At 42.6% G+C, this 72,089-nt stretch overlaps 1 protein-coding gene across 1 annotated transcript; it reads left to right on the top strand.

Moving 5' to 3' along the window:
• The first annotated feature begins 18,594 nt into the window (after positions 1-18,594).
• On the top strand, positions 18,595-52,390 carry PKDCC (protein kinase domain containing, cytoplasmic). The gene is made up of 7 exons (XM_082758286.1): positions 18,595-19,631; positions 32,049-32,171; positions 35,026-35,297; positions 38,567-38,646; positions 39,581-39,688; positions 48,622-48,795; positions 51,139-52,390. The coding sequence occupies exons 1-7, from the start codon at positions 18,945-18,947 to the stop codon at positions 51,222-51,224; spliced, it is 1,530 nt and encodes a 509-aa protein (XP_082614412.1). The 5' UTR covers positions 18,595-18,944; the 3' UTR covers positions 51,225-52,390.
• The last annotated feature ends 19,699 nt before the right edge of the window (positions 52,391-72,089 follow it).

Genomic DNA, 72,089 nt, shown 5'->3' with positions numbered 1-72,089 from the left:
CAAGCTTTATTCAAAATGCTTTCCTGAACTGTCAGCCTTGAAATGTGGAAAAAAAAAAAAAAAAAGTGATAATTCAGCCTAATTGCATGTGCTGTTGTTATCCTAGGTTTGATGATTTGAGAAACATGCGATACAAATTTCTTGGGTTTCTAAAACCTAAATAGTAAGACACTCTCCAAACTTATTCTCCCTCATTCTATGAGAAAAACTAATCTATATGGTTGCTCTTATTATTTTCTTCAGGCATGTAAACCTGTAGAAACTGGACTAGTGTGTTGACTCCCTCAATTAACTTTAATCTAATATCCTGCCTATTTAAATTAGAGTAAACATTGGTGTATAGGGTTAAGGGAAAGAGTTGAACTGAAAAAGATTTATTTAAGGATTAGTGTAGTAGCTAAATTAGAATTAAATCCAGGAAGTAAACATCCCAGCAATGCAAGTTGTGGGAAACAAGAGACCACAGCAAAGATCAGCGGTTTGAAACAATAATGTGCCACCATGGTAAAAGAAAGGCAGAAGGGGAGTAACAAGTAAATCAAGCGTTACTGTACAAATAAGACTCTAAGCCTATTACTTGCCACACAGGTTGTGGGGAAACTCCTAATTAAGTGCAATGGAAATAAACGTGTATCCTCCCTATCTTTCTCATTGCTTTGCTTAGCTGAAATACATTGGGAACCAAAACACCCAGAGCAAGTAAAACTCAAGAAGAGGATAAACATGTAGAAACATCTCTGAAGGTATAGAAATAATTTGTTGTCATCAGAACTGCTACAACACCTAGCAAGAGTTTGCTAGAGCCTTTAGATGATAATATGAGCAAAACAAGCAGCTTCTCCCTACAGCATTAGGAACCATATTTGCCCGGTGCATTAGTGCAAGGAAGTTTTCTCAAACTTCGAAGAGACTTTCATCTTTGTTCTGTCCAGAAATTACACAGTGCTTTAAATGGGACCTGGCTGGGCCCCCTGATTTCAGTTTCCCCTGCAAGGTGGCAGCTATGCTAGCAGGTGGCCCTGCAAGTTGGTTCAGCTATGCCATGCTGATACAGAGACTTCTTTGAAGGGCTCAGCTCAGTGCAAGTCTTCTCTGTCCTGCCACTTGCTGAAGGCTTTAGGGCAGCTGCAGGCTTGCTCCATGGGTCTGTGAGCTGGCCAGAGGTTATTCTACATGTATCTTTATCCTGTATGAAAAGGAATGGTTAAGATTTAAGTATTAAGATCTAAGTGAAGCATCTCACACCCAGGGGCCCTCTGCATACCCAACGCTAAAAGGAGATGACTACATTGTCAGATTCTGGAAAGCTGCCTCCAGAGTTCAAATAAAAATACTAAGCCTGACTCTAGGTATTCATTTGCTTAGTGTTAATTGAAACAGAAACATGCCATCTACTGAATTACCACTTTCAGACCTGAATTTTTGTTGGCAATTGGCCTTCCAGATATTAATTTGACCAAATTCTACTGAATTGATGACAAAAATCTGACAAAAATCCAGTCTGGCGTAGTATGACTGAAGGTCACTGGCTGACTAATTTATAAATTAGCAAAGGGCCTGCTCATTCAATAAATGCAGCTTTAACTTTTTTCTTATAACCCAACAGAGTCAGCAGATGTCAGATGTTTTATTTGCTATCAATATTAATTGGCAGAAAAGTTAGCCTCTTGCCACAGTGTTGCCTAAGACAAGTTGTGCATGGCTGCTGGGGGCTGAGCAGCCATGAGGGCCTGATGCGAGGCCTGGCAGCCATCCGGCCAGGGCTGGGAGCACATGTGAGTTGATCTGCTCCAGCAGAACACACAGATTGCTTCCCAGCCACGTATATAACTCAGGTTTTAATCGTTTTGGCAGTTCCTTTACACTTTAGACCCCCAAAAGACCGAAATGATCCAGCCAGCTTATTCCAAAGGAAAATGTCTGCATTTTAGTAATGCAGCCCTCTCACATGAGCTATTGTCTTGCAAAGGCAGGCAGCTTAGCATTTCATCTTTCTGACTAAAGCAGCTTTTAACAAGCTCTTTCTTGGCAAAAGGTTTTGGAATTAACGATGGCTGAAACACACCATGTGTCTCAGCAGCATACTTTGCATGAACTGGCACCCTGCTTGGCAGGAGATGCAAAGAAATGCTGGGCCAGGGTTGATGTGGACCTTTGCAGTGCCTCTGTGAAGGGGCTGGTGGGGGGAGGACTGCAGCTTTGCTGCTCATGCTGCCTTTCCTCCACAGGCAGGGCATGGTTTATGGGGGGAGATGGAGCTCAGCACCCACCCTCAGGCCTGAGGAGCCCTCCTGCACATGGCCAACACGAGCCACCCAGCCCTGCATGCTCACTGTTCCCCCATCTATGACCCCAGTTAGGATCAGGCATATATCCATTCCTAGTCACATTGGGCCATCTGTTTTAAGGGTTTGTTGCTCTTTCACAGTGCATGGTGTCTCACTCTGGGAGTAGTGCCCCTGGCCCACCATCGATACTTTTCTCACACCTAGCAGTTTTGCATTTTTCTGGCAACACTGGAGAGCTTAGGCCTGTTATCAGTCCTTTCATCAGATGGTGGGGAAGAGAAGTCTTTTTATAAGCATGAACCAGACCTGGTATGCATACTAATGGCAAAATCTGTCCATAAATCAATTCTGTGAGGTACCATGGCATCTAAATAATTTAATTCTGCTAAATTTGAGTTGTGAAGAGGCTGCTTGGTTTCAAACGGAGTGCAAAGAGAAAGCACAGAGTATGATTGCAAGGCTAAGTCCTATATACCAGTTTCTGAAAATCATATCTGGAGCAGTCTCAACTGAGACACTTACTGGGCACTTCGGGCCTGTCTGCACCATTTTCTGGCATCCTGGCAGGCCCTTCCAAAATATATCTGTTTGCATTTGCATACTATTTAGGCCGATGTAGTTTGCTGCCTCTGCCAATGTCTGCTATATCACCAGCTTACCAGTAGCTCAGCTAGGGGAAGTTTTTGTTTTATAGGAACAGAAACCTTCCATTAACCCGGCAGCACCACCTTTGGCACTATTTGCTGGTACTGGTTCTATGGTCTGGTTCCTTGTGTGGCTACACCATCACTTGTGCTGGCTGGAGGCAGATGGTTTAGCAATAGTGAGATGGGGTGGCCAGGGCAGGAGAAAGAAATGTTGCATCTGTGGTTGGGCTCACTTACAGTGAGACTGTGATGAAGAACCCATGCAACTCAGGGGGACTTTTTCCATTGACATCAACAGATTTTTGGAGCGTGTCTTTACACAGGAAATGGGGAAAAAGCTAATTTACTTGCAGTGTCTTACAGCCCATTGCATTAATCCTGTATATGTATCTATCTATCTATAAATTGCATCCGAGTAGTGGTTTCCTCCCCTCGTTTAAATAAATTTAACTGCCCAGCTTCTGAATTCCCCATCAGAAGAATCCACATCAGCTGGTCCTATTTGTTGAAAAGTCAGCAGGAATGTTTCAGCCAGCGTGGGATATTAATGTAGGAAGCCAATGCTGGGTCGGTTCTACTTGTTCTTGTTACTGGCTATAGAGTTTCACAGCCTGGGATATTAGTAAATATTTATGTTTAATTACTTTCACTTAAGAAAAACAACCACAGCCAAGAAAACTACAGAGCAATTTAATGGGTTTTAACTTGCCACACTAAACTGCCTTCTTAAACATAATGAATTATATGAAGTCATCCGGTTTCAGACTCTCTTAAAGAGGTAATTTAATTCAAATAAGGTTGCATATTACTAGCTTCAGTGTCTGAAAACAGTTATAGTGCCAGTAACTGTTCCATTGCCCTGGGTTATTCTGCAGCCCGAAAGACAATAACAAGCTAAGCTTAGAAAAGTGTGCTGTGGTTTGGTATAACTGATAGATGAAATTGCTAGGTTTGTTGCCTCAGGCAAGAAATGCTGGATGAGTGTGTTGGAGTCTCCTTGTACGTAAGACAGTCTGGGTTAAAACAAAAACGGGAAAGTAAATAAGGCATTAGCTGCTCAGCAGCATTGTTTTTGAATCTTTTCCACACAAAAACAGCTTACAAAATAACTGTGGGCTTCTTTCCTCTGGGTCCTAGCTAAAATGCTGCCTTTCTTACACATATGTGGTGATTAAGTTCAGGAACATGTCCTTCGGTTCATTGTTGCATTACAAAATAGAGACACTTCTGTTTTCCAGCACCACTGTGGAGCTCATATTCAGGGAGAAAATAAGAGGGAAAATAAGTTAGCTGTACCACTCTTTTTCCCCTGACAGGTAACTAATAGAAGGAAGTAAAGAAAAATACCTCTACTCTTCTATCCAGAGATCTGCAAGTGCTGAGCTATATGTAGGATTAGGAACATTCATCAGGATATTTATTTTTTTTCACCAAGAGACAAACAGTTATAATTTGTTTGAGTTTGGCAGTTAAGAGCCAGAAGATTTTGCCATAAAGGCTGTAAAACTTTGTGAGGCTTTTAGTGTCCTTTAAATTGTCCTTTAAAGTAATTGCATACTCTAGACCTCCTTATGGGGCTTAAGGGCTTTATTTGCCTAGGACAATTGCACACCTTGTGAAAAAACAAAAAAGCTGTAATCCATATCCCAAGCCAACTTTCCAGATGTTGTTTTCTGAACTTGCTAAGGCTGCTAGATGTTGATTGTTAAGGATGTAGTCTGCTTGCATGTCTATCAACATGTTAGACAGAAGATGCACAGGGAAAGGCCATGTATTCTTTATGTTTCTGGGGAGTTTGATACACAACTCATATTTTGCAACTTTACTCATCTATTATTAGCACATATATTGAGTGCAAACTGAGGAAAGATCGCTGCTGTAGAAATTGCTGCAAGTGGAATAAACAGTCTACAGATTAACTATGTATATAAAGTATGCAATCGCACTTTAACCGTTCACTACGACTAGTTGTAATAATAATACTTTGACAATTTTGGAATAGGCCTGTGAGCAAAGGGAGCATTTGGTGGAACTAGCTTTGACTTCTGAGTTCATGGGATCCCAGTGAAATTATGGTTTAAGGTTATTTGACACTGTTTTCCAGTCGCTTTGTAGTTCAGATGCTTTTTCCTAATGATTAAAGTTTTACCTGAGAACACGTTCATGCCACTTTAGCCTTGAAGGAATTCCATGCATTTCAAGTAGACTGATTAAAGAGAAATCAGTAAAAAGGTTATAATACCAGCTTTTGGATTGTTTAAAATGCTTGAAGATAGCTTTGCAGAATGAAAAGGAGTTTCTTTTAATTAACAGGCTTGTAGGATAGGGACTGTCTCCTTCCAGGAGTCACACAGCATCTGGCTGAATGGAAGCATAAGCTTGCTGCCTCTGCAAGCTACATGAGTATGTTAATTAGGTCTGATTGCAAGCTCTCTAATTCCATTGACATCCAACTAGCTCTTACCACTAATTAATTACATGGTTTAAAGTTTTACTCTCATAATGCACAAGTCACCCCTGGGAGAACATTTCTGAAAATGCTTGATGAAGGCGTGATCTCTTCTTCTTTAAAAGAAGATTTGTATAAAGTTGCTTAGGTGTTCTTACAGAAGGCTTCTGATAGAATTAAAGGGGAATGTAGAGCAATGGAAAGACATCCTTCATTAGAAAGGATTACATCTAAACCTTTCAAGAAGACTGATGTTTTTCTTTCGGTTCAAGCTTGTGCCAGCTGAATGTAGCTTAGAGATTGTTTCTGGACAGGATCTAGTAAAAAAGCCTGAGATCACTAAGGCAATTGAGCACACTGAGCAGAAAATTTTCATTGTTCTCTGTTACATTTTTACTGTGTCTAAAAAACAGTATTCGCTTCTACAGGTACTTAGACTTCTTCTAGGAGAACTAATTTCATTTAAGCTCATGGTCAGTAATAAGTCTGGAAATGAAACCACTAATTTTAATTTAGTAAATGCACATGTACATTAAATTTTATTGCTTTGTCTGAATTTAAAAGGGCAAAAGTAGGACAACTTCAGGCCAGTGCAAACTTGCAGGTGCCTGTACTTTACTGCTCACCAAGAACAGCTCAGTGTCACTAAAATAAATTTCAGTACTGCATGTCACCAAAACAGAACAGAAGGGTTTCAGGAAGATTTGGATAAAGCTTTTGGACTATAGCATTTTTATTTATTTATATATTAATTTCTTTATTTTGTGTGGGATCCTCTCATGTTAAGACCCAGCATCTGCAAAGTGCACAACAGACTTCTGACAGTGCATGACCATTGCAATCAGTAATGACACAGATTTCAGGAGTCCAGAAAATTGCTGCCAAAGCTTGATAAATGTAAAGATCTATTGAGCAATATATAAATGTATTAAAGCATAATAAGAGTGAACCAAAGCCAAGAATATCTCCATTTTTTCAAAGGCTTCCAAACATTTTATGTGTCGTAAGATCATATGCAGAGTTAAGGCATCACATTTCAAGTTAAAGTCAGACATTTAGCTGTAACTTTGGATGTATGGGTTGGAATCAAACACATTTTCACATTACTTGAGTTTAGGCTTTCTTTGTGTTTTTATGTTCCTGTTAAAAGGAAAGGAAATCCCCGATACCAAGACAAGTAATCTGTGTTCTGAGCCAATAAATCATCAGGGAATTTGAAGCAGGTAGATTGTAAGAGGCCCATTTAGGATTCTGAAAAGCAATGGGTGACTTTAAGAGGATCTTAACGAGAGTTGCAGGTGCTCAGCTCTTAGGACGAGGTCATTTCCCAAGTGTTGGCACCACGACAAAGATGGAAGTTGGAATGGTTCTTCTAATTCACAAACCAGTAATATATACTCTTTAACTGGAAATGGCTGAAAAGATACCTGTGGAATGCATGCAGTACCCAAACACATCCTAAACACTGCAGACAAGCCTCAGCATTATTAAAATAATAGATGCAAATAAGAACCTGCTAGCCAGTAAACAACAGCTCCTTTCCAACCCTTATCTTTGGGTTACACGTTTAATAGAGATGTCCTGTGGCTTTGGTAGCATCCCAACTGCAGAAAAAAACACACACAGTCACCAGTGCCAATGCATGCCATTTGTACCTCATTTGAACAAGAATTCCCCAGGTGGAAACTAAGGAGAATGGAAAGACTGAGATGTTTCTCAGCCTTCTAGGAAAGTATAACTTTGGCAACATCTCCAGCTGTGGCCAGGCCTAAGACACCCTCTAAAATCACCTAAGATTCCTTGTTTGTCTCCTCGTCTATCTTTGTGGTCACAGTAATATAATTCAATACAAATTCCCTTGAATAAATGTACAAACAAGACCAAGTATTTTACATTTCAAATGGATCATCATTAAGGTTTCAAGCTGTCAATAGGACCAGCACAGGAAAATGTTACTATTAGACCTGAAAGTCTTCAAGGGAATGTGTGAGAAGACTGGCTAATATCAGGGGACTGGTAATCTGTTCCTAGCCGGCTTTTAATTCTGCTTAGGAAACATGAATGGTTTTGAGTGTTGAATGAAGAAGCAAGCTATGGAACCCGCACCATGCATTTAAACTACAGCTGGCTGGAATATTATATGCCCGAAGGCAACATTTTTAAGTTCAAAGGTAAACTTTTTTTTTTAGAAAGAAAATTAGTTGTACAGCATATTTGATTTAGGATACCTCTGCGTAGTCCAACTTTTAATTGAAATGTATTAAAATAATAACTTTACTTTCCCTGACAGCATGCAGTTTCCTAGAGAGCTGAATGCTTACTAGTAAACATCAGTCCTCTGGGCCAGGTCTAGAAGACAGAGGTCAGAACTCCTATAAGTTAATATTTTTCAAGGCACTCTGAAGACTTCCTATTACCTACCCAATGTAAATTGTTTACAGCCTGTTCCGAAGAGGAACTCCGTTGCAGTACTTTGGCCATGCCTGTAAACTGATAAAAAACCTCTCCCTGGAAACCTCCCCTGCTGAACCTCACCATAATATTTTACTGTCTTCGATCCTGTGTGTATGCACAGGGATCCTTTCTGGTGAAAATGCAGGCAATAAATAATGCTCAGCAAGGAGAGGTTGATGCACTGAACCACATCAGGAGTGACTGTGGCATTTTGTAGTTCTTGCTGGTGAATTAAAAGAGTAAAGGGAACCTTCCAATGCTGCTCCAAATGGCAGCACACACTGACCTGCAAAGCTGTCACATAGAATTTGAATTTGCATGTGATTTCAGACATTTTAGAATGACCTGGTCAGATTGGTCAGATTTTATTTCTTATAATTCTGGGCTTTTTTTTTTTTTTTTTTTTTTTTAAGTAAGCTTTTTAAAAGTGAGGAAAACCTATCCTGCACAATGAGGTATTGAGAACCATGTGTTCCATGGTACAGAAAGATATGTTATGATTCTTATCTTCATGAGACTGTGAAAAAATAGTTCTTTGTCCTCAAACTCATTAAAAAGTTATTTAATAAAGAACTTGAAACCATTATCAATATTTACAAAAGAAATGCTTGAGAGCTGAGTTATGTGTTTTGAAATTCACAGAAGGCTCAGTGCATTGGAGCAACAATATACGTGATAGGAAGTATAGCTGACATTTTCCAAATATAAAAACCAGATGATGGAAGGTTTAATTTCTGTGAATTGGAGCAGTAGCTGAGAGCCTACTAATCTCTCAGGAATATTTTCAGCCCATTGGGGTGCTCAAAGAATACAAAATGCTCAGCGTTTCTGGAAAAACAGTTGAGATCAACATGACTGTGCTAGATTCAAATGTGGCTCCAGACCTTGACCTAGATTTGAGAACTAAAGCATTTTTAAGTTCTTTTCCCCTAATAACAGCATTAAAAAAAATAATCTCAGAACATATAGAAACAAATTATCAAGGAATATTTTATGAAGGAAAGATGAAGTGTTTTGTTAAACAAGTAGACAGCTTTTCTACTTGCAAAACAACACTGTTGACTTTACTGGCTGGTAGTTATTATGATTTAGAGAAAGACTGCTATAAAAGCACCCTGCAAAGTTTGCATTTGACTGAGGATACACCCACAAAGCATCTGCAAAATGCTCTGACAAAAACACCTCCATAGAGGGATGTAGTCATTAAACCCCCTCTCTAAGCACTAGTTCCCCAAATTCAGCTGTTTAATGGTCTTTAGAGCCTGAAAAATCCTCAGGTATCCTTTTGAACCTTAACCCAGAGGTGCCTAAGCCCTGTGGCATGTCAGCCTCTGCCAGACAAGGCTGCTGCAGGGTGCTCCTGTTCCTCGGGATGCGTGCAGAACCATGCAGGTGGGAGCACCCAGCATTACACTCTTGCTCCGTCATCCAGCTGCCTCCACGCATTGTGGGGAGGGCCGGTCTCTGTAACCATCCTCGGGGCTCAGCTGGCCTCACACGGAGCTCTGTGTTGCCCCTGTGTCCGTGAGTCAGTGCACTTAGTTTCCCAAAGCCGACATCAGCAAACTGTCTTTCAAATCCACCTTTTGTGTTCTTAGACTTGGATGTGCCATAGCTGCTGGAAATGCATGTGCTGCGTGTCTCTCTGTCTTCTCTTCTGCTCAACATTTTTTTGAACCAGGGACCAATTCCAAATTCTCTTATGCAGTGGTTGATAAAAAAAACACTGCAGTACAGAATAATTTATGTAATAATTATTAATATAGGGCCTAATCTGAGTAGGCATGATGGAGGGAATCCCATATGTGAGTAGTTGTTCTCATGCAGAGTACTGCAGCAAGAGGAGAGGGACGAGGGACAGACTCTGGTCAGGCAGCAGAAGGATCTAGGTATGCGGGTCTCCTGCATCACAGGTTACAATCCTAGCCACCAAATTACATGACAAGGTCACAGTCCAGAGCCTTGGTCTCTGATTTTTCACAGGATCCAACTGCCTAGGAGTGTCTCAGGGTCTGAATCCCAAGTGCCGAGACATCTCTTTTTAACTGTAAACAGGGCACCTAACTCTATATTGCTCTCTGTTCTCATTGATGACCTTAAGCAGTTCTTTTCTCAGCCTAATGGTTGTCCTGAGCCCATTTTGTAGGCAATTCTTGTTCCTAGGATACTCTTCTGGTACATGACATGAAGATGCAAACCCTGCAAGTGACAGTACACTGTGCAGTTGGATGTTGCAGTGCCAAAGTTCCTCTTGTACAGCCCTAAGAACCTCATTCTAGTCTTGTTCAGATCAGTATCACTCAAAAATATGGGACCAGCACTGAAGCATAATCCAGAAATATTAAGTACTGTGTTAAGTCAGTAAGAACAACTACAGCCTAGGGCAGGAGCCCTGTACAAGCACAGTGATGCTGTAGTGCATATGTACTCAGTATTACTACCTGAGTATTTATGTCTGAAAAGTCTCATCCAGCATCCAGTTGCATACAGAAATGTCCAATTAGCAAAAATAGTTATGAGAGATGTGCATCCACATGATCTGTAAAAATCCTGACCTGTTTTTGTGTGCAAATCCTGAAGTGTTCTTAAGCACTCTGCCTTTAGCTGGCAGTTGTTTTTTACACATTTTGTAGAGTTGATGCTATATTTTTTTCTATCATGAGTATCCTTCATTGCTCTTACTGTCAAGGGTTATCCATTTCCTACACTAGAGCAACCATTGGTTTAAAAATATTCAGACTGAAAACTGAAAGAAAAAATCCCATATTTAATTGTTAATGTGTAATTACATTCCAGGGACTTTAAATCCATACTTCAGGAGGCCGGAAAATCATCTATCTGGAGTGAAGAGATGGCAACAGGTCACCAAATGGGTGCAGCCAGCAGCATCACTGCAGAAGGTGGAAGCCTGACCTCCGAGCACATCAGTTTTCACAGCAGTTTCTGACTTGGTGAGGCATTCTATCAATATCCTAAGGCTGATCTTGAAGCAGCAGTTGGTTGAGTTGTAATCCGTACATCTGGAAACAGCTTGAGAATCACAGAGAATATGTGCAGAGGAGGCTGCTCCTATATTTGTGTCCCATGTGTTTGCTTTTATTTGATTTTGTATTTGGGTGGGAAAGGAAAAGAGGAAATTCTATGACATTTTCACATGCCTTTTTTTTTTTTTTTTTTTTTTTTTTTTTTTAGTGACTCTGAGAAACAATTCAAACATCTTGTTTATTCAAATGAGAGGCTGTGAAATGACCTGACATCTTTCCTGGATGCAGTTTCGGGTATTCTCATAGAAAGTACCATGTAATGACACTCAAATCTCTGACAAAATCTACTGCGATTGTCCTTCCAACATCCTTGGGGGTTGGTTGATACCAAAGGCAAAGGAAGAAATTACAGATTCAGGTCTTCTTTTTTTTTTGCTGTGTTTTTGCAAACTGGTAGATTGCAAGAAATCATTTTTTCTACACAAAATACTCGGCTCCTACTCCTTTCTATTGCTCTGTGTTGCTGAAACAAGCGAGAGTCAGACAACCTCCTTCTGTACCTCTTCAGTCTGGCCCTTGCATTTTTGTCCTGATTTTAATCCAAAACACTTTAGGCCCTCTAAAAAACTACTGCTGCTGCAAAGGATTTTATGGCCTGGCAAAATATCAGCATTGGTATCTTCTAAAACCACATATAAAAACTCACAGATCCTAAAGCTCTTAAAGACTATGGAAACAGAGTAATTAAAATCAAAACACTGGTGGTGATTAATTATGCCTGGATTAACAAAATGCCAGCTTTTGATAATTGTCCTGGGGGTCAGGAGGAAATGAATCAGCACTACCCTGCTGGAAGTGGCTCAGGCCACCGTGGTCCTCAAAGCCCAGAGGATGAGGCTGGGGTTGAAAATGGTTCCCATTTTCTCAGCTGGCAGGAGGAGGGAGCAGCAGCGGTGGCTGGCGGTGCCCCTGATGGCTGGCTGTAGTGAACTGCGGGATGGGCATGGCAGGGGCACCCCGTACCTCCAGGCAGGCTGCAGTGGAGGAGCTGGGCGAGGAAGGGTTTCAAAGGCTGTGTGAAGGGGAGGTATCAGCTGGGCCAGCCAGGAGCCCGGGGAGGTCAGCAACAAAAGCAGAGCCGAGGTAGCAGTTCCTCCCACTGCACCAGGGCAGCGAGGCAGGCAGAGGGCAGCCACTTCCAGGGAAACACCAGGGCTCTGCCTCAGGGTAGGCTGCAGCATACCCAGAACAACGAGTTGCCCCAGACTCTGGAGTATTTGGATTCCTCCAAACAAGTTCTCAAAGCTTCTCTTTGGATCTTACTTATGGAGAAAATTGATGGTGCAAATGGTAAAATAAACCAATTTTAAACCAGCAATCCCAAAATATTCAGTGACCTTCACGCTTGCATTACTGCTCGTGTAGCACCGTACTTATCACACTGTGGCCTGAACATCTTGTTTCCCATAATAACTCAACGCAGTGAACTGTGGTCAGAGAGAAATATGACCCAGGACTGGCAACAAATATAACACACAACCCTGGCACATAGCTCCTTTCCTACCTCATCCTTGGCAGCATCACTGGTCACACATGCTGGGTTGTAAGCCCCAGGGCTATTGATGCTGTTCCTTCACTTCTGAGCAGGTCCTCAGCTGGTGCCAGTTCAAAAAGCTCCATAAACAAAGCCTACTCACACATTGAGCCCATTCCTCTGCATTGAACTTGGGGGTTATTGTTAATTAGGCTGAATGGATATTATGTGTATGTTTGTATGTTTTTTTTTTTTTATTATTATTATTTGCTTATTTTCGATTAGTAAAAAAAAAAAAAAAAAAAAAAAAAGTAAAAGTAAAAGAAGTAAAAGAAGTAAAAGTAAGAAACCCAAGAGTGCACTCAAGCTATGTAGAGCTTGGATTGAACAAGATAAGAGGGTGGGATTCACTGGCAGGGACAAGAACTGAGAGCAAGGGGCCCTGGGTTGCCTCCTGGGTGCTGCAGGGTCATAGGCAAGGCTCTTCTCACTGGTATATGGACTTTCTGCTTCTCCCCTGGGGTGCTATGCCTTTTAGTTCCCTTTGGGAGCAGAGCCCCTGGTGAGCTGCATTTACACCCCACCAACTACAGTGGGGTCCAGATGATGGGGTGTGGGGCGGTTCCAATGTAATGTAAATAATCAGCTGAAAGAGGGGATTTAAAAACAATTTATTTTGTGGCTGGTACTTCAAAATACTTTACAAGTCATATCAAGAGGATTTTTAAAAATCTTTCTTTATGAGTTGCTTTCTTTTCCAGAATTGTATCCTTGGAAATGACCCACTGGTTAAAAACAAAACAATAATAAAGCCCTGTGAAGAACAGCAGTCTGAGTTTCCATGAATGTCATTGCCTTCAAAAACCATCAGAGCCGGCCCTGCATCTGGGCAGCACTGCAGAGAAGACAGAGCAGTTGGAAGGGAGGACTGGCAGCAATGAGGATACACAAAGATACCATCAAATGTTGTCCAGACTGCTGGTAAGTACATCTGTCTGTGCACCAGACTTGAAACAAACAGTTTGCAGTGAGACTTCAGGCCTTTGCTAGTCTGGGATGCTGCAGTTCACAGCAATGAGGGGTAGCACGGCGCAGCCACACCGCAAGAGCGAAACCAGTGGGAAGAAAAAGCCACATAGTAAACAACCCACCCGAAAGCTCAGGAGCTCTAAATTCAGACAGCTGCCTGTGCATTTACCCTGTGTAGCTGTAGAGGATGGGACTGCTGTTTGCACACAGATAGCTGCACCCCAGCTGTGCTGCTGGGTTTCGTTCTCCTCACTGCCAGGCAGCAGCCAGGAGCTGATGTCTGTAGACCTAGCAGACTTGAAGCTTGCTGCCGTGCCACTCTCATCAGACCAAACAAGTAATTCTTAAAATGCCAGTGAGAGGTGACCTAGAGCCTTTGGCATGTCCTCAGAGAAGAATCAGCCATGGGAACTCACATGACCTTTGTTAAACAATTGCTGGAGAAGCTCACAGGGACATCATTCACAGACTGGTAGAGGGGCTTGCCATACAGGAGCTCAGGTGTTCCTCTGACGTTACAAACTATGGGAGCTGGGCAGCCACTGAGAGGCTGAAAAAGCAGACTTTAAGACTTGTGAACACCTGCCCGTCCCCAGCTTACCTACCCTTACCCCTGTACATCCGTACAGGGGATGGTGCCAGCATACCGCGAGGAGTGGTAGTGCTGCTGTATGTTCTGAAGGTACTTTCCAAGCTGCCTTCATACTTCTGCACATGGTCCTGTGATTTTATTAAATTCTTCTGATGTTGCTCCTGACCTAAGCTAACTGCTTTTCTATTGACATCAACTTTTGCCACTCCACTGTTCACCCCCAGGTTATTAATGCAGCATTAAAAAATATTGTTCTGAGTCCTGATCTCTGGGGCACCTCATTATTAATCTCTTTCCCTACTAGAATTGGCCATTTATTCCATACCCATTTATAACCATTTTTTTTTATACCATGCCAGGACTTTACCTCTCACTTTGTGGTTACCAAGTTTCCTTAACAGTTTCTTGTATGGGTGTTTATCAAAAGGCTTTTGAATGTCCAAATAAATTATATCCTCTGGTTGTCCTTTACCTGCTATTTTATTAACTCTTAGAAGTGTAAAAGGTCTGACTGGGAAGATTTATTCTTAAGGCAGCTATGTTACTTCTTTCTTTTGCTTGAGACTTGATATTTCCCCACAGATTGTAAAATATTTAGAACAGCAAGCAGCTCTCTGAGTCCTGTGGCTTGAAACAGCACCGAATATGTTGTCAAAGTTTAATTAAAAATAAAAGTGCATGTCATATACGAGTGACTTTCTAAACTACTTTCTTGTAATGAAGTTAAGCTAATAATGTAAAATTTCCATGAGCTTGCTCTGTCTGTGTAAATATTTACAGGGCTTTTATTGCTGCAGTACCAGATTTCCACACGCATTAATGGAGTTATCCTCGTAACACCTCTCTGATACTGGGCAGCTTTAATCCTGACTGCCTGGTGAAGAATCAGGGCACACTGACATCTGGCACATAAAAACCAAGCTGCTGTACTTTGAGAATACAGGATAAGAGATAAAACACCTTTACCCACTTACAGATGCTGTATTCACACACACACAAAATAAAAAAATAATAAAAATAAAAAAAGCAACAATCATCACCATTGATAAATGCAATTAAAAAAGGCACGGTGCCCCAGCATCTCTTCCCAAGCTCTCTAAAGCCAGAGCTCATTTTTCCCTTTGGAAAAACTGTAGAGAACCGCAGGTAGAATCCAAGCTTTTCCTTTTCTCAGACACTCTGTGCTTGCAGGTTTTTGCTGGCTCTGCTAGTGACCATTTATTTTGGACTCACACCACACATTCAATGTTTCATTATGCATTTTTGTTCCAGCCAGAACTAATACAATTGGCTTCATCTCAGCTTGCTTCAAGTATACAAGGGAGTGGGTTTCCTGAGAGGAAAGGAGGGAACAACATTTAAAAAGAGAGAGAGAGGGAGATCTTTTTTAAAGTAAAGAGCGTTATGAAGATTTTGCCATGTAAGAACACTTACTAAAGACTAAAGAATATATATGTGAAAGGGCGTGCCTCTGGCCCTGTATCCCTGAGGAACAGGAGGCTTTCCACCCTGAGGTGAAGGCTGACGAGACCCTGGCAGAGCAGGGAATGACGGAGAGTTTGGACATGGAGGGGCCCTCACTGAATAGGCATGAGGACATGGACTTGTGTTTTTGAGGGACTTCAGGCCTCATGGTGGAGGCTGGGCTTTCCAAAAAAAGCTTCACTTCCAGATAAACAGCCAGAACAGGTGGCCAGGAATTCAAAAGGTTATGAAGTCCTTTCAAAAAAACAAAATTAACTCCGAAGTGTTGAAGGGGAGCAGTGTGACTGTGTAGCACTTCAGGAAGAACAAACTTCCCCAGCAGAAGCTCCGACATATCCCAGCTCCCACAAATATGTATCCAGCCGTGTTTTTTAACTGAGATCCCGAAGCTACCCATGCTTGAAAATGTGGCACTCCTATTTTTTGGGCCTGGAGTCAACATCTGTCAGAGTTTAAGAAGTGTTTGGACTGTGCACTTAGTCTGAATTTTTGGCTTGACCTGTGTGGTGCCAGGAGTTGGACTGAATGATCCATGTGGGTCCCTTCCAACTCGGGATATTGTATGATTCTATGATCTCTCGAGATGAACAGAGGGTTCCGCTTGCAAATACCAGCTTGGGGGCCTAAAAACAAGGATGGCTGGGCTTTGCCTGGCCAAGTTCATGGCCTGCATCAGCCAGCCAGGCTGGGAGCCCAGGGGGACAAGAGCACAGGCACTAAAGGTGACCCCCTGCAGGGTTTTGATGCAGGCTCTTGACCATCCTGAAACACCAGCTTGGCCTCCGGGAGGGGTCTGGATGCTGCAGCAGCAGAGTGTTTTCCTCTGGGAGCAGTCAATATATTGCCACGACCTTAATCTTATTTAGCGTGGTAGCATGGTTTTAATTTCTCTGCATTTGATCACTCTGCTTTAGGAATATCGATAGAAATAGGGGCTGCGAGGACCAAATCAAGCACAGCCTGTTGCACACTGAATAAAACCCCCCTTCGGCCTCACCCCTCCGTAGTGACTCAGCTTTCCCAATCCCGCTGCCCAGATAAGATGTGCGCCCGAGTGGTGCCGAGCCCTGAAACGCTTTTAGGGCAGCATCCTGCAAAAGCTTGGGGACAGGAGCAGGGGGCACCCCCTCCCACACCTCCTGCCCGCCCTGCTCTGAGCAGCCGGCTCCTGCCGGGCCGATGGGGGCTGCTTGCCGAGCTATTTTTCGGGCGGCGCGTTGTAACCGGGCCGTGCTGAGCCGTGCCGCCCTAATCAGCGGCAGGCCCAGGCGCGGGGTAATTAGAACCATGGAAGCGGCTTTTTTCTGTCTTTTGAAATCCGGCTCCTGACATCAAAGCGCTCGGCGCAAGTCGTCCTCCAGAGGTCGGCTCCCATATCTAAATGAGCGATGTATTTCATGGTATCTGTCGGGAGCGATATAATGAAGAAAACCGGCTTTGAGATGAGGCATGATGTGGAAAACAGGTGGCCCGCTTTAATGTGCGCCGGGGGCAGCTGTTTTGCAGTCGGCTTTTGCTGCCGTAACCCGCGCAAGCACGGCCGGCGGGCGCGCAGCCTCCGCGCTGCCGGGAGAGGCCGAGGGCAGGGGAAGGCTCCTTAAAAACCTCCTCAAGGAGCCGACAAACCTTCTCCTTCCGTCCCGCGGGCAGAACTGGACGGGGGGGCTCAACCCCAAGCCACCCGGGGGTGCGGGAGGACGGCCGAGCCTCCCCTCTCCCCAAGCTGATCTCGACGGGGAGGACGGCGGTGGCCGGCTGGATGCTGTCGCCCGGTGGCCTCGGGGTGCTCGGAGGAGCCCGGTGGCCCCGGGGGAGCCCGGTGGCCCCGGGGGAGCCCGCTAGCACCCCCGGAGAAGCCGGGCGGCCTCCGCACCGTGGAGGTCCGCAGCATCTCCGAGGCCGCGGCGAGGCAACCCGAGCCTCCCGCCGCCTGCGGGCGTATTTGGGGGGGTCCCGATCAACACTGGGAGGGCTGCAGGTGGCCCAGCTTCTCTGCAAACGCGCTTCACGTCGTTACGAAGCGGCTTACTTGGCAAAAAAAAAAAATACCCACCCGTCCCCCTCTGCACCCGTGAAATCCCACTAACCGCAGGGCTGCGGGGAGCTGCGAAGAAGCCGGCCAGGCACGGCTGAGCGGCAAAGCGCTGCTCCCGTTAGGTAAGAGCAGAAACCATTAGAGAAAGGGGAAAAAAGGGAAAAAAAATAACGATAGCCCGGCCGGCGGCCCCCCGGGGACTGCAGGTGGCACCGCCCCGACGGGCGGAGCGAGGCCGGGGGCGGCGCGCAGCGGCCGCGGAACAACGCGCAGCGGAGCGGAGTCTGAGCCTCAGGGGCTGAAGGCTGAGCCTCTGGGTCGATTTTTTTCTTTTTCTTTTTTTTTTCTTCTTTTTTTTTTTTTTTTTTTTTTTTTGGATTGTGTGTGTGTCCCCCCGATGTGTATTACCTAAATGGCCCGCTCCTTTCCCTTCTTGGAAATGATTTCCCGCTCCCATTGTGGCGAACTTTGCCTCGCCTGACTCTTTTACGGCTTTTCTCTTGCTGATGGACTTGCCTTTGTGGAAGTTTCTCGGGCTGATTGTATTTGTTAATTAGTTGCTAACAGCATCGTAATGTGGGCTTGATGGATAACCGTGTCATTAGCGCTCAGCCCTGCAATTCACATTTCCAGCGGGGCAGGGGCTACCCCCCGGCGAGGCCGTGATTTGTAGCTGCAGCCCCGGCCGTGTGCCGGGCCCTTTTGCTGCCGGAGGTGCCGGGAGGGAGCCGCGGTCCCTTTATTTTAAGGGGGGAAGAGATGGGAAACGCGCAGCCCCTGGTGCGGGGGGGCCCCGCGCAGCCAGGGCGGGGCGCAGCAGGAGCATCCCCCGCGTCCCGGCGCGATGCTCGGCGCCACGCCACGCGTGGGAAGGATCTGCAGCCCTCCAAAACTCCAACCCCGACCCCAGCACCAGCCCGAAAAGCGGGGCTGCGGCCGCGGCTCCCGTCGGGGGGGGGGACCCGCCCGCTCCGCCCCGCTCCGCCCCGCTCCCCCCGGCGGCCCGCCCCGCTCCTTCCCCGCCGGGGGGCTCGGCCGAGCCTGGGAGATGTAGTCCCGGCTCCCGGGCTAGCCGGAGGCCGGCGGGGCTTCTCCGGGGGACTACGATTCCCAGGCCCCCCTGCAGCTCGGCCGGGCGGCTGGAAGGGGCCGGGCTGTCAATCAGGGAGCGTCAGCGGGGGGAGCGAGCCGGGGATCCCCCCCGCCCCCCCGCCCTCCTTCGGTCCCGCTAATAATAAGTGCTTGGGAGGCTTAAAAGCAGGGAGGCAAGTGTCATGCGGGAGCGCCGTAAGGGGGTGAGGTCCGGCTGAGCGCCCCGGCAAAACCGGGGAGGGGGGAGGCGGAAAAAAAAAAAAATAATAATAATAATAACCCCGGAGCCGGTTCGCGGGGAAGGGGCGAAAGGAGAGAGACCCGAGAGGCTGGAGAAGCCGGCAGCGAGGTGGCGATGAGGCGCAGGAAGATCGCGGTGGCTGCCGGCTGCTGCCTCGCCTTCCTGCTGGGCACCCTGCTCAACGTGCTCTTCATCCCCGGCTCCGAGCACCCCCCCCCGCCGCCGCCGCCCCGCGACGGGGCGCCCCCTTCCCCGCCGAGCCCCCCCCCGGAGCCCCCGGAGGAGGAGGAGGAGGCCGCTGCCGCCGCTGCCCTGGCTCGGCAGCTTCGGGAGCGCTACGAGGAGGTGCTGCGCTACCGGCAGCACCGGGGGGCGGCGGCGGCGGGGGGGCGCCGGGCGCTGCGGCCCCGGGAGCGGCGCCTGATGGACCTGGCCCCGCCGCGCTCCTCGGCGGAGCAGCCGCGGCCGGGGGCGCCTCGGAGCCGGGCGGCGGCGGCGGGGCAGCCCCGGGGCCGAGCTTCGGGCGAGCTGTCGCTGGAGCCGCCGCTGTTGGGCTGTCGCGACATCCGCGACGTGAGCGGCGTGCAGTACCTTGGCTCCGGCTACACCAAGGCCGTGTACAAGGCGGTGCTCAACCGCTCGCTGGCCGTGGCGCTGAAGGCGGTGGATTTCGGCGGGCACGACGTCGCCCACTGCGTGCGGCAGTTCTCGGCGCTGGGGGACTGCTACCGTCTGGCCGCCTACAAGATCGTCAAGGAGATGATCCTGCTGCAGCGGCTGCGGCACGCCAACGTCCTGCAGGTAGGGCGCCCGCGGCCCCCCGCTCCTTCCCCGGCAGCCCCGGGGGCGACCGACCCCCGACAGGGCGCCCCCGAGCCGGGGCAAGGCGCAGGGACCGGCGCGGTCCCACCCCACCGACGGGTGTAGGGCCGACCCCACTGCCGGCTTTCCTCCCTCTCTCTCTTCCCCGTGAGTATCCTGTCCGGTGGGTGAGGGCTTAGGAAGGGGAGGTGGAAAAGCGCTGGCCAGACGTGGGAATAAAAGGGCGCCGGGGAGGCAAGCCCGCTGCCTCCGGGAGGGGGTACCCCGACGGCGCCCGGCCGGGACCTTGGGCTCCTGGCTGACACCGCTCCCCTTGCCCCAAACGCCGCGTAGTTGGGCTATTGGGCTTCGGCGTGGAGCTCCGCGGGTCCATTCGGATGGAAATGCTGCCATGGAAATTCCCCGTTGCGTTCCGCGTAGCGTGAAGGTTGCAGAAGGACAGAAAATGAGCGTTGTAACAGGCAGTCTTGCAGTAGGCGCTTTCTGAGCTGAATCGAGGACAGGAGTTTTGTGTTTCTTCTTCAGCAGCAGCAGGAGTACCAGCTCCCCCACGAGAACTTCAGATCCCAGCGATCAAAGCTCTCGAGTTTCACATACGGCTCAAAGAGAGGGGAGCCGTGATTTACCCACGACAAGAAAATAGATATTAGGCTTCCTTTCTTCCTTCCTTTTCCTTCCTTCCTTCCATTTCCATATGCTTTCTCCTGCGGTGCCAGCTCTAACCAGTGCATGAAGACAATAAATCCATATACAAAAAACTGCACTCCCAGTGAGGATGTGGCGTGCTCCTCTGTTGCCGTGATGAGTTTTGTCGGGTGCAGCCATCCTTATGGACTGAGTGGCAGGCGGTACGCCCCACCGTTGTAAAACCAAGGGGATTTTTCTCTTTGCTCAGCGCCAAGTGATTGGGGTCGAGCTGTGTGCACTTTGAAAGTTGCAGATCATTTGGGTGGGCACCCGTAGCCATGCTGAGTTTTTTTCCGTGTCCTCCTTGGGGGTAAATCACCGCTCTGGAGAAACTAATTTATAACTAGCTGCTGCTCCTCGCCCGAAGAACGGAAGGCGAGGTGCGGGGACCCGAAAAGGGGCGGCCGGGCCCTGCCGCAGGTGGGCTTGGAGCGGGGCTGCCGCAGGCGCCGGGGAGGAGAAGTGCGCCCAGGCTCTGTGCTGGGAAAACGCTCCAGCGGGCAGCAATCCCGCGTTGCTTCTTAATTAGGGCTTCATACTTACATGCCACCCCGTTTAAAAATAGATTATGCTTAAATCACAAACACGTTTTTTTCTCTTTCATTGTGATTTTGTCATGGCGTTTTCTTTTTCTGTCCCCCCCCTTCTCCCCCCGGCTACGGGGCGAGCGGGGAGCCCCCTAAATCACTGACCTTTCCCCTGGTCATATCTCGCTGTAGGGCAGCCCAAGGTTGCTGCGGTGTGAGTGGGAGTTGGCTGTTTGAGAAGGTGTTACCTTGGAAGGAGACTCTAAAACACTCAGGCGGGATCTGGGCACGGTTGGGGCAGCCTTCTGGGCCGGGAATAGGTCTCTGGTGTCATCCTGGAGAGGTAGAAGGGGGAAAAATGGGCACTGATGAGCAATGGGAAATCTCTTGATTATGGCTGTGTTAAAATCTGAAAGGCAACGGGAACTGCTGGCCTCAAGGCTGAAACCCTCCTTGTTTTCAGCTGGCCCAGGGCCCCGTTTGGGGTTAGAAATCACTGTCGGGGTCTGCGGCTGAGGGAGAAAAAATCGGTTCAGAAGCCCAAACCATCTCATCTCCTCTCTTCTGGCTTTTGACGGGGCAATCGCAGCCCAGGAGTTCACTGCCTTCATCCCCTACCCCTGCGAGCTGCCCCCGGTGGCTCCCCGCATCCCCAGGTACCAGCCAGATGTTCCCAATAGCCAGCCCTGTTTGGCTCGGCTTGGCTCGGGGCAGGAAGGGGACTGCTCCCTGCCCGCCTGCTGCCACCTGCTCAGGGGCCGCGGCTATTTGAGGGAATACGTCGGTGAGTTTCTCGTGCTGGAAGGGAAGTTTCATGTAGGTTCTGTCCGAGGAAAGGGGCTTTTCCTGTAAATCTCTGGCAGCTGACAGCCTGAAGTGTAGTTTGTAAGATAACAGACTTGTTCTTTACTGTCTCAGCAGTTCCCATTCTGGCCTGTCTCTTGTCAAAATCAGCTTTTTTTTTTTTTTTTTTTTTTTTTTTTTTTTTTTTTTTTTCCTTGAGCCATCCTTTTAAAACACTTGATTATTGTACGATATATGATAGAGGCGGGGGGGAAGAGCTCTTTCCAGAACGTACCACTGCCTCCAGACAACATGTTGACATATCCACCGTGCCCTCCGCCCGCGGATGGAGCCAGATGTGTCAGCCCCGGCAGATGTGGCAAATCATATCCATCCAAAGAAACTGGGAAAACCGGCGAGAGGGAGAGTGGTTTCGCACCGGGCAGTGCCGATGCAGGGGCAGCTTGCCTTCCTCTCTGCCCTTCCCCAAAATCCCTCTCCCCTCCCGCCGAAGCATCCGTGCCCCGCTGCAGCCGCTGGGAAGTGCAGGTGCAGGCTGCGGTGGAAATGCATTTGCTGGGGAGCGGGGAAGGGAGGGGAGTTCGTTAAGTTGATTTTTCTAACGAAGGGCATTGGGGGAGAGAGGGAAGCGGGTCACTGATTTATTGTACCAGAGGATTTAGCGGCCCGCTAATTGCTTTGCAGTCGCTCCGTGTCAAGCGCGGTGCCTGAGCTCTTCCTTTCCCCCCGTGCTGCGGTTTTCTTTTCTCGCAAAGTTCAAATGCTGCTGCCTGGAGCCCGGCTTTCCGTGCATTTAGTGCGAAAGATGATTTAGTGCGCTTTAATTCCTCCCTGCCCGTATTGGAGGAAGGCAAGAAAATCAAACCATTTGCAGTTAATTTCAAACAATGGGCGCGATTGTAAAGACACAAAGGCAATGTTTGATTTGCTGTAATAATGTAATTATAGCCCCGGAGTATCAGAATTAAGGGTGCTGCCATTCAAGGGCAGAAGCTGTTCTTTGGAGGAATTCTTTCCTCCTTTGCATCGCTGAAGCCGAAGAGCAGGGAAGGAAGGTTTGAAACTGCAGACGTTTGGAAAAGTGCAAGCTTATTTCTGACAGCTATTTATCAGCACTTCTCGCGTAGGCTCACAATGATTCATTTAAGAGGGAGCTACCACTTTCTTAAAAACAAACACAAAAGCTCAACGGAAAGTGCTGGCTTTGTCTAAAGACAATGGGAGAAAACAGCTGCTAACACATCCTGCAGTTTGCTGCCTGCGCAGACAGGGCCGTTTCGTTTGGCTTATTTAGCTCTCCTTTAAGGTTAACACGAGCAGTGAAATACTGAGATGGCATCAACGCCAAGGCACCAACCGGCTTCCGATGTCAAAGCAGTTTCTATATGAATTGATTCCGTTCAGACTAGTGTATTTGTTACTAATTGATTTTAAACGGCCCTGATTACAGAAAGAATATTTATCGCCCTAGAAAATTCACTGAATAAAATAGTACTAAAAATAACACGCCACTCGCTGTTGACAAGCTCAGTAGCACTCAGCAGACGGGCTAGCTGATCATATTTTTAAATACTTAATTTAAAATCTGATTTTCTTCTCCTTACAAGTGATAATTAACAAACTTTTTACCCTGATGCTTCCCTATACATATGCATAGTCAGTGGGATAGGGCACGGTCTTAGTTTTAGCATGAGAATTCAAGCGGTGAAGCTTTGTATAAAGTTTGCTTATTCCAGGTGGAAGTAGACAGTCTTTCCAAGTGTGAAGAAAGTCAATATACAATTAGTTTCCAGTGCAAACACATTTGCATAGGAAAGACTCTTGAAGGGTCTGGTCCTTCGTCGTCCTTCTTGCATGACTCCGTTGTTGTTTTCACAAAATGCAGGGGGAAAGGGACATCGAGCCATGAAGCCACGGTGAAAACAGCTGCTCAGGGACCTCTTCCCTGTCACCTGCGGGTGACCGCGTCCCCTTTGTGGTGCCAATGGTGCAGGAAGCCGGATGACAAACCTTGCTGCCATGGTGCAGGATGCCCAGCCACCGGCCTTTATTTGCAGCTGGCTGGACCTTAACCATGGGAGATCTGAGAATGGCTGGCCTGGCTGCTGCTACCAGGTGGTGGGTGACTGACTGGGGCTTTCTCAGTTTGGGGTGAGGCTGCAGAGTGTCTGAGTTGCTGGCAGCATACCTAACGGGAGCAAAACACCTAATGGGAATTAACCTTCCAGTCTGGGGCTGAGATATTTTTCCTCTAATGCTTTTGTAAAGCAGCTCCTTTGAGCTGCTTTTAGGACATACTGACTAAAGTGAGGCTCCTGCACACGATGGCAGACCAGCCTGATGCCACCCATTTAACTACACTAGAATCAGAGGATCTGCAGGCCCTGGGCAGGCCAAATCCTGGTGAGGTGGCTGGGAGGTTCCTACTGCTGCTCACCACCTCCTTCTCCTTGGAAAGCTGCTGCCACTGCTTCATTCCAACAGGGATGGAACTGCATTGTGCCCTGTCCTCTCCATGTCACTGCTTGCCATTTCCAAGGCGTGCCTGGCAGGAGACGAGGCCTCTAAGTCACTTGCACGTCTTTTGAAGTCGTTGTTGTTGGTCGATTTGGGATGTCAGCAGTGGACATTTGTATGGGTAGAGAGAGAAAAGCAGGCAGTGCCACCTACTGATGGCTCGGTGGAGACAGCTGGCTGCTGCTAACACATGTCCCCACAGCCCCAAGGAGCTCGGGGTGGAGTGGAGAAGGGCAGAGGGAGCAGACAGATGTGGTTTGGCGAGGAAAGAAGAATTACACAAAGTGCTTCTTTATTGCAAGACTGCTTCCCAAAAGGCCCAGATGTTATCCTGCACTTTTAAGAGTGAAGAAAGGATCTGTTAACAAGAACACCAGAGCTGCTGGAAGCACAGAGCCGATACAATTGCAGACCAACTCTAACCATTCATGTCACTGTAAGGCAAGCTGTACGTCTTGACACTCGAGTCGCCAAAACCCATCTTTTCCCATTGAATTGCATGGGGTGGCAGAGGGTGTTCAACTTGCAAAAGCTGTTGGCAGGAAGGGATTTCCATAAGGCAAGAGCACATGCCGCCAAATTAGTTAAAAGGGCTACATCCTCCTCACTCACTTTTGAAGACGGCATTCATAAAACTAATCCCAATCATTTGTTGAATGATTTCTATGATTGCCTCTCTGTTTTATGTGCCATGTAAATCATTCCAGAAGACTCTGGTTTGAATTTCTGCCTCCTTTATGGGAGCTGATGACTTGCAACCTCATCCAGTTTCCTTTGGGGGAGCCCAGCATTGCTCCTTCAGCATGGCGATATGGGGAGATGGGTGGCCACCGCTGGGCTTTCTGGATGTGGCCAGGTTCTCCCTGGCTGCTCATCTTTTTCAGAGGGGTGGCAGGGAGTCAACAAGGCCACTCTACTCTTGGAATAACCTGCCCTGGAAATCAGTTCTGACTGGTGTGGTGCCACCTGAATTGCAAGGCAAAGTGTGTGGTTTTTGCAGTTTTTGTCTCTCCCCACCCCAAATATGGGGTAGCTAGGTAAGCTAAGTATTCGTGTTCCTTTTCTACTATAGACAGTGAGTGCAAGATGTAGGAGGTATAAATAACTTGCTCAAGGTAACATATGGAATCTGTCTGAGCTAAAGACTTAGACCACCCCAGATTCCTGGAAAACCTGTGCTTGCCAGCCCTCTGCTTGATGCAAGGACATAGAGAGTGCTGGTGGACCCACACCTTGAAGTGCTGCATCCCTGGTTTATGAAGTACCTGTGTCAGATATGCATGCTGTTTTTTGTTTGTTTGTTTTTCTCCCTAAGGTCTTTTTCCTTGGTTTTTACACACACACAGTCATCTGCTTGCTCAGATGGGTGCCCTGTGGCATCTAACTCCCATTGCAATTTTTCTTTTGTGTGACGGGCATGCAAAGCTTAACAAGAACTGGTTCTCATGAGCACTGTGCTAATACTAATATTGACTCTGGACTAATTTTGAAGGAGCTGTTATTTTTCATCACACTTAGCTGAACCGGTCAAGTTAGGTAGTAGACGCTGAATGTGCATGCTCTGTATCATTTTTGACCACATTTGGAACAATGCATAGAGTTGATTTTTCAACTCTTTTTTGGACTGTATAGCTACAGATAGACCCTAAGCTAATTTTAAAGTTCACCGTGGCAAAGTACACAGTGATATGCCTCAGACACCTAAGAAGGAAGAATTGCACAGGCAGGTCTAATGAATATCCCGGCAAGTCAAGCTTTTCTGAACACACAGTGCACAGAGATTGTTTGATAGTTTTGTAATGCAAAATAATGTCATAATTAAGGGTTAAACTTCTGGGGCAGTGGAACTGAATGCAGCTGCTGTGGATGGAGGTCAGGGTAGATTCTGGTCTGGCTATTTACAAGATAATGAACTGCACCTCCAGTGATATCAGCGCCTTCCCATTGAAATTGTGGTTGTATGAGTGATCTATTTGTCTTCACTGGAAGGCTTTACAAGAGTAGACTACTTGTGTGACTAAATATTTGCAGGGTTGGGCCTTGAGCTTGTGCAGTGCAATGCAAATTCAAAGTGCTATAAATGTTTTTAGTAGAGGAATTTTCCACTTCAGGCTATAAGGAAAGCAGGGAGAGTAAGAGGGAGATAACGTTACTAAATCCTAAGATTATAACCACAATAATATATGTCAGATGAGCAGGTATATATAGATATGTATACACACACATACTTACAAAATATATAGAGGTATCTGTGGATATACCAGTAGATACGGTCAGATATACATATGTGTGTATTTCTAAATAATGCATTCCAGTTTTTCAATTAATGTACTTCCATGTTTAGTAACAGAACCAGGTATGGAATTCCTGTACCTTCTAGCTCTTCTGAGTTCAGTGCTATTAATAATAACACATTTATAAATAAAAGCCTAGTCAGAGCTGTGAATTTAGAGTTAATATTTAAAATTTGCCCCTGCTTGCTGTCAGTTTCAGTGTGCAGCAGCAGCAGCAATTCTGCCTTTCAGCTTTCAGCATCCAGTTTTGGTCCCAGTCTGCAACGGTCCAGAGTGATGTTAAATATTCTCAGTATAAACGTCTTTTTCAAGAGAAGCTCAGCAGGACTTGATTTCTAGATTTCAATGAGGAAAATGAATTAATTTCTCATGCATCTCTATGTATCCTATAGCAGCATGGTTGGCATTAGATTAATATTTAATGTAAAGGTTAAGACTTTCAGGGAACTTGTCCCTTTTTTTTAGGGAGAGGCATGTTACAGATTTGCAGATGCTTTTGGGCTGAGCAGGGGTAGCAAATACATATTTATGTAAATATAGATAAATATAAATGTAAATATAAAAATTCAAATAGCATGTATATATATTATATAGAAAAAAACATCTATATATGTACACACAAACTATATATTTTTATATGTGTGTGTACAATCAGCAATAGATAGAAACATTTAAAACCTGAGCAATCATTAGGTCGTAGAGTGACATAAATGTCTCAAATCGTGTATTGGTAAATCCTGTGTCATGCTCTTCAGGGATTGTCCCAGTGCTCCAGGAAGGAAAGGTGAATACAGGAATTGGTTGAGTCAAAAGGATTATGTTCATTTTGATAGCAGTGAAGTACAAAGAGCTTCTAAAATGTGCCTTTCTCATTTCGACACGTAGCAGCCCAAAGAAACAGCTTGTCAAATGGTTACCAGTGTCAGTGGGTGTTTTTATTTCCCCAGGGCCCCAAGTCACTGCAAAATGTAATCTTGATGCAACCAGCATCATTAGGTAACCACGCATCCATGTGTTTTGGAAAACAGGCTGTGGAAAGTGTTGGCTGCTGTTGTTCTTCATAATTTATTTTTTTTTTTTTAATTGCACTTTTCTATTGTGAGTTTGGGCAAGTCCTTCTTGAAAGAGATGAGAACTAAGCCTCTGGAAATTGCTTCTGGTGTAATGCAGTTGAGCCTGTCACTTGTACTACTTGTGGCAGAGGTGGCCTCCAGGTTATGGTTCCTGCAGTGGGGAAGAGCTTGTGTTTTATATGGGAAAGCAGGGGAATTTTTGTTTGTTTGTTTGTGTGTGTGTGTGTGTTTAGAAAACAATCTAAAAACTGCGATCACAAAGGGCTGAAAACTAGGAAGGCATAGGAGGAGTGTGCATCCCAACCTGGGAGGAGCGGAGCCAGCAGGGACCTCACCTGGGAGGTCACTGGTGTGGCATCTGTCCTGGTTGAGCACCTTCAGTTCATGGCACATAGCACTCTGGCTGAGGCTTTGCCCTGGCGTTTATTTTTCTGAAAGCCCAGCGAGGGTGTCTACGCTGATGCAGGAGCGCCTGTTGTTTGCCTATACTTACCCCACTGATGACAGCTTAATAAGCTCCTTTATTTTGTGTTTTTATTCAGTAAGCTTGTCGGCTTTTGTGCGGGGTCTGACCTCTGCTTTTGCCTCCCCCACTGGCTTGCCTGAGAGGGGCACCTCTGTCCCTGTCCTGTGTCGGCTATGGAGGGAGGTGAGCCCAAACCGGGTGGCTGTGGGCTCCTACCCGGGGGCCCTATAGCTTCCTGGGGGCTGTCCCCATATGGCTGCAGCCACTGAGGCCTGTGGCAGCACCGGGTGCGTGGAGGCATCTGGGACTGGGCCTGTGTGGCTGAGGAAACCCAAACAGTTCATGAAGAATACTGTGAATAGGACTGCCCTAAATGAGTTACGGCATATGATGTGAGAACAGTTAAACATTTCATATTTGGCTTCAATTTTTCTAAACAGAAAGCAAGGCATTCTGATATTGTGACTGTTTGCTATTAGATTCTACACAAAAATATATTGGGGTGGTGTTTAAATGCAGTGACTTGATATGTCAGAAAGATGTGGGATTGTATTTCTTTCCACTCGTTTAATTGGAACCATGCTGCAAAGGCGTATGAAAGCCATCACTCTAATATATCTAAAGTGTAGCTTTGCGACACTGAGACTGACGTCCAGCCTAACGGGATTTCAGATAGAGGAGATATTTTGGATCATCTTCGCCTTCCAACTATATTCAGCTTCCCCATGTGGTTATTTTTCTTGTTATTCTATGCATTCGGCTCTGCTTCTTACTTCACTGTCTGGAACACAAGCCATTTTGTCTCATTTCAGACCTTAAAATGGATTGGGTGAAAAACAAAAAGGGGAAAAAAAAAAGTGTTTTGGGTAATACCTCTCTACGTGTTGTGTCTGTGTGCTAATAAGCCAACTTCTGAAATGAAAGGCTTGAGAAGTACTGGAGCATTTTGCATCTATATATATATATTCTGTATTTTGTAGCGTCTGTTCTGGGTGGTGGTTCATCAGGAGGGGATGAATGTAACCATTTTAGATGCTTAATTGGCTGTTGGGACATGCCCAGTTTGTAATCATGATAATTGCACATACAAATATGACCATGTAATTACATGTGCATTTTTGCATTTAGTTTCAGGACTTCATTTCAAAAAAGTATAAATGTGACCCAATAAATCCTTTATATCTCAAACTTCTGTGCTTTTATAACTCTGTATAATTATATAATAACACTGCATCTGGAGAGGTTTCACTTAAGTAAAAGCAATAAAGAGCTCAGGTTAGATTATATATTTTTTGAATTAGACCTACATGAACTTACTCAGCGCTGTGTTTTTAGCTGTAAGATTGATGAAGTTCAGCAGTACTCACGCAAGAAATTTTTCTTTTGAGAATAAAGAACCCAAACTGGACCAGCTCGTTTAAGCTTCCACAGTGACTGAAGTGATTAAATAGGCAATAATATAGTAAAATATACCCCAAACACTCAGATACTCAGACAGTGAGGACTTTTGCCAAGATATAAATTGATTACCCAAATGAAAGAAAGACTTTAAAGCAAAGTTCCAGCTCCCTGAGAACAAGTCTAAATTTTTATAACTATGGGAATTCATGGAGTGAGATAAAATAGATACACATAAGTACTGTAATTGATTTCTACTTTTGTGATCATCTGCACATAGAAAGATAATAAGACTGATTTCTCTATTTTGTTTGTATGAGTGTGTATATATGTATATATATATACACACACAGTATTTTTTTTTAATAGTTCAATTAATGTATAATTTCTGCTTGTCGTCCTTATTTCTATTTATGGAGTAGTTTTCACAAATATTGAGAATGGCTAAGGAAGACTGGTAACTCTTTTGTGTTCACAGATACTGTGAATCAACATTTATTGAGATACTGTTGTTTCCCAGTCTGTATCCCTTGGTCATCCCTTGGTATTGTGTACTACAGACAAGAGCTAATCTCTGCAGATGATAGAGGAACAAATGTTAGATTCTGATACTCATAAGTGGGATTTTTGTCTGCCCTCACACATGAGAGAAGAGAAATACCTAGTAAAAATTGCAGAGTCCAGCTCATGATCCCTCCATGCTGAAAATTTTGTAATTCTCTGAGAAACAATATATAGTGTGTTAATTTTTTTCATTTCCATTTAATTCTTTTTTTTTTTTTTTTTTTTTTTTTTTTTATTAAGAAGGTTTAAGCAGACTTGTGCCGTTGTGATCATCTGTGATTGCACACACACATTTCTAACTTCTGAATATAAGCTGCACAAAAATTGTGTCACAGATGGCAAGGAACAAACTCAAGTCCCATCTGAATGGCTCTAGCTTAAAAAATTATTGCTGTTGCAGTTGTTGTCATAGCTGGGGCAGTGAAGAGAAAGGTCTGTTTTCCCATTTCAAATGTTCCTATCAGCATCCATCACAAATCCTCTGTTCTGCATCGATGCCAAAATCTTTTTGGCATGTTTTAGAATAAAATCTTCTAGCTCTTTTTTGTTTAGGTTAATGTCCGTGTTTAAGCAGCTGTTTTGAAATACAGTGCCATTTTTACACCAAAAAGAAAAATTGTTTACTTCACTTGCATTTTTGGAACGCTTTTTTCATATAAATGCAGACAGCTATAGTCAGAGCTAGCAGTGTGGTTCCTAACAAATCATGTATTTGCTGACTTTAGCCTCTTTCTTTGCTTTTCTGTCTGTGAGGGTCACTAGTTGTAGGAATGTGCTTGTTACTCAAACCTGCTCGCAGTGGCAGCTGCCAGCCTCAGCCTGCTCTATCCAGTGGCTGCACTCACTCTTCTGGCTCTTGGCTTTCCTGCTGGATTTGCTCTGTTTGCTGTTTGGATGAGCCTGACTTCTCTGGGGCCATATCCACATCCCCCCAGTTCACAGGAGACCCTTGTCAGCTTCCCTTTCCAAACCTTCTTGGTTTGGAAAAAATGAGATTACTCAGGGAAAGCCAGGGATGAATAGAACCAGGACACTTTAAGAGCGTCCTTTAAAGTGCTTTTTTCCCCACACAGACTCTTTTACTGTAAGGTTTATTTGACTGGGGACAGAGATTACATTTAATTTTATTTCATGTGCATTTTGTTCTGGCTGGAAAGTTGCAATCAGATCCTTATCAGTCTCCTTTAACTGCCTCTCTGCCAGGGATTGGCACAGAGTGTGTAAAAGCCTGTCCCCATAGCTGTGTCAGACACTGTCCCTCACCATATAAAGCAAGAAATTGCTTCCCCATAACCTTTAAATGTTCTTCTTGGGCAATTATTTGTGCAAATGAAAATTAATCATTCGGATGCCCTTGGAGAGCAAATGCAAGAAGGTGCTGCTGGAGCATGGCTGAAATTGCCATTTAAATTCTTTTAAATTGAAGGATCTGCTGGCAGGTATTGTTTTGGAATATTTGCCCTTCTTTAATGGTACTGCACATGAAAGTCCGCCAAGTATTGTAAGAAGCAGTTTCTGGCTGGCAAAAGATAAGTTTTGGCATTTCAATTGCTTTTCAAGCTGTGTTTCGTTGAAATACGTGTTGCCACTATATGCACAAATAGTAGTCCTATAGAAATGTAATTAAAATATATTTTGTGATGTCTTTTAAGCAGTCTTATTTAAAGAAAAAATAAGAATCTATCTTATTTAGCCAGGTATTGCATAGGCTAAGATAATTTTCCTCTCATAAAGTTCTGTTTCTGCATTAATGGACTTTTTTTTTTTTTTTTTTTTTTTTTCTTGATCATTTATTGGGATAAAATCCTGTATGGAGGGGTGTGCAGGGGCCACTTTGCTTGCCTTGAGCTGTGTGATGCCTACAGAGGCTGTGCTAGCTAATCAGGAACTTCCTTTGGGGGTTTCAAGGGAGCATTCCTCAAATGAGAGGATACAAAAGCTATTGGGGAGGACTTCAAGGCAATTAAATGCCTTGTAAGAAATGTTTATTTTGCACCTCATCCACTGAGAAAAGTAAAAGCGTGCCAAGATATGTTACACTTATACTGCCTCATGATTTTTTTCAGCTCTATGGCTATTGTTACCAAGATAGCAATGACATCCCAGACACACTGACGACCATCACTGAACTAGGCTCGCCTTTAGAGATGATTCAGCTTTTACAGACTTCCTGGGAAGACAGATTTCGAGTAAGTAACAACTGTTCTGTTAAAAGGACTTTTAAGAGGGTGATGAACATCCAGCATGAAACAGAGGTTATATACGATGCAGTATAATTCATATTTATTAAGCATTTGCTTTGCTTGTGATTATGTCTTGGTTTAGAAACAGAATTTAACACTCCCTTTCCCTAGTGTTTAAGATGTTGTGCTATTTTGTCTCTCGATGTTATCTATTTGTAGCTGGTATATGCTTTTTATATTATATCTGTAAATGTTTCTTACTTTTTAAAGCTTGAGGCCCAGCAGTTTTGGTGTTAAGCATTATGCTCTGCAACTGGAATTTAAACAATAGAAGTATGTTAATTTCTATCCTGATCATTATCCTAGGTTGATTTTATAATTGTTTTCTACCGCTTCCTGTTCTGTTCGTCTTTTAGTGGGGGAGAGTGAAATCAATGTACACAAATCTGAAAGCCAGGTTGTCCACCATGCTGGCAATTTACCAGGAGCACGAAGGTCACACTTAATTTGTCCAAAATGAAGCCAGACTGCAGTAATGCTTTGATCAAGACAGTGCTGTCTCGATCAGTGTATACTGAGATGTGTAATCGGCTGAGGTTAACTCCCCAAGACACTTCAAGGCAGAAGCAGTTTTCATCTAAAACACTTTTAGCTGTATGGCTACATCTGTACCAGAAAATGAAAAGTGCCCCCTGACTGTGCTCAGGGACTAACCAGTGTGCTACAGCCTGTATCTGTACTATTAAGTTTGGTGCTCTCTCAGGGCTGGGTGGCTATGTGCAAGATGTCTATCAGGCATGGTCTTTGGCCATGCTGCCTTCTGAATGATGTCTGGGAAAGGCAAGAGAGCTCAACTTCAGCTCCCTTTTTCTGGAAGAAATACATCTGTAATAAATGGTGGAGGTGCTTGTCACAGCTCCCTAAAAGGAGGACCCGCCTTTGTCTCATCTCATCCATGGAACGTAAATAATGGACTGTGATGGCAACTGCATGTCCGGTCAATTACTAAGAGATACGTTAGATTATGGGCAATAAACTGGGAAGGTTCCCTTAGCCTGGATATTTCTGAGCAAGCATTTGCAAAGGGAGGTGAAGGAGTGCTGTCTTAGATAATTTCATGCTCAGTAGCTTGTCTAGGTCTCAACTAACACAGAGAAGAAAGAGGAAATAAAATCATACCTTCTTGATACATGAAGCATATTGGTGGCCAGGTCCTGGAAAGGGCTAAATAAATGGCTTCACTTTATTCCTACAAATAATTTCCTGGTGTTGGAGGACTGTGAAGCAAGCTTTGTCCCCAGGGCAGCACTGCTCCCCTCAGCAGAGCTGTGATGCAGAGCACAGACTTCACTTGTCTGCTCAAGGTTTGTTGTACAGGGGTTTTCACACTCCAGACTCCCAGTAGGTATGCAGGCCATCAGTCCATAGGGGTCTGGTCAGAGAGCCTGCCAGTGCAGGACCAGTATCTTTTTGGTGTTTGAGAAAAGGTGATAATTTCAGACAACAACCTGTATTTTTATTCAAGCTAAATTCTGTCTTTGCTGGCAGTCAAAGCTATGTGTATTATAGGTTAGTTTTGGCTAGATGTGCCTTTATATGCAGTGTATTGTGGGATAGCATGTACAGGAATTTGGTGTACTTCCAGAGGGAGGAAAGGGAGGTCAGGTCTGGCATCTCATCACTATGCCTGTGTTCATTTACACTACAGGCATCGCCATGTAAGCTTTGGTATCATTTAAGCAGGATAAAAATGTTCCAGTCCGGTCAAGCAGGGAGGTGATTATGGAACTGTGGGGTAGTCCTAATGTCCCACAGACATGTGGTCTGTGAGTTGGAACTTCAGACATGTTCAGCCTCCGTATTCTTATGAAGTATGCATTTAGGTGCTCCCCTGAGCATATTGTTTATGCCCTGAGATCGAATTTTGATTTGACTACTTCAATATATGTGGCCTTGGCAGTGTATTTTAACAAAAACAAAGATCATATACAAACAACAAAAAGCTTGCTCTACTGAATAAGACCAGTTATTAGTTTAATACATAAAATAAAAATTCCAGTATTTAACTGTGTTCATATTAATGCTACTTTTGCATTAATATGTAGTGGATTTTAAAGGAATGCATGAATTGGAAACAGTACTTTGGTAAGGGAACTGAATTCAGCATTCAGTGAGTTTCCTGTCTGATGATAGTTATTTGAGTTCCCAACTTGCAATTAAAAAGTGCAGTGTCAGTGCAGAACTCCTACCCCAGCCTCAGAATGGCACGTGAGGGTCCACCATGGCAGACACTCACCCTTAGAGCTACAGAGGAGCCATGGAGCTGCTTGTTCTGGGTATTTGCTTCATTCTCCCTGGAAAAGACAAACACAAGGGAAAACAGGAGACAACAATTACAATGGCAGCCAAAAGGCATGATCAATAGGGAGGCAATACAGACACCCTCTGCAGTCTGAGCCTGAGCAGCAGGAGCAGAGCACTTGGGCCAAAATCCCAGACCTGGAGTTTGTACAGAGCAGAACTGTAGGCTGCGTGGTCGGGGCCTGTATGTAATGTGTTATTAAAAGTTAAGGCTTTTATTTCTATTAAAAGTAAGAATAGCAACAATGAGCTGTGCTTCATAATAGTGTGGGAAAGCACTGGTAAAGAAGCTTATTTTTGTTTCAAGTCTCCAAGGGCTTTACAATCAACTATGTTAATCCTATGAAAAATATCTTAGTTGCAACGTTCAGTGTTGAGGATAAGTTATAATGCCCATATTAAGTCATGTATTTATGAATCTATCTTCAGCTAAAGTAGTTTCATTTATATACTTTGTACTGAGAAAATAACACAAGGTACTCATGTTTTTGCATTTCAGATATGTCTCAGCTTAGTTCGGCTTTTGCATTATTTGGCTCACTCTCCTCTTGGCTCTGTGACATTACTGGATTTTCGCCCTCGACAGTTTGTGATTGTGGATGGGGAGCTGAAGGTGACAGATCTAGATGATGCCAGTATTGAAGAAAGCTCTTGCACCAGTAACAGTGATTGCTTTATGGAGTTCCCAGCAAGAAACTTCACTCTGCCTTGTTCTGTCGAGGGTCGGTGCCAAAACATGAACGAAAAGAGGAATCTCTACAATGCTTACAGGTACCTGATCAGTTTTCTATAAGGTAAAAGGGAATTTAAAATGGGAAAAAAGCCTGCAGCAGCATCTATGGTTATTCACATCAATAAATACATGTCTCAGATCTGTTATCCAAGATCTATGAATAATCGTTTCATTTGGGAAAATACCATAACCTAGCATTTATACTGGGAATATATTTGCATGCTTTGAGTGTGATTCACCACTTAGTCTAATTTTATTTTGGTTTAATTCCACTGAGTTCTTCGTACAAGTACAGGTTTTTATGATTACAACCGAGGTGCTTGTAGAGATGGGAGCCCATTAACTCCGTAGTGAGGCAATTCTCACTGTTGTTCTCTGGTGTGAGTTAATAAAGGTAATCACACATTCTTTACCACCAGTTTAGGATAGGGCTGGCTTCAGAGGCAAAGTGAGAGTTCAGCTGTCGTCTTGCACTTTGTCTTGGTGCTCCCCTGCCTTGCTGGAGCCTGCCTTTGGTAGGGTGATAACAGTCCCCAGTGCCACTGTGCTGGGCAGGGTTCTGTGACATGCTTCTAGTGCCTACGGCACAGGGGTGCAGAGGTGACAATTCATGATGTGACAACTCAGCTGTGTGGAAGAAAGCATTCGGCTGAAGCATCCATCTTCCATGTTTAAGGGAATCCAGATACAAGGATGTAGAATCTCAAAGCAATACCATAATGCTGTGCTCATTTCTTAGACTGACTTCCCTTTCAAGTATCATGCCATTCACTCCTTGCCAGACCACAGCGAGGAGACTCTTCTCCAAAGACAGTCTTCTGCTTTGGTCCCAGGGTGCTTACCAGCATGTGTGTTGCATTAGCTGACCACACTGAAATGGGCTGCACCACATGACAGGCATCTGCAGTTGTGCAGCGCAGATTTTAGTGTGTCCTGCAAAATTTTCCGTATCCATTTGCTTGGCTTAAAGATCCTGCTTAGCTAGCTAACTTCTGGTTAAGACCATTTTACTGGTCTGGCTAAGAAACCTTAAATAGGCATCTGTCCATTGCAGACTTAAATGGAGATATGTCTGCGGTGTGGTGGGCTTGGGGCAGGTTGCCGGTCTCACTGAAGGAAGCAGTCTTTTCCTATTACAGCTCTTCACATTTCCTTTGAACCGCACATCAGCGTGCAGCACACAGTATCCCAGTGGTTTCAGCCCCTGGTTTTACTTCACATGATGGAGACAATCATTTTTTGTTCAACAGCAGATTCAGCCTATATGAGGCTGCAATTGTCAATGAAGACGCATTGGCTACAGACTCTATGCACTTGTATTAGAAGGCAAAATCTTCGATTCAGTAGTCGTAGCGTACTAGATTGCATATTTTCATGCATTCTGTAGCTGTATGGGTGGAAATTAAGAGTACTGTTTGCCTATGCTCAGCAAAAGGGTTCCTTGAGCTGTTGTAAGGTAGAAGTCAAAAGCAGAAGTCTGCCAAATAATGCATAAAAACCTTGTAATTTTAAAATATAGTAGGCCTTAGCCTTGAAAAGATAACTAGGCAACCTACTCAATTTCTTTAAATAAATAATTTAAAGAGAGGAAATATTTTGAGAAGAAAAATCTCTACTCTACATGCCTTGGCACATCTTAATTTTCAGATTGTTACCTTCTGTCATAAACCTGTCTCTGGGTTTTCCTCCAAATGTCCAGGGGAAAATCCTAAAAGCAATGAACAGTTTTAAAAGTAAGGATAATCTCCATCACTGACAATTCTTAAATTAGGATCAGATAGTTCTCCAAAGAAAAAAGAAATGAAGAAAAGGCTGTAGGAGCAGACTGAAAGGAATTTGACAGTCTGTGTTAGGTAGATCACAAATGATGCCACTGACCCTACAATCTATGAATAACAAATGTTCATATAATTAAGTTGTGCAGGCGCCAGTGCCTGTATGTTTCAGAATTTCATGTGGTTGTTTGCATTAGGACAAGTTGTATAGCCACAGAAAAACAACGAGCTCCACAACTTGCATCTATCTGGCATTTAGGAAAATAAATGGCAGCTACCAAGTTTTTGCAAAGAGCTGTTCACAATCAATTGGACTCCGATTATGGGTACTCTCTGAGCAGAAAAATGAGGTTAAATTTGCTAGGTAAATTGTTCGTTACAAATTTTATGTTGCTCTTTAGGGTTCCATGTCTATTTATATTGGCTGTTTCATACTCATGGCTAGGAAAATCTACCTGCTTGTGAAAATTATAAATATTATTTTTGTAAGGGATTAAAAGGGATTTAAAATCTCAAAGAAATATTCATTGTGTAAGTGAACTATGTCAGCGCCATAATACCTCTGTCTGTGATCAATTTTTGCTATCAGTAACTCAATTTTTTTGTTTTGTGCTTGTGTAAGACATCTGCTAGTCTCGCTCCTGAGTATGAGTCACTGTAGGTTTCTGTTTGACAATGTGGTCTCTGTATATGAAAAAACGTTTACTTTGCTTCACAGGTTAGATGTAAAGCAGGGCAATTTCCCAATTGTGTTACTGTTATGCTCATTACCTAATATTTATGTCTGATAGTTCTGTTTATATTGTCAGATCCTGAACTGTCCATCTCTATCTTGCGTTGCTATGACACTGAGTTTGCAATGGTTAGTAATACTGGGAGAGTAATAGAAATTTAAAGGAACAATGTGTAGTTAAGTATACTTCAGTGATGTGAAATAAAGGCATATTGTTTTTCCATTTGTAATTAAAAATATTAAAATGGAGAGTATATATCCTAATATGGCTATCCACATGAATGTGTCATGAATTTAGATAAATGATGAGGACAGAGAAGATGTTCTGAATTGCAGTGGCACAGAAACAACAGGAGGTTTTCTCCTGACTATTAATTTTTACAGTCTAAAAACACTAGAAAAGAAAACAAGTCAGTTATTTCAAATGAGCAGAAATCTGATTTATGCACTTTTAAGCCTTGAAAAAACCTTGAGGTTTGTGAGCATTCTTGTAGCATGTCAAGATACAGGCAGCTTTGCAAAGAATCACAATCCATGGGCCTTCATAGCAAATTTCTGCATTAATGGAACATTTACACATAGTTACAAGGCAGCCTTGTACATAACAGCATGGTCTAGGTATGCCAGACAGCTGTGTGAATACTCAGCTATGTATTTATTTCACTATAGAATATGATTATGTTTCTTGTATAGGTCAACAGCTTACAAGCAATAATAATTTTATTCCTGATGTTGTTTGGGAGTTATCACATTTTTGTAATCTTCTTATTTTTCAATATGGATTACTTTTCCTTTGCAGGTTTTTTTTCACGTATCTTCTGCCACACAGTGCACCATCCTCGCTGAGACCATTGCTGGATAAGATAGTCAATGCCACAGGTAACCACATTGAATGGGTTAATGCCAAATATTTCTTTTTTTCTGTGTGTGTCACACAGGGGATATAGAAGATACTGCTTTTTTGTTCCCTATAAGGGAATTAGATTTTTTTTTTTATATCCAGGGTAGCTTTTCCCCCATAAGAGAAGGCAAGAATGACTCTATATACCACAGAACTCTAAATTTTGAGGTTTTAACTATGCTTCACAGATGTCTGTGTTTCTTCCTGACACCTCTGCACAGGAGTGAATTGAATTTAGAGTGCAATTTCTGTATTTCTTCCGTCCCACAGGGAAAGCTCGGTCCTTAGTGTGGAGCTCTTTGTGGCATCTGGAGGAGTCCCTGCCTCTAGCAAGAGGAATTGTAATTATAAAGACATGATACTTCCCTGTTGCCAATGGTACTGTTGGTGCTTTTATACCTCAGAGGCCAGAGGCAAGTGAAATTACCATAGACCTTGACTAATAGCCAAGGTAGTGCCTGTGGGACAGGAGTAGCCACATGTGCCTGCAGTTCTGATTTGAGGGCTTTTGGTGCATTGTTCTAGGGGCTTTGTGTCTTGCACTGTGTGTATTCCACAGGGAATTGTATGATGCCAGGCTATAACTAATTAGCAAGCAAATCCTTTGGAGTTCCCTGTATTGGCTGAGGTTCATCCCGTGCTGGGAGCTCACCACAGCGTTTTTTTGCCCGCAGGCCTGGGCTTCCCATCTGGACGAGCCAGCCTTTGACATGCCTAGCTCATGTCAGGTATGAAATCCAATTTGGTGGTCACTTTGTAGTAGCTAATAGACTTCGTGTCCACATCACAACATCGTCACGGAGTAGGACACTGCTGGGCTCTGATGCTTAGGGCTTTATTTGAATGCAGCTTCTCTTTAGCCTTGTGAAGGCTGCTTCTCATCTGAATCATGCTTTTTCTGTGTTTTTAAAGGAGAACTTCACTGGGGAATAGATGAAACAGCTGCTCAGTTAGAAAGAGTTTTGAATCTGTATAAGAGTGGAGAGTACCTACAGAACACCACCCGGATACCAAAAGCTGGTAAAGTATTTCTTGAAACCAGAGACTCTGCTTTGTCTTGTATTTGAGGTTGGAAAGGAAAAAATGTGCAGAAAACAGGGAGCTTACAGGCCTTTAAAATCATGCACATGATAATCAGTTGTCTGCTTTATGCTTCCTTGGTGCCATCTGAAGCCCTTCTCACTGAATGAGGTGGTTGGGCATCCACAGAAATAAGCAGGCTATATGGGGAAAAGGAAGCCCAGCGGATCATGGCTCTCCATAGTGGGTCTGCAGAAAATGTGTTTCATCACACCCACACAATTCTCTTCTGTTGGAGCATTTGAACCCACCCAAATACCAAGACTGAAATAGGAATTCCATAAAGATACCCTAACCCTTTGTGGATTTCCTGAGACTTACGGGAGTTTCTTGCAACTTATGCACTTGTAGATTGCAAGAGTAAAGTTCTTGCTTGCTGCACAAGAGAAAAGCACTGTTTGCAATAAAAAAAAATAAAAAAAAAGGAAAGATAAAAAAAGGACAGGATCAAAATGAAGTTGCATACAGCTTTTTTTTTTTTTTTTTCCTAATAAGATCTCTGCAGCACCACAGGCATATAAGATGCAATTTAAACAGCTGGGACATGTAGGGATGCATGTTCTTCCCGGAAGAATAGGTTGTGGAATTGAACGTGTCAAAGAAGATTACGTATGAAGGAAATTCCTGTTAAATATAACAATTGAGAAATCTGTTTTGCAAATTATTTTTGTGTATGTACAATATTCATGTCAAACTGTCAGCATAATTGATGGCAAGTTGATAGGAAAATTGCTGTTTTGCTGCAAAAGCACAGTAAAGAAGGAAAGATGGGTTCTAAATGAAGATGAATGTTGGCACAGAAGGTTTCAAAAGTTCAGTGAAGCATTTTCTCTGTGAAAGAGACACGGGAGCCAAATTCATTCCTGTCGTAGCGCTGTTAACCTCAAAGGGCCATGACACCAGGGATGAATTTGACCCACTTATCAGAATAATTCAATATTTATTTTGTTGTAAAATTGGCAGGAAAATTGTTGCAGGTGTTCATTTAACTTTCTAATTTTCAGCTTTTCATCATGGTCTGTGCTGAGTGATGCCTGTCAACACAGCAAAATTATTTTCAGCAGTACAATCGATAGTACAAACACGTCCTTTGTTGAAGAAGTGCCAGGAGGGCTGAAGTTTTTCTGTGATACTGGTTGATTCCAGATTTAACTGCCATATCAGGACAATACGAAGTTTTGAATTTTAGAGGTCTGTCATGTTTATAAAAGTGTCTCAGGGAGGAAAAGTTAGGACAGCACTAGTAAATGTAAGTTCCTACTCATATGGAGCAGCACTCCATATGTATTTGGCTACTATAATAATTACACATTTTTGTGTTAGTTTAATTCCATAGAGTCCTGGAGAATACAATGCGGAATCCACTATCCTTGTTCATGGCTAGTAATGCCCTTCTGTGCAAGTAGCCCTTTTCATTTTTAGGACACTGCTTATGGCCTTTAGCGCTCTGCAGCATAAGCAAGGATGCAGAAAATCTGTCGGTACTTTGTGTATTGTATTTGGCCAGCCTAAAGGGGCAGTAAATTAAAGACCATGAGTATAATATTGAATTCCTTGAGATGAAAAAGATCTCAACCAATGGCAAACCTGAGAACCCAGATATCTTATTGGAAATTACATTTAGATGAGATATGTTTTCAGACTTAGCTGACATGTCTTTAAGATGTGCAGGCCTGTTTCTTGTTTGTTCTAAAGCTACTTTAACCAAACAGAAAAGGAGTTGTGATTTATTTCTATTTTAAGGTTCCTTTTCCTTGCCAGAAAAGTATGAAGAAGTTGTACTGTGAGGGTGAAAATACCCCTCTCAACCTCTCATTCGTATCACTTTTATCCCGAGCACATTCCTCCCTCAACTAATATTTGACTTGTAATACCATGCTAGAATTCATTTTAATATCCTCAGTCCAGGGATTATTCAGTAAATGAGGAATTCTTCTGTGGTACAGTGGAATTACAGAAGAGGATGATAGGGGAGCTGGAAAAGACTGCTGTCCAAGTGGTCGTCCTCTTCCAACTGGCAGGTATTCCCAGCTGAGCTGGCTTCCTGACCAGCAAAACTAGGGCTGAATGGTGGAACAGGTCGAATATTTTGTATAACTCTTGATGGGTAGGGGAGGGGAAGATAGGTGAAAAGGGACAACCACGATAATTTCTCATGTTGTCAGCTGAGGTAGTGCTTTGGCCCTGTTTGGGGTCTAGGAGAACCCTGTATTATTCTCTGAAAACAAAGCAAAAATATTTTTTTGAGGTTACGGGATTTTTTAAACCTTTCCCATCTTGTTCTGCAACATAATGAAAGTTCAAGGAGAGTGTTTTTCAATCCAGTGCCAGGTTAAGATTAAACTAGAGATTATGGTTTGGTTCTGAGGCCAGATCAGAGTTAATCAGAGCCTTGCATCTGTATGCCAGTATGCCAAGACTGGCAGGCACAAGTCCACATCAATTTTCTTCAGATGATGAAAATCTTACAGGGCAACTGTCTCCTGAGGATTTTACTCTCTCAAGTAATAAACATGATAAAAATTAACTATGCCAGTCTCCTCTGGCATCTGAAGGGTTGTGACAAAAGAAGCCCTTCCGGGTGTAAGGTCTAGTCTGAAATCTTAGAGGAGAATTCAAATCCAAGAATTGCAACTTTTTTGTTTCTTTAAGAAAAAACATAGATGATTCAAGTAATGGTGCTTCAGAAATTGTCTTAGGTCTAAATGTTTTGAATTATGCATTGTCTTGGATGAGGCATTGTAAATTCTTACTAGGAAAGAAGAGATCATGATCTTGGACAGATGATCTAAGGCTGTAACTAAAACATAAACTTTTAGGAAACATTTTGTTATCTATCTGAACCTATGTTTTTGAAAGGAAGACCTCTTCCTGTGAACAACATGAAGTGAGAAAGGTGATATTGATAATCGGTGGGGAAGTGACATGAAGAAAGTTCTCAACTCTAGTGCTCCCATAAAGAAAGTTTAACAAGATGACATAGTCATATTACAGAAGGTCTTGGATATTAGGCTTTCACTGTGCTCCAGTTGTAAAACATTTTATAGTGCTGTAAATTATATTATGCTCTGGACTTTGGTTTAGTATCTAAAAAACAGAGTAGAGGCACGGGAGACATTCGATAGCTATGTATGTGTTCTGTAATCATAAATCACACTACTGTTAATGTTGATACAGGAACATTACAGTGTTTAAAAAAACACCATGAGCAAATACTTTTTTTTATATTCTGCTGACTCTTGGTCTCTTCTGCTAGAATCCAGAAGAACATGAATTAAAACAGAAACCATATATTTTCTTTGACATATGTTATCTAAAATGATTAAGTTGTTCCTTTAATTATCAAGATTAAGAAAACTATAAGAAATATACTGATGCTCATCAGCAAAGCCCTGCCTCAATATCAAAATTTGTATTTCTTCAGTCGAGTGACACTGATTTGTACCAACTGGGTGTCTGGCTCTATAGCTAAGCCCCGGCCTTTCAGTTAGCTCAGAATTTACTCAGAAATGCGTGAAATCAGCTAACACTAGTAAATCCGATAGCTTTGTTATTCATTAAAGCTAATAGATGACCCATTATTAGGTCTAAGGGTGTGCAAGTCCACAGAAAGGCATAATTAGCTTCTGTTGTTAGTTGAAAGTACGTTCACAATGCTAAAAAAGCTGGAAGGCTGGACATAAAGCAAAGACACTTGATGTTTTCCTTTGTCTTAAAACAATTTGGCAGGATTACACTGTATGTAAACATTTACAGTACAACAGTGTTTTGAGAAAATATTCTGCAGGGTCACTATAGCAACCTGCTTAGGAAATTGTAAATCTACCCAAGAATTATTGGAGTCAAGCAGGGTGTGTATGTTTGTGCACATGTGTATGTGTGAGAGGGAAATTTTGCAAGGTCACTGGAATATTGTTGGAGGCTGTTTGTATATCCTACGGCAGGCCAAAACGCGGAGACCAAAAGTATTCTGGTGACGGCGCTTGCAGGCTCAGCGGGGAACATATAGCAGTCCTTGCAGCCCAGATTCCTGCTTTATCTTGCACTTGTGCATTTGGTGTTTCATTCCCAGGGATGTCAAGGCTGCTTTGTAGTGGGCTTGAGAGGGAACGGTGCACGGGCAGGATACCTCCCTCTTGCAGAGGGCTGTCATGTGGGCAACCTGGCACCTGGCTCTGAGCTCAAATACCCAACGTACATGACCCCATGCACCTTCAGGCTCATCCACCAACTTCATTGCATGTATAGGTGGTTGGGGCAGATGTGGTTTGCAGGAGCTGCATGGGATGAGTGGTGTATGCTGCAGGGGCTGGTGGGTGCAGCAGGACTCCTCACTGCAGCAGGGAGATGACTCCCACCGTGTAATGTTAATGGGAATAAAATGTCACAACATGCCATTCTTCTTATTTGCTTGTGCTGTGGTGTCACCACACATACCTATTTAAATATGGCTCTACTGTGAGCACAATAGGTGCGTGTGAAGAGGCAGCGTTAGCTTGCAGGCTGCATGCATGAAACAGCCAAAGGATGAAAACGCACGCCAGAGCAGCGGTGCTACCTCCCGGTCTTACAGCAAATCCGTGTCCTGGCAGGCCTTCCTGTCCTTCTAAACAGTTGGGGTTTGTCAGAAATGATTAAAAACAGAGACACAGGATACACCTAGCGGGCTGTTTTCTCTGGTACACAAAATCTGACTTTCCCTAGCACAACAGTACGTAAGGCTGCGTGAGGCTTTTTGTCAGAACAACAATGTGAGGCACTGACGCATGAGGAAGTTTTAAGGAGAAAACGAAACATGCTAAAAACATAAGTGCATTACTATCTATTTAGGATCTGATTCTGCATTCCTTAATTTCCCTGGGAATCTGTGGGACCGTTTGTGTAGCAAAATACTGCTCTATGCTATTTTCACTGAGATGATTGGCAAGATGAGGCTGTTTTCTGCTTGCTTGTAAGAAAGCAATTAAAAGAAAATCCAGATTCGACTGCCAGTGTGCTTTTTTTTTTTTTTCTTTTTTTTTTTTTTTTTTTCCCATTGTTGAGGATCGGAGGAAGGAAGAAAAGGAGTAGTAACATGATTTCTTTTCAAGGATGAACTTTACTGCATCAATGTCGCTGACCCATGGTGTATTGCCAGGTGATAACTAGAAAAGAAAACTGGGCAAATTTCCAATGAGTAGCTGTAGTTGGTAGTAAAAGTGCAATCTGGCTGCTGTGGCTGAAATAAACGGTCATTAGGACTGATTAAAGTCAGATTTAGGGTGACTCAAACAACCTAAAAGGGGGAAACCACAGGCGGTTTCACATAGTTTATAATATACTTGTGGAGTTATTTATATGACTCAGTCTAGTAGAGTGAAAATGAGTATGTTTATAGATTATAGTCAGCTTTGGGACAACACAGGTGATTTTTGATGGAAAGACGTTAGAATGAGATTTTCAAGTGCTGGCTTTCTCTCGGAGCTCTTGCACTGGCCAATGAGGCTGCAGATTGTGTTTTAAGTTGCCTGTCTTACCTGTCATGAGAAGGCACACATTTTGAAAACTGCTGTGGCTGTTGTGGGGATGGCTATCACTGTAAGAAAATTTTAAGAAGATTTTGGACCAACTGAAACAGTGTGTTTTGATTGTCCAGAGCAAGCTTCTAAAAACATTTTAAAACTATTAAAAATATTGCAAAACAAAACTTCTGAGACTTGCCCAGATGCAGCATAGCAAGATATTCTGAACTATCAAAATGTTTATGTGGCAGGAAAAATGTTTCCCGGTAGGATTTATTTGTCTAGCTGAGAGCAGCGAATCAGCTCCCGTATGTTAAGCTGGAGTAAATCTGTCATAAGTGACATCAAGATCAGGCTTACTGCATTACATTTATTTGCTTCAGCCCTCACAAAATCAGTAGATGGAAAAAAGGCTTTTTGTTTATCTGTTGTGATAGCAGTAGGAGTGTCTTGCATTTCTCTGATCTATTCCTTGCCTTGATAGACTTTATATACTCTGTGTCAAACTATGTATACATATGCAAAAGTGTAAATTTATGGCTGCATTTATGGTATTAGGCAAGTATTTATTGGTTTTAAACACCATTAGTCTGGAAATCGACCAGAACTTTGACCTTTTTATGATGTGATTTACTGCCGTGAGCCTTCAAATTCCATGGACTCCGTTTAAGCAAGTTTCAGGTCTTGGCAGGACAAAAACCTGAGCTAGAGCTGTCTCTAACCCCGTGGGGAATTGCTAAATTGAGTGAGTAACTGGACTGGGGTGACCAGGATGATCATTTAAAGGTGTGGGGGAAGCCCAGCTCCATCACTGGGATCTGGTGTGGTTGGCCTTGATGTCTGACTTGCCCTGCATTCATAACACCAGACAATTTTGTTCCACAGTGTTTTTGTTTTGGTATATTTCACACAACATACCACAAAGGCTTTGCTGACTTTCAAAAACAAGAAACAAAGGGCTGAAATGGTTTGGATGCAAAAGGCAGTGCACAGCAATTGCACAGGAGAGCTTTCTTCCTGTTTGTGATTTATCAAGCAGGTTTTATGTAAGAGGGGAACAGCCCTTTAAACTGATGCAATGACTACTGATGTTTGGGTTCCTTGTGCATTTCGGTCTCTCATGCACAAGCACATTTCCCTCTGGTATAAATTGGACTTGAATGTGAGGAGGTGGTGCAGGCCTGGTACAGTGAGGGTTCTCTCAGCTGGCTGGGGCTGGTGGGGGATAAGGAGCCACAGGAGGCTCTGGTCATTGCCAGGACACATCTCCAACAAAGGGACATGCTTCAAGAGGGTCCTTCTTCTCTCTCGTTGCACTTCATGTGAGAAAAGTGTACTTCTTCTCAACTCATGCAAATAAGGGTTCAGGGGTCAGCTCCCTAATTTGTGGCTGCGTAAACAAGAGATTCCAGGGATGTTTGCCTTTGGTGTGTAGGGGGCGAAGGCAGCTACCTTGCCCTACTCGAGATAAAGTGAGTTTTGGAGAAAAATGCAGTTTACACAGACCAACACTCAGCTGGCATTGTGTTGAGTTTCGGGTAATTTCTGACTGTGATCATCTCAGAAGGGATCCTGTGCTGGCTTCCTGGGGTGGCAGGAGCACCCTGCTGGGTTGGGATGTCCGCACACCCTTACCTGTCCTGCCCTCTGCTCCTCCGCAGCAGAATGCTCCCCCGAGGGTCCTGCTGCATCCACCTTGGCTGCTTGGGCCCCTAGGTACCAGCTGGGAAGTTTGCATCCCCTCCTGCCACGTGAGCCAGGACCCTGCTTTTGCCATTACAGTCATTGCTGGTCCTCCTCTGTCATTTCACATTTACAAGCTTAATTTGCAAATTTTTGCACAGATCATTTTACTGACCTTGCTTGTAAGGCACTGATCAATATTCAGCAGTAACCATACAGAGATAAGAGAACATTATTCACTTACATTCAGTTACGATTATTGCTCTATGGCTGATACAACAATTAGAAAAAAAATGGATCTTTATCTAGCCAGTCAGTAGCAGCTTAATGCATGTGGCAACTTTTCTTCAAAAGGACTGCATATATATTTTTGATGGTGAAATGAATGTTTCTAATGTGAAACTAATTAGTCTTTTTCTTTTCTTCATGAGTGTGTCTGCATTTCCTGAATTAATGAAAGGGGTTTTTGCCTTTGATGTAAGTGGGACATGATCAGCTCTGATTTTGCTTCCTGTTTGTGAGTGTGTCTTATGATAATTTTAATGAGTCAGGCCTAAAAAAGAATGTACTTACTGCATTTGTTTCACACTGTGTCAGACTGTGCAGTATGAATGAGCACTTGTGGGTGTGCAATTCTTTTCCCAATTGAAAGACCAGCAGTTTAGATTCACAGGCACACTTGCCTCTGACTTGGTGGTGTTCGTAAAATGAAATGTTTGCAGGCTGTATCTGCAATGTCAGAAGAAAATGCCTAAATGAAAGTGACTTAAGAATAGGCTGTGAGTCAGGGCAGCCATCTCTAGTTTCTATAACAGATACAATGAGAAGAAATATAGAATGTATTTATTTTTTGAATAGGATGGGGGAGAGAGACAGGAGGGAACCATCCGTTTGTGTGTCCGGAAGCTAAATAGAGATGTGTCTAAATGATTAGTTTAATTTGCTGGTTCATTCATTAGGGAAACCCCCATAAGCGGCTGGGAAACCGAGAGGAGCTGTGAACAGAGAACAAGGGGAGCTCATAAAGGCAGGGGAGACTGAACGGCAGCCAAGGGGACGAGCAAAGCACCAGGCAGCGCGGAGGCCAGGGCAGCCACCATGCCGACATGCTTCCTGAGCTTTTTTTTCCCTCCTCCTCTCAGGGGCCCATCGAGCAACTCCCCTTTTGTGCTCATCTGAGCAAGCAAAACAAAAAAGTTTGCTTAATTAAAAGGCTGTCTTTTCTTCCCCTCTCTAAAGGGGCTGGAGAAAAATAGCGTGCTGCTGTGAGCGCGAGGGAGGGCTGGGGATGCCTGGTGGGGCTCCCCCCTGCAGTCTCACTCCCTGAGAAGTAGGACAGCCAGTCGGTTCATTCGAGTGGATGCTCTTGGTTCAATGGGACATTCTTCCCCTAAAAATCCTGGTAAGACTAGAGCCTCACTGGCACGGTGGGGAAGTGTTTTGTGCACCGACTGTTTATTTACAGACGCTTTCTGGAAAGGGGAAAAAAAAAAAGTGAGAAGAAAGGAAGAAAGTAAAAGGAAAGTAAGGTGCAGAGCTATAAACACGTTTGGGAGTGAAATGTGGCTGGTACAGTCACCTTTTCCATCATATATACCCTCTCCTAAGCTGTTAAAATAACCTTGCCTGCTAAGAACAAGCACTTTGCTAGATCTTTCAGACCGATTGCTCTACTCTGGTTATTTGCAGAGTATAGGCGGGTGCCTGAAGCCTTTATTCCTGATGAGAACTACAGATGCTGGCCATCTTACCATCACAAAGGCTGCCTCCTCTCCGTGTTTGACGTCAATGAAGCCATTGAGATCTGTGACAGCTACTCCCAGTGCAAAGCTTTCGTCTTAACTAACCAGACAACTTGGACAGGTAGGTCACAGGTGCTGCTGAAGAGGAGCAGCAGCAGCTGAGTCATGCATACTGGTTGCTTCAAGAGTTTCAGTACCACTTGGGGAGCATGCTGTGCTGGACTGTGGAAGCCACCATTGACAGCAACAAAAGAGAAGAGTTTCTGATGCATCAATGGAGGTCTTTTGGTCTTTGGTGGGACATTTCCTTGCTTCCCTTCAGAGGAGCAGGAATCTGCTGGTAGACCCAAAAGAGCAGGCACCAGAGGGCTTTAGGATATGCACCATAGGTTTCCAAACTGTGGAGTCCAAGATTTTATTTTGAAGTACAGCGACAGAGATAACAACAGAAATCTGTGACCTGTTTCTGCAGTTAAATGTGCAGGCCATGGTCCAACATCTGGGTTTACATAAACCTTTCCAATTCATATGGTTGTTGCATTTTGACACGAAACCAAACAGGTTCTCCCACGCATCTAGCTGGGACTTCCCGGCTGGTATAAGAGATGTTCTGGTGCTGGTGGGAACAGCATACTGCTCGTAGGGCTTTGGCTGAAGGACAGTGAGGAGGGAGGGTTTAAACCAGTTAGAGGTGGAAATGCCCAGTGCATTTCAGCTGGGAAACTACAGGAACTTCTAGGGGAAAATCCCATTTGCTACCACAACTCATTTTCTTGTCTACCAGAATATACTTCTTGAAAAGATAAATACACTTTCCAAAAGGTTTGTGGGCCTGGCAGTGTCAGTGTGGTTCCCCTGAAGGCATCCAGTCTGTGCTGATTAACATCAGTGGAGCATCGATCCTGGCTCGTGGCTGCTGAACCAGACCGAGGCTTGTTTCAGGGAGCTCCGCAGCACTCCAAGAAACAAAAATGTTACAAGTGTCTGCTAAAAAGAGACATGATTGTGTGTATCAGGTGGATTGGACTAACTTTGTGCTCTTCTGTCGTCATCTCATGAGATAAATCCCCCACTGCAGTCAGCATGAGGTTTTTCTCCTGTGATGACTGGTTGTGCACGTGTGCCCTGTGGACTCTCCCATCTTGTGACTGCTGTGCATCTTCTCCACGCACACAGTGCTGTTCTCCTGCTTGAGCAATCTCAAGCAATTCTGGCTAGAGCCAGGTCAATTACCCTACTCCTGTGTTTGAGAGGAAGGGTGACTGATGTGAGCCAAACCTTGGGAAAGCTGGTTTAAGGCCTTGCTGTTCCACAGATTTCAGCATGGCAAGTTATTTAGGCTCTGAGACTCATGGAAATGAGTCACATGGAAATTCCTAGGAAGTTTAGAGCAGCTTCTGTCTCAGATTTTGATATTAAAAGCAAATGAGGCATAGCAGCTATATTTCAAGTGTTATTTTTTTTATTCCCTTTTCTGTGCCATCCCTGGCATGTGAGCACACGAGTCCCTGCAATGTACAGCATGGAAATTTGGTTAGTAATTGAGGCATCCTGTTTGCCATGTGATACTTCTAAGAAAATAGTGTTATGGGGGCCCCCTAGGGAGGCAGGCTGGGAGTAAAGAGCAACTGTTTCTTCTGAATATTAGAGAGTGAAGGCAGAGGTTGAATAGCTGTGGAGAATACCTCTGTGGCCTTTGCTCCAAGGAATTGCTGTGTCTGGGGGAGAGCAGGTAGATAGGGATGTGAATAAGATGCTGGTTCAGCAAATAAGTACAAGACCTGTACTGCAGCTCCCACGGAGAGCAGTGAGTGAAACCTTACTAAAATCAGTCATGCTGGACTTGGCAGGGTGTCTTGCACTGCCAGGGGGTTCTCAATGGATATGGATTTATTTATTTATTTATTTTTGTGTATGAGGAGTAAATGCCTTGCTCCAGAATGTGTAAAAACCCAGAGCTATGAAGTGATCAACAAGAGGTATTTCAGAGCAAGTAATGCTTAATGTATCTTGTGCTGGTCAGTACAGCAAAGATTTGAGTGTGCAAAGATGATTCTGCTCCTGTATAACCAAATGTCTGCCCCTTATTTAAGCCCTGAACCCAGGCCCATTTATATCAGTGGGAGAGTCTTTAAAGACATTTTTTTCTTTAAAGATTATGTTAAATTTGTATTAAAATCTCCAGACCTCTCTTTCCTTTACCTTGTTAGCTGTATGCGGCCATATATTGACCATAATCACATAAGAATAAACATACAGAGCCCAGGAGAGATCAGTGCACCTTGAAGTGAAAGCATTTCAGTTTTATAACAGTTGAAGTTAAGAAAGAGTTCCGTGTTGGGGTGCCTAAATGATGTACAGGATGATTGTGAATATGAAATGTCAGTACCGTAAAGCAGGCAACCTTTTGCTCATCACTTCTAACTACCTTTTTTTCCTCCCTCCCCTCTCCTATTCCATGCAGGTCGGCAGCTTGTCTTCTTCAAGACGGCCTCAAATCATATCTTGCCTGATCCTGACAAGATAACATATGTGAAAGTGACAGACTGACAGCTAAAGTGGCTCGGTCTGATGCGTGAGTGACAAGAGCTGTTTGTGTATAAATATAGGCAGCTGTTAGGTACAGAACGGCTGTGGATGGGGAGATAATTGCACTATTACTCATTCTAATCTATAGAGTGCTAAACAAAACTTTAAAGAAATAACCTGCATGACCAGGATGAATGTGCAATAAAACAACACTTTGAAAATGTGATTTTAAAACAAAGCAAAATACAAAATACGATACACTGTTGGGATGTAATTTTGGTTACAAATCAACTGGCAGCTCTAGCTTTTCTAACCAAGGTTAGCATGACCTTTCTGACCTGTCATGTGTGTACAGGGATGGAAACTGATCATTTCTAAGAGAAGTCTGTATCCTCTGCATTGATATTTATTTGGGCACGTACAACTGAGTAACTGAAGCATATCAGTTTGTAAGCTAAATATCAAAAATTACTGAAGACAATCAACATTCATGTTAACTTTATCAAATATGCAATAGCAATGTGTTTGTCAAAATGAAGGAATTGGTTATGTTTAGAATTGCAAGACTGTAGCTAATTTTCTTTTTTGCTTCCAATGTTATCACAAAGGTTTGTATTTTTTTTAATTTAAAAGAGCCATTTTGTAGGTCTAGCAAATCACATAAGCATATGAATGGTCCCACTGAAAGGCTAGGGACTTACCCAAGTGCTGAGTGCTTTGCTGAATAGGGATAGGCCTAAGCATATGCTTACAATTAAGCCTGTGCTTAAGACTTTTGTTGAATCGAGTCTGAATTGTTCATGAAGCTACATCTTTGACAGACTGGCAAAGCAATCCATCTGGTTGAACAGGACTATTTTATTGAATATCTTGCAGTTATTCATATTTTTTTTATCATCAAATCCTTGGTTTTCTAAGGCACCGCTTGCTAATTCTTAGAGTGAATGAAGTAAATGACCTCAATAATGGTAATTGAATGCTAGCCTTAATTCTATATAAAATGCTTTTTATAGGCATGGTGTGTCTAGAGAATTTGCTTTCAGTGAAAGCAATAAAGTAAATGCTAACGTGACCAATGTCATACTGTTTTGTAGTTTGTACAGCCAGGAGAAAATGTGCTTTTGTTTCTTAAATTGTTTATTTTTGTAAAAAAAAAATAAAATAAAAGATAAATACGATCCCTTTCATATTCAGTTTTCTTGTGTCGCAAATAAATGCTGAAATCCAGTGAAGACTTAGCCGTAATGCATTGTAAGTCACATTAAACCTGGGATACTATTTCCAGGAACAAACTGAGGTTGCACCAGTGTCTTCCACGAAGGATGGGTTTAGGAGTGGCTTTATGGGCTTGCCTGTCACAAAGCAAGTGGCCGTTATAAAACAACACCTTAGCAACCTTTCTTTCTCTGTGGTTTGAGATATGTCAGCACCAGCCTTTTAACATTAGGAACATTAGGAAGGGGATAGGATGAGAACAGAACCTGAAGTAATTAGCAGTGGTGCTAATTTTTTTTTTTTTTTCTTCTGTACTTTACCAAGAAGAGAGAGAGAAGGAGGGCAGGAGAGCAGGGAAGCTGGACAGAAGTGTTCGTAGCCCTAGTGATTATACAGGAGGGATGGTCTGATAGTGACATGGTTGGCAGCAGGTCTTGTCTCACCACAGTTTCTCCGAGGTCACTGATACCCTAACGACTTCTGGCAATTCACTGAAGTGACATGCTGTAATGGCCGTAACTCACAAATTATCAAACTACGCGCCGTAATAGCTCAGCTGATTGCGTCGCAGTGCACTTAGGAACCCATCAATCACACTGTGGTAATAAACAAACACTACAGATTCTTCTAAAATTGCTACATAAATCATGCCAACACATCCTGCACAGTTCATTGAAGTGATCTGGGTTGTTGGCACTGAGGTGCTGGTATGTATTTGGAAAGTCTTTAACCTCCTGTGATTGCCTTCCCATTAAGTGCTGTACACCATTCCAAAAATACTCAGCATTTAAAAACAATGTGGATGGCTTAAATCCTTTAGCTGTGTTCCTAGATAAAATTTATCAACAGTTAAAAGAAAAAAGATATCTGGGGCAATTCGTTAATATTGTAGGCAGTCAACTTAGGATAGTTTCATTTCATCATTTTCTGCACGCCTGAAAAAAACACCTCTGAAGTCAGATTATTTTTTTTTTATCTCTGGAATTAAACTTGCCAAACCAATTTACATCAGCTTTTGCAAACAGAGATCAAGTAAGCAAGAAAGAAATGTAGCCATGAGCCAAGAAGCTGGATTCTGGATTACAGCAGTAATCAACTTTATACAGGCAGTTTTATAACTCTTTGAGAGTAAGGCTTTCCAATGGAAATGCTGATTAAAATCTTAATAAGAGAGGCGTGATACTACAGTGAGTGAGTTTAATAGCTGTAATAAGCACTGGTAAAAGTCTGAATTTATGGGGAGAAAGTGTCTTTGGCAGCTGTGGGTCTGATTCAGCAAAGTGCCTGACTGGCGCTTGTGGCATGGAAACCCCTGAGAAGCCACAGAGGAGGAGGCAAGGCACAAAAGAAGCTGGCAGGTCTGTGCCCCTCAGCCTGGGAGCTGTACCGTGTTTTCTGTGGAAAAAGGCATTTCTATCTCTCTCTCTCCCACCCCAACATTTTGACTGCTTTTTACATTTCCTGGCTTATTCCAGCCACAAGGTAGAAATATGAAAGAAGACACCCACACAGCTTTAAATGACTGATGTCTGTGTGCGTGCATGCACATGTGTGTACGTGTACGTTTATTTATGTCCGTGTCACACTGAACAGAGATTATTTACCCAGTGAAAAACCAATTGGCTACATACAAAATGAAGTGCTAAACAGGATGTTGAATTCATCTGGAGAAGTGAGAGCTCCATGAAGTCGCAGCTCTCCGTGGGCTGTGCTGAGCACTCATTCCAGACTGGGGCTGCAATGCCCTGGCCAGGCTACAGCTCAAAGCACCTCCAAGATGTGCACGTGGTCCCTGTGCTGGTCCCATGAAGGGGTCACGCTGTCCCCGGTGCTGGGAACAGATTTTACGCAATGAAGCAGGCACTGCTCAGCATCACCTCTGACCTGATATCCCGAGGAAATGTAGTAGTAGTAGTGGAATGTAGTAGTGGAAACGTGCTAAACGTGCTAAATGTGTGGATGGAGCCACTGGCAGCTGCGGTATGTAACACTGCCCAGGAAGACATGGAGGAGAGACCTTCCCACCAACGAGAGACCAGTGGGACTTTCCCACCTGCTTGGCAGAAAAGGGTGCTACCATCTTCCAGTGGTCAGGCCCTTTCAGTCTCCTGGGAAATAAAATTGCCTTATGAGTTTTGGTCTTTGCTTAGACCAGACTAAAAATGTGTTCTATTTTCCTGTATCATTTGTGAGCCTACTGTTTTCTCTCTGGTCATTTCACAAAGCTTTTCTGCCAATTCCAATGTGCCTTTTTTCAGTAGAATGCTGAGGTCTTGTGTATTCAGCTCTAGAAACTGAGGTTGTTAAAACAAATCTAAGAGAAATCTGTAGTGAAATTTGCAACAGGACTATGAGTATTCATCACCCTGGTAGAAAGCCTGAAAACAAAAAAGCCTGAAAGCCTGTGTTATCAGCTGAGGAGCTCAGGTAAGTTTGTATAGGGAGTAAAGGGGGTTAGATGTGCAGTGCAAAGTCAATGAAAACTTCAGATATTCTTCCAACACAAAATAAAGGAGTTTAGTGCAAGTACTGCTGCCTAATTTACTTTTCCCTGCCTCTTCCTGCTTCACAGAGGTGTTTTACTTAGTGCTGCTTGCAGTCGTGACCACCAAGCTTCCCATAAGATTTGTAAGAAGGCAGGCAGAGTGGGGTGCAGGACAGCAGCTCAGCGTGAAGCCAGGTCTTCCTATGAACAGCTACTGTATGTGGTGTGGTAATTGCTGGGGATCACTGTCCTGGAGGAGAACCTGACCATAGTAGGTCCACGGTGCCTGGTGAAGAAGTCATTCTGCTTTTGAAATTGGCCCTAACAGACCACTTTTACCACAGCTTACAATAAGTCAGTGCAAACTCGTGTTTATACCAGGTGAACAAAGGTATAGACGTGGTTAACCAGTCAGTTCTGGACAAGTATCCTGAAGGATGAAGTTACCCATGGGGGCTCTCTGCCATGGTCATGGAGCACTTCCTGCAGAGCTGTCCTACACTGCTGCTGTCCCACACCCTGCTGCAACAGCCAGTGGGGGGTATGTGGGAGACATGCATTGCAGAGACAATTAGAGAGGCAAAAATACGTACCATTACTCCACTTCAACTAGTCGATGTGGGGTGCTGACCCTATAAATGCTTATAAGGCCCTGTGACTTCAGGCACGGCTACAATTTAGAGCAAATAAGACACTTTTATAGATAATAATTTAGATTAAGAAAATTATTTAAAGAACTTGTAATTCAAAGCATTACAGGTGATAGTGAACAACCAGAAATCATGTTATGTTGCCTGTCAAGAGAGGCATATATGAATACAGGGGTGTTGAAACTTCAATGTAGAGCCTTTTCTTGTATTTATAGCAATAATTTCTTTACAGACCAAATAAAACCTACTACTAGAGAACAACAACAACAAAGGAAAAAATGAAGCAGCAATTTTATCCAGGTAATCACGTCTCTAACTTTTGGGTCAAAATGTGAAACACTGTTGAAAGAAGCCAGACAGATTTGAGTTGAAAAGACTCAATCAAAATCTTCATCAATCAATCGCAGAAATAAGAAATTGGAACTCAAAGAAGAGGAAGGTTTGTGAAAAGCATGCAGTATATGAAGACTTTACAATCATAGTCTGTTTAATATTTTTTGAGATGTAATCATTTGATTCTTTTTAAAAGACAGTGTGTTTTTTTCTTATGAATTTTAAACTAGAGTGAGATGCATCAGGCTGACTCAGGCTGACTGCCTCTGAGAGCTCCCAGTATGTGTAGGGTCCATATCCATCCTTCAGCCTCGTGGACTTTGGCATTTTACCACTGACAGGTAAATTGTTTGCAAGTAACTACAAGTAATTCTTTTCAAGCTGACGTGGAAGGTTTTAAGAGCTGCCTTTTAAAAATGCGAAGGAAGCAAAACATCACATCTCTTCTCTTTGTAGTTGCATGTGGTCAACAATTGCCTTTGTTTAATAGGTGCCCCACTTCCCCATGTAAGCTGAAGGGAAATATAATTCAGTAGGAGCCATCCTGATTATGAAAGTGTCTTTGATGTCAAGCCAGAGGCCAAACAACACATTTATTAGGAATTGTGGCTTGTAAACAAAAAATCCCTGCTCACCACAGTTTTTTAGCAAATGATTGTGAGGCTAAGAAGGAAGACTAAACTATCCAGCAACTACTTGGAATGATAAAGCCAGAATCTGATCTTACTTAGCTTGATTTTACCAGGGTAATTCAGTTAATCTTTGATTTATGTTCTCAAAAAACAGAATCAGACTGTTAGATGAGCAGCTATGGAGTAGGAACTAAATAAAACTTGTCTCTTGAATCTAAATGCTTTGACCACATAAGCGGGGAAAAATACATTGATTTTTCCCCTATATATGTACACATGCGTGTGTATGTGCACATGTATAGGTTTCCATGAGGGCTGAACAATGATAACCTTACTCTTAAGGTGGAAGCTTTAGCAAGACTAAACATGTTAAAGACACAGTATTCAATAAATAACCTCAGGAAAGCAGTAAGTAACATATTTACACTTACTGTTTAACAGGTTTAAAGTCATCCTCATTTATCATCCTTTTGCTGAGTTCAAGTGCGTCCTAACAAGAGTTCAATTTTCAACATTCAGAAGTACCCAGCATGTATGAAGATAATGTTTCAAATTAGTATTTACAAATTGGAGCTTCTATAAATGCACTAGAAGGAATGTGAAGCAGCCAGTCAGACAAATAGATGACCGGGGGCACAGTGGCAGTTTTAGAAGTATACGTACTTCACGTTTCATACAAGACCTTGGCTTTGTGTGAGTTCATGACCTATTAAAACCTTGTATGACCTATTAGCAGATCTTACTTCATTCTTGGACACAAGCTACTGATCTGATCTACTAATGAACACTACTGTTTTTACATATTTTACCATCCCAGCTTGTAGTCCCAAGAGTGGCAAACCCAATGCCTGTTTCAAGAATGAAAACACTTCAATTAAACATCAGGTTTTCATCTGTATATGGCTCTGATTCCTGATTCAGGATGAAAGTTAGATAACAGATCTTAAGCGGATAGAATACTACAGAGGCAAAAAATAATGTCTGCTTTGTTGTATAGGCAATGAGTTTGCAAACAGACTGCATATTCCTCCTGGAGAATTAATGCTTAATGACTTAGGCTGTGGGTCAAGGTGGCAGATGTGAAAGAAATTTTGCTGCCTTATATTGCAACATATGTTTCATGACCTATAATTATTCTGATATATGGTTCATTTCTAAAGACCAAGCTCCTTGAATCATGTGGTTACATAAGAACAGACTTCTCTTTGGTTCCTTTTAGCAACTACTAAAAAGTGTGAATAAAAGAGAACTGTATGAGTGTAATAATACTCATACAATTCAGAAATCATTGTAGTTGTGGTGCAACTGATTCAATTGACTAAAATTAACAGTAATTCCCAAGTGGATGCTGATGGTAAGCAAAAACAATACAGGATGGCAAATATATATAATTCTAAAAGTAATCAGAAAAGGATATGGGAACTACATAACAGAGATACCATTTATGTAATAAATATTGGCATGGTGGTCAAAATTTACTGTGGTGGAGAAATAAGTATGCAGTTCCAAAATCCCACCCTAAATGTCAGGAACAGATTAACTCTTACCTCCCTGCAGTCACCAGCCCATGTACTATCAGTTCTCAGTTTCTTCAGTGCCTTGCAATTTATTTTTGCCTGAGCCTCAGTCTTCCAGTTCTAGTTCACAGGTAGTGGCCTCCTTGTGTGTGAAATTCCAGCAACTCAGTAACAGACCAGCCGGCCTTGGTTCTTGCTTTGTGTTGCAGTTTACTCACCAAAGTAGCACAGAACATGCCTTCAGTTTGCATGGAATAATTTTCTTAACAACCAGTGTTCCTAACATAATTTACTGTAGACTGCTGACAAAAGCTACCTTTCTGCTATGATGAGATAAGCCACCCTCCAATGCCATCTAGTGATGCTGACAGAATTTGTTCAAAAATCTAGATCTTGTGCTTTCCAAATAACCACTGTGCAGGTGTATTTTATGGTTCTTATGCTTTCATAGCAAACCAGGAACAAATTTTTTTCAACCAGTTTCAGCTGGCTAATTTCCTCAGGTAATTTACTATGCTATTAGTATATTACATTTTTTTATTCCTTCCAAATTGTTTGATGCTGTAAAAGGCCATAGATTCTGCCTCAGCTGGCAACCTGGAAAGAAGTCATTTGATGCCAAGCGTCCACGTCTTCCATGTTCTGTGCCATTGATACAAACTCTACCAAAGGACCATGCAATGCTGCCTGTTCAATACCTTCTGAGGGGCATGAATCTCGCTTTTAAAGCAGAGGTCTGAGTGTAGAGTCCTACAGAAAAATAATAATAATTTTAAAACTACACATTATGTATTGTAGCAAACCAAATATGAATGGCATAAAATTTCTGTTGCCTTACCCTCTTGAATTGTTAAGGCTCAGGCTGATAAGATTTCATAGAGCCACAGAAAATCTGAGGAACGGAACATGGAGGGGATGAAGGAAAGAATGGCAAATTTGCTGTGTTTAATGTATTGGACACCATCTGTATTTTATTCAAATAGGGTTATATGTTTTGTGAAAATAAAAACCAGCCCCATGAGTCAGTATGTGCAAGGCAGTCACTTGAATATCTATAATGGGAAACATGTTTTAGGTTGGAAGTTGCAAAGGGAAATCAAATGTTTGAAGTGTCAAAGTTGGAAAAATATAAAATACGCCTGACACCGTAGCTATTGAAGCCAAAATGAATAAATCATCATCTCAGGAAAGAAAACCCCACCAAGCTCTTGGCTATAACCTTCATTTTCCTACACTCAAATAAAATTACATACAACCTGATAATTTAACCAGACTTGTCAATAAGAACTGATGGCTTCAACAGACACTATCACTTCATGATTCAGTGTAGACTTCAGAACCATCCAGTATATTATCCAAGAAATAAATTTAATGTCAAACTTTTCTCTTTAAGTTGATAGATAGAAGAACCTTACGCAGTGCAGCTGATGTAAAATATGTCATATTGCAGAGCATTAGGGTAAAATGAAATTAATGCCAGCTTGGTAATTTATTCCCTATGTATGGCCTTTCCTGAGCAGTTATATAAGAAGTATTTTAGTATCTTTCTAAGTAGGGCAAGCATGACTTCCAAGAAGGAATTTGAGAGAAACTTTGAGGTTACAATAATAGGAGCCTGAGTTTACACTCCCATTTCTGTTACAGTCTCGCTGTTGATTCTGGTCAAATTTTAATTCATTTTTTCTTCACATTAAGCTCAGTGTCAGAAATGTGTTTTGTGAACACCATAGTACTTAGTTGTGCCAGTTTGGGGAAAGTTATTGGGACGTAGTGTTTTCTGGCTTTGTCTGCTTCAGGGTTTTATTTATAAAAAAAAACAAATAGCCTGATGGAAAGATGAGAATATTGACTTTAGCTGCAACCTGACATGCAATAATTTGAGCAGACTGAGGACTTTCATTTAGTGGATGGCTACATACTATTTGTTTATCTGTCAGAGGGGAATAGTCTCTGGAAACTGCAAATCAAAATAAAATCTCATTTTTACTTGCTGAGAATAACCCAACTGGCTAAAAATAAATTAACCATTCTAAAGCCTGTGCTGTGCAGAGCCTGAGGTGAATGCACCAATGAGAGAAAGAGTGATCAGCACTAGATTCAACATCCTGAATCTCTCTTTCGCTGTGGCCCTACACAGATGTCACAAAAGGCTTTCTTTATATGTTGGGGTGCTGCACAAGTCTCAATGGGTCGTCGTGCCCTCAAGGAGCTGTCAGAGTGCTCCACCTACTCCTTGCTCTCTAATTTCCTTCTCTCTCCCACCTCTGACCCACAGTGAGCACTGCAGCTTTCTCAGCCCTGGTTTTACATTGTGAGCATGCTGCAGCTTCATCACATGAATAATTTAGAGCTAAACTGGACTTCCTTTGAATGTTGCCCAGAAAGCAAACTGGACAAATGACACAAAATCCAGCACCCTTCTTCACACTGAGCATCACTTAGCTTTCCATAGGTCCTGCTGCCTTTCACAGGATCACGTGAAATTAGTTATTCTTTACTGCGATCAAGAATGGCATAACTGTGGTCGCACTGAGTCTGTTGTTCAGGCAACTTCCATCTACTCTGAAATGCCCCTGACGGGTCTGACCACAAAGCCAGCCATCCCATCTGCACCATCTGACAGTGGCCAACAACTGACCCTGAGGGAAAGACCCAGAGTAAGCACAGACCTGGCCCTCCTTTTGACACTTTCCTATTCTCTGTCAAGCAGCAGTTCAGGATTTTCACAAGGTTAAATTATTAAAACAACTCCAGTCTTTCTCTATAAGAGCATCATACTATTTGTCTTGGTAGCTGTGGTAGATCCAGTATCTCCCACCTTGAAAATAAACTCCTCAGCTTTGGCTTGGTGCGCATACAGCAGCAGGAAATCGTTATTCTGGGAGTAAATGCTTTTCTATTGACATGGTATCTTAATTAAATCTACAAATGGAACATGTCTTTGGTGTTTTCAGTAATTTCTTTCCTCTGTGAATTACTTTCAATATTTGTTTGTTCGTCAGCCAGAAATGTGGTCCAAGGGATGTTGGAAACAATACTCAGCTTAGAATCTTGATATTAGCACATACAGTCAACACAAGGACATCAAAACCATATATTTAGCTAAGCCTCAGCCTCTGCAGAGAAGGTAGGGCTTTTCACCATCCTTGAAGATTAATGTAAACCTCTTGCAGTGGATGGTATTGATATGTGTATATTGGATTTTTTTTTATTACTCACCTCTTGAACTGTTAGTCAGGAAAGTTTCCTAATGTACCCCTGCTGATGGAACCAAAAAGGTGTAACACTGCATTCTTTATGACATATATTACTATTATCTAGATCTGGACTAAGCACTACATTCCTGATTTTAGGAATAGTTTATAAAAATAAATAAGGCAGATTCAGTTCTACATAATCCAGTAGTGCAGGATCTCCAGTCTCAGTTGTTAAGTTCTGGTTCAAAATTACCTTGCTGAATGTATGAATTATAGGTTGAACTAATTCAGGAATGTTTACATAACTGAACATTAAATTTGGACTATTGCTTTCAAATAACTGTGTGTATATGAAATATCTAATGTGTTTATTTTCTTAACTTTTCTTTTAGATAGCTGATTTCCCATCAACATTGCTGTTAAATTCACTGTTTGGAACGCAAGTTTTAAAGTATGTCCAAAATCTTTCTTTTGAGGTCACCTGTTAATCAAACATACTTACTAGAAGACACGTGTATGCATAAAATAGCTATTGTTTTCTAATCTCCAATTGCACTTAATATGATAAACTTGAAAAGCCCAGTGATCAAAGGTATTAATTACTGTTACATACACTCAATATCACCTTTGCTCTAAACAAACACAGATCTGATCCTCTTTTCAAAATGTATGAAAATTTTATGAACAATTATTTATCTTTATATGTCTGAGTTTCAAAGACACATATAGTCATCCAGCTTTCTGGTAATTGTAGAAGACCAGTAAGAAAAAATACAAGTAGCCAAGGAACTGCACAAGCTGAGATTCCTTTAGTTTTGAGAATGACTTGTGCCCTATCTTCAGACCAGAAAAACGTTTGCTAAATAATGCAGGAGTGCAGAAGAGAAAGGAGAGAGACAAGCCTGTCTGGCTTCCCTAAACCATTATGTTCACTCATGGGACTCAACTCAAAAAGCTTACTGCTGTCACATGAGACGCATGAGAGGAAAAGGAGGCTTAAAACATTCACAGTACAGCTACTTTAACTCGCTTTTCTTACTCCTTTCAGTTTCTTGCTCTATACCATTATACAATATCATTCATAGAAAGCATTTGTATGTGAACTGATGGCTGAAGTCTATTTTATCATGAAAGGTCAAATTCCTACTGCCAACCCATCCTTTCTGGACTGGACTGTAAAACGAGGGCTCCTCATGCAGCCTTTGCTCTCTGGCTAGCCCTAGCCCAGTACAAACAAAGCCATTGACTTCAGCAAGCCTGCTTGTATGAATAAGCCCTGTAAGATACAGTCTGTACGTTCCAAATTGCTTCTTTTTTTGTGCCATTCACACCAGGGATTAATATCTGTGGGGGGGTTTTGTGAAGCCTTCACCCTCTTGCCCTTCCAAAGTCCAGCAGTAGCTGTGACTTCGAAGAAGCAGCTAATTTTTCATTTTTTATTTTTTAAAATCCATACAGCCCCTTTGTGAGACAGCCCTTTAATTTACCATGAAAATTTTTGTCTAGTCCTCAATATAAAATCTCCAACTGCCTTTCTTGGAATACTCTTGGAAGGGCTGAAAGCCAGTGCTTTGCATTTCCCACTGCCAGTCGATACTTCTCTGCCCTCTGTCAACATTAAAAAATTGCAGAATGGCAGTGGCCGTGGAATACAAGTTGTCCATGAGCTCACCTAAGAAATGACACACTGAATATTCATTTGTTCCCTATTGCAAAATGTCATTTTTCCATGAATACTGCTTGAAGCAGTACAGAGAATACATTTGCATAAACCATTTGTTAGAAACAGAAGACTCTTTGTGAAGAACTATTAAGAAACCACATAATCTACTTTTCTGTTCTTATGCAAGTTCCAGGGAGAACACAGAGCTCCTTTGTAAACAGAATCTAAATACAAGTGCTGGGTATGTTTTTTCTGCAATCAAGATTCCATAAATAATAAAATTGGAGTTCAAAACCAGAAGTACCTGAAATTGTTAAATGTAATGTTAATGATTTCCTGGCAGTAGTTGAAATTCAGAAAGTTTAACACTACTAATATACACGCAATTTTGACCGAGTTGAACTCCCCCTCCCCAGTTCTGCTAAATAAAGCTGTAATTAATCTGCAGTAGAAATTTTGGTATCTCCAGTTCCTGGGGAAAGCATTTTTATAATACATCAGGGGAAGCTGATTCCGTAAATTCAGTTGTGGGTTTTAATAGCCTTCATAATTCATTGCTGTCTCAATGATTTTCTGCTTTTATTGCCCGTCTGAGCCCTTTTGTCTAGATAGGTGGCCTTGAAGGTTGCTTTTTTTTATGATACCACCTTTCCTCCTTAACGTTTCATTGCCCTTCTCCAGTAGCTGATCTCGTGCACACTTAGAGAGGCCCTCCACCACCTCCACGATCACACAGATTGGGAAAAGTAAGCCAGATAAGTCAAGGCAAACAAAGACCAAGTGTGGCACACTGAGCAGCCAAAGAGATTACCGCTCATGCGATTAACATCTTTTCATGCCCCTTCTCCCACTGCAAGATGGTCTTGTTTCCTTTTCATTGGACAACACAGTTCAAGTATTTACTTGTTGCACTTCCCTGCAGTGAATTACTTGGGAGGTTCTGCCATTTCCTGGGAGCCCTTCTGTGGTTGGAGAGATGCAGGGGTAGTGCTGCGCAGTGGGGAAACTCTAGCAAAAAAAGGGCTTTGCACATGTTTTGCTAGGCAGTCTAGGCAGGGAGCACATTAATGTAATCACTTTCTGTTTTACTAATGGATAACTCCTAGTCTGAAAGGAAATATGAAACCTTTGCAGATAACATATGACCTCAACATACAGTGACTGCCATTTGGATTAATACTATGCAGCCAGTTACCTGCAATTATTATAATCAACAGTCATATGGGCTAATTACGTTTCACCTTTACTCGGGGTGTATTGGTGCCCTGCCAACACTCATTTACACCAGCCAGCCCTGCTTGGTGCTGGGTGCCTCCTGACACCACCAAAACCAAGGTGCCCCGCTGTTCCTGGGGTAGGGTTGAACCTGGCTGCAAGCCCACACCACTGTGTCTTCTGCGCTGGATTTTCCAGCTGATTACCTCCTATGATTCAAATGGAAAATAAATAAATCAACTTTTTTGTTGATTTGTAGGCAGCAACAAATGCAGGAGGTCTCATTTAAACTATGCAATCATTGCAATTATCCTCATTTCAGTCTGTATAACAACGTTGTATACTTGCACAGTTCTAGACTCAGCACACACGAAATCCCCGTGAGGTTACAGTTGCACAACAGGCTAAACCCAAGCGTAAGTAGACAGAAATATTCCTCACTACCCACCTCTTACGGTGCAACCCAGACTTGAGAAAAGTCAAGATCAAATCCTTAATCCATCATCTCAGTTAATTATGGAAAATAGTCCTCAGTCAGAAAAAGGAACGAAGATCTCTCAGCAGCTATAGGCAATGGTACTGGTCAAATTCTGGGAATGTCTTCCCCAGATTTTAAATGAATTTATTTGCTTCACACCTGTTTGGTGTTTGCTTTCCATAATGTTTGTGTGATTAGACTTTACTGGCTCAAATATTTGCAGCAAGTGGATTACTGGAAAACTGGAGGAAATACATTTCAAAGTAAACATGAAATTATTCCTTCCGGATGTATGTGTTCACACATTCAGTGCAGAAGCAGAGCCAAACCAATCTGAGGTCATTTGGCCGGTTTTCTCCAAGCAGCACAACCTGAATGCAGCTTACCAGTGACTCCAGCCAAAAATTAAATGAGTATCTGATTAACCGGACTGAGCTGTGTTCAACTTGTATGTATTCAGAAAAGAGTCTACTTTCATCAAACTGAGTCTTGAGGGCTTGCTGCAGCCCTGAGTGAAGCTGAAGGCTGTTTTTCCTGTGGGATTTGTAGTCCAGGATGTGGAGTGCATCCCATGCCTGCCTCCATCTCCTCTTCGTGCTCCTCTTGCCCCTGCCAGTGTGTGCCAGCTCATGGTGAGGACATGTTTAAGTCCATCCACCAGCCTGCCCGACCAAACTAACCACGGAGCAACACAGTGAAAATCTGAATAGTATTTGGTGGAAATAGGAAGCATTTAATTTTAGCTTACGTCTGATCAGGCTCTGGAGGGTTTGGTAAATTCCAAATAGAAAGCACATAAGATAATCACAAGCAGTAAATGCCAAATGGAAAGCATGTTAGATAATCAGAAGCAGGTTTAAATGTTTTAAAATGCATTGGCAGCAATATCAGTATTTTTTTTTTGTATGCATGTGATCATTTGTTTACTATTATTATTATTATTATTATTATTATTATTATTTTTCACAAATTGATTTCAATATATAGTGAAAGAAATATTTATTTTATTCCCTGAAGTTTTTTCCACAGCAGATGAGCTTCAGACGCACATTTTTTCTTAGCAGAATACCTCTGTATTTTGGCACGTAATGGCTCATTCAGTACCAGTCAACAAAGTTGATTTGGTAGCTGATGGTGCAGGCGGAGAACTGAACAATTAACTCTGAGGTTAATAGGAAAGGCATATCCCATGTATTTATTCTTCCATCTATCTATAGATCTGAGAACTTGAAAACAGCTGTGCATTTTAGGTGAATTATTTACTTTTGGGTAGTAACAACGCTTAGTTTAGCATCCATGTATTCCACAGTTAGCATCCATGATGGAATGCAGCAGTGGGCCAGGTCATAATGTTTTCTTTTTACAGTGTTAATATGCAAGTCTGGGATAAATTGGGTGGCTTCAAACAGGGCTGTGGTGGTCTGGAGGCTTTATTTTGAAAAAATACATGCTGTTCAAAGCTCTCATTTTTGTTCCGTGTTTATGAAATACACTGGCTGAGCTTCAGAATACTTGCTTTTAAGATGGTAAAATTCTGATCAGTTTTAAAGGTTTGTTAATTGTGGCTTTCTGCATGCTTCTGTAAAGTCCCAGCAAGAATGCAGTTTTTCTGCTGGATCCTTGAACTGATGGCTGTCACTTGGCTTTTCGGGCTGAGATTTTTGAAGTGATTATTGCAGCCAGACACCTAACTGTCACATGCTAGGAAGCCATTCCCTAAGCTCTTCTGAAAATTTCAGTCCTTCCAATAACATCAAAATTTGGGTTTCTGCATGGACCAGATGAAATTACTCTACAGAATATCTGCATAACAAATGGGTAAAGGGCAAGTCTATTCTCATTTTGTGCACGATTGCTCTTCTGGCTGTAGAGACATGGAATCAGTGGAAAAAATTTGGATAGCCAGTTGGAAAACTCAGTCCTGCATATTTTTCTAAAAATAAATGATTGCTCTTTAGTAGAGAAAGAGGAAAATATGAAAATAATCCTTATATTCAAAGTAGGCTATATGTCTCTTTTCATAGATTTTCTTCTGATCTTTATGTTGCCCTTATTCCATATTTATATTGATTTAAAATTGTATCTGCATATTCCTCCTTTCATAAATATGTTATTTGGACATATATTTGTACTGAGAAAGGAATTACTAAAAGAAAAAAACTTACAAATGTTTTATATACTTTGTGGTATGCTGAAGTGGGGGGGATTAATATGATCCCTAAGCACAAGAGGTTCTGGCAAATAGGATTATAGAATCATAGAATGGTTTGGGTTGGAAGGGATTACATGCTCTGCCCTTCGAAACCCAAAGTGGGCACATGAAGTTTTTTGCAGAATGGATGTCGGGCCAGGGCAGAAGGTTTCATGAGCTCTTGCATCCGTTCTTTCTTTCTGGTCTGTCTTGTGTCCAAAATAAGGTGCTGGCAGCCAGCAAGTTGCTGCGTATCGTGCAGGAGCACTAACTTGTTAGATGAGTGTTGATTCCAGACTCAGTGTTCCCTCAGCTCTCACTTGTGACAGTGATTGCCAAAGTTAGTGGTGAATTAGATAACGTGGGAGGAACAAGCATAAAGTACTCCTTTGGATTCCTTCAAAATTTTTGAGCAGTGACACATCATATGGCCTTATGTTCTTTAGATAGCCTAAGGCCATGCATTGGCTAGGGAAGAATGCAGAGTCATTATTTCTCACTCTGTTTTCAGGCATGAAACTAAAATGTGACGTGCCAGAACCGAAGAGTTCATTTATTGAGCAGTAACCAGGGCCTGGTGAAAGACTAAGTTAGCAGAGTGGCTACAGTTTGCAGGAGGCCACTTCCAGGTCTTAAAAGAAGAAGACAGGATGAGAGGGGCAGAGTGGCAGCTGTGCTGTTTTTCAGGAAAGTTTAAGACAGTGCTCTGGCACAGAGAGAGGGAACTGCTGGAGGCACCTCAGCCCAAGCACTTAGGGGGCAATTGCCTATGTGCTGCTTGAGCCTCACCATTCCTGAAGCCACTGGCTCTGATGGGGTTATACCTGTGTCACACAGAAACATGTAAAGCTGAGGAGGATCCAAACCTGCCTGTTAAGCCAGTATTACTGATGAAGGCTTGGGAAAAAACAACCCATCCGAAATGAATTCATCCATGATATGGATCCAGGGTGGGCAGAGCCATCACACGAAATCAGTAGGTAAGTTTATTTGACAATAATTCATTCTAATATGCCTGAGGTACCTGTGATATTTAACACCTGAACAGAGTAACTGACACCTTGATGTGATGGCATCACCTTGATTTCAGGGCACCCCTTCTTCCATTTAAATTTATTCCTTTTCCAGTCATTGATCTGTCTTGGAATCCTTTTTAAATTCATGTGAGTTTTATTAAATGTTGGGTAATATGCGACCCTATCAAGTGAATGCAGGGTCCACTTGGGAGACTTTTGTTCTATTCAGGCCTTTGTTGACATGCAGCAAACTCTGCTGTGGGCTGCCGGGGGGTGGGCAGCCCAGGCTGAGCCTCACTGTGATTGATTTGCACAATAGGAACAAAAATATTCCTGAAACTCTGAGATCACTCAACTCTTCCTGCCAGACTTCCATGAAATATAACATGCAATCAATTTAGCTTACAGCCAAATTCTCCCCTTTCAGCCCCCTCTTTCCTTTGGTGTGCCAGTGAAGATAAATGAAAGAAGCAATAAGGAGTACAAACAGCAGTAGCAACGAAAGCAGCAATTGCTTGTGTAGGGGGAACTTGTGGTGCCAGGCCAGAGCAGAACCCACAACAACTTGACCAAACACAGGAATGAATGAAAGGTCCTTTTGAAGGGGCAAAAGAAAGACTGCGTTGACCTCTTGGCAGAAAGAGGAAACTTCAAAGGGTTTACAACAGTTAAAAGACCCAGCTATACGCTGCAAAAATGACTTGCATTGGATGCTAACACAGTGAAACTAAACAACCTCAGAGTAAGAGATATAGCAGAAGGTGGAGTAGAAGGGGTCTATTTTCCGCTAGCCACTGGAAAAATGTGGAAAAGGCTAATTCTGGCAGTTTGGTGTTGGGCGTAGGATTCTTTTCAAAGCTGTACATGTGAGGAAAGGAGAGAAATTTAGAAAGAGCTCCTAACAGACTCGGAAAAGTTAGGCGCATGTTTTCTTTTCATTTTTTCTCACCAAGAAATGTTCTCATCATGTGCTTCTTTTGGAAACATTTGGCAGTTCCTTAGGTATGACAGAAACTATGTTTGAGGAAGTTAGAACTAATGAAATGGGGTATTTAAAGAGAAACCTTCTGAATGATCTGAGTGTTGTATATGATTTATGAAAACTATATTAAAAAGGGGAAAAAAGTGCTAATTGCCTGAGATAGTTGCATTCCACTGTTTTTCTTCACCTGGGGTTCAGGTTTTTTACTTGCTCAGTACAGCTTGGAAAGTATTTAATCACACGTGTAGTTTTAAGCATGAGAGAGGGAGCTGCTGGCTGCAGGGAGACTGTGTTCAGCGTTAAGCAAGTGCATAAAACCGTTTGCTAGACTGAGGTCTTGAAGGGCTCAGTCTCTGAATTCCAAGGATTTGAGAGCAAGAAAGTCACAGCACTTCAATGAACAAAGACTTACCTCCTTAATCTACTCTAGTTGGGAAAGATAAGACCTCAAATAGAATCTACTTCAAGACTAGATTACCCATTAAGATAAGCATAATATGATAAGGAAGAACTGACACAGCTTCTGTAAGGGCAAATTGTGCTGCTCTGTCTTTTAAGAATTCCTTGAAAAAGTGCATAAAATAAGGGATGAAATGAACCTTTTGAACATAATTTATATGGAATTCCAAACCGCTTCTGATCAGATTTTTTATTTGAACTATTTTGGAAAAAAGAGATTTAATGCAATTTGTCAGCAAATGATTCTGAGTCAGTATCAGTGAAAGAGGATCATAGACACTCCCAGACATACTTGTTTTCAACCAAAGCATTCGTTCTTCCATCCATCTATCAGCATTCTGGCAGCTCTAATGAAAAGTAGTATGTGTTAGAAAATATAATATACTTCTCATTATCGTAATGGCCTTTGATCTAACAAGGTTCCCTGAGGAAACAGATATGAATCATTGTGAGTATTACAGTTTAATGAATATGCCTTCCCAAAATAAACTAACAAAGAGATGGATTAGTGAAATACTTTATAGAAGTAATATCTCACTGTAATAATGATTTAATAGAAAATTAGGAATGATGCATTTTCAGTTGCACCACAGTTCAGTTTTGGATGCCTTAATATAAATTGTCTTGGTATGAATAGGAAGTGTCTGGAGAAGAATAACAAAACCAGTTAAAGTTATGTGAAGATTCACGTGAGTGATTATTTCAACTATGGGCATTTGACATCCAAAAGACAAGGTTAACAAAATATCAGGCAAAATATGCTTTCTTAAGTTTAAGCTTTGGCATGCCCACATTCAAATTAGTGGGCTTCTTATGTGCTTAAACTAAGCATATGCCTTCCAGATGCATGGGCCGTCCTATTCAGCCTGAGAGATGGGAACGCATTTTCATATGAGCCATTGACATTAGTTTTTATAGCTACCTTCCACACCACAGTAGTCTACAAGTCCCTTGTATTCACAGCCCATGAGCTGAAAACAACTGGCTTAGATGGCACTTAAAGGTGGTTTCAAATGCACAATATTGAATATTAATTCAAAGAGCAGCCATCCATTTCTTTCATCTTTGCTCCACCATAGAAAAATCAGAAGGCTCCAGATGCAATTCATGCAATACATTCAGGACATTTATTTCTTCAAATTAAAGGAAATACCACTTTGTCTAGTCTTAAGAGTACTCAATTTGGGATCCACTGGTACTTGTAACTCTTCAAACAGGGAAATAATATTAAAATTTGATGTTTTTCTCTGTGGTACTTGAGTATCTAAAAGTTTGGATTGTAAGTTTTTAGTACAAGTTCTCACCTTTTTTTTTTTTTTTAATAACTTCCAATTTTTTTTTTTTTTTTTTTTTTTTTTTTAATGGAGATTCCATAATACCATTTTGCAGAACTTTGTCCTATGATCAGTAGTATAAATGAACAGGGGAATTCATTCTCTATTCTTTACCAATAAATAAGATGTATGCATTGGACCAAATATGTATTGGACCAAATATCAGTTTAGAAGTCATTGTTTTTCTAGAGTACAGCTGATATCAAAGTTCCAAATGACTAAGACATTAATGGAATATAGCCTATTAAGTTGGTTTAATTTGTCTCAATTATATCAAACCAATAAAGTGAGATGAATGTGTAAGGTGAGACTTTTCAAGTACCCCATATTAAACCTCTGTAGTCATATTAGATGTGACACGAAAATAAGAAGCTACTGCCTTCATTTCTGCCTTGGTCAGCTGTTATTCAGATACTTTTAAGAGGAAACAAATAAATGGTATATTCTTCAGCCTGTTGACTCACAGACACTGATTATTCTTTATGTGTGCAGTTGCAGTAGCATGAAGATTGATTGTGCTAGCTCACAGGCAGCAGCTGCCATTTACAAATGCCAGCTAGTATTTCTCATGGGGATTTGTGATAGAATACAGAAATAAGGCAGAATTACTGCTATTAGCTGACTTTTTTTGTTTTGTTTTGTTTTGTTTTCTCTCTTTCTGCAGTCATACTGTGTGTTTTCACGATTTTTTTTTTTTTTTTTTACAACATGAGCTGATTTTCAAATAAATTTGACAGATGCAGCTGAAATTTCAAAGAAAATCAAGTTCTTACAAGTAGTGTTAAAATCAGTGTTCAAGCAGAAGAGAGAGGGGTTTTGAAGCCGTCTGTCTAAAGAAGAGGCTGCTATATGCATTTATTATACAACCAAGAATCTATACAACCAAGAAAACTAAGCAGTCCAAACAACAGGGTTTTGTAATTATAATATCAGATGCAAGAAATGCTTCCTCTAGCCAACCTGGTTTATGCACATCAACTCATGTTGTGTACCACCTTGTGATCACACAACAGCACTCTTTCTGTGGCTACATTGCACTTAAGAGACAAGCCATAAACAAATTCTTCTCTTTTCATACAGATGAAGTTCTCTTGATTTAAGATTAACAGAAATAACTACTTGGTGTTTTACACAGCAAGGTATGCTAATACTGGAACTGTAACCCAAGTACTGCTACTTATTTCAGAACCTGGTGCCGTATTTATAAGAGTTTAGGTGCATGTGTTTGTACAGATATGTGTGTGTGTATGTATGTGCATGCATTTTATACATTGTGTATCTGGATAAGACTAACACAGACTATCATTTTGGGAGCTTGCGCCAGTGAATTCTGTTTTAAACAGGACGTATTTCCGCTGGTTTTACTCACAGTGAATAATATCTACTGGTAAATGGATTTACTCCATTTATTTATATCAGATTACTCATGGAATAAAGAACTAATCAGTAGGAGGGAAAGCTGCCGCCAAGTTTTTCAGTTTTATCACCAAGACTAGCGATTTGTTTTTTTTCTGTGCCT

Source organism: Aythya marila (genome assembly GCF_965140915.1).
Source record: "Aythya marila genome assembly, chromosome: 3".
Lineage (NCBI taxonomy): Eukaryota > Metazoa > Chordata > Aves > Anseriformes > Anatidae > Aythya > Aythya marila.
This window is presented reverse-complemented; position numbering and strand designations above follow the sequence as displayed.

What these genes read in the sequence shown, in the direction of transcription:
- PKDCC (XM_082758286.1), top strand. Translation starts at nt 18,945, where the DNA reads ATGAGGCGCAGGAAGATCGCGGTGGCTGCCGGCTGCTGCCTCGCCTTC. An exon ending in TAAGATAGTCAATGCCACAG is followed by an intron (nt 38,647 to 39,580) that starts GTAACCACATTG and finishes GTGTTTTTAAAG; the next exon opens with GAGAACTTCACTGGGGAATA. An exon ending in TAACCAGACAACTTGGACAG is followed by an intron (nt 48,796 to 51,138) that starts GTAGGTCACAGG and finishes TATTCCATGCAG; the next exon opens with GTCGGCAGCTTGTCTTCTTC.